Genomic DNA, 71,805 nt, shown 5'->3' with positions numbered 1-71,805 from the left:
TGTGTCCTAATTGATGAAATGAATGAAAGACCATGAAGGATGTTTCTTTTTCTTTTATTTTTCAGTAAATGGCATATATGGTTAATTTGCTTTGGAGAGTTTCAAAAGAGATATAACTAGAAGTCATGTAAATGACTTGACTCTAACTTTATCAATTATGAGATGTCACAGGCTGTAATTTTACTTTATGGCAAGTATAGGCAAATGAGGATATGTATACGTTAAAAATAATCACCTTAAAAAGCAAAGTGCTGAAATTGTGTGAAACATCCTGGTTTTGGAGTTGCAGAAAACATTAAAGATATCCTCAGTAATAGCAAGCTTTCATCTTTGAAAAGTAGGTTTGTTATTTGATTTAAGAATGATAGATAAATAAAGGATATCAAGCTGTATAAATGTGAAATTATAAAATCTTTAGATTTATTTTACTTAAAAATTTACTTGATCTCTAAAAAAGTAGTGTAACATGTTAAAAGAGAGGAACCCCATAGATTTATAAAGCAGCAATTTTATTTTTCCTCTTGAGTGCTTCTGTAAACACACTATCTCAGCTTCTTGTTCCTACCGTGGGTAGGTCTCATAACCTGTTTCCAGTCACTCAGATAATAAGTCCTTTGAATACTTTTCATTACATTCATTTTAGTAAAATGTCTATGTAATTAGCTATACATTTCCTTTAAAGCTGTACTCAGACTTGCTAAGGCTGGGAGCCTGCAATGAGAAGGGGATTAGTAGCAGAGACTACTAATTGGATTGTGTATTGGAGATGCTTGTTCCCCTGAAATATGGCTGCCATGCCAGGGTGTACATTTTTTCACTCCTTGGGTCTACGTACAGCCATAGGACTAGGTTCTTAGCAATGGAATATGGGTGCACAACTCCAGGCCTCTTGCATAACAATTTTTTTTTTTTTTAAAAGATTTATTCACGAGAAACACAAAAGAGAGGGGCAGAGACATAGGCAGAAGCAGGCTCCCTGCAGGGAGCCTGATGCGGGGCTTGATCCCAGGACCCTGGGATCATGACCTGAGCCAAAGGCAGACACTCAACCACAGAGCCACCCAGGTGCCCCCATAACATTTTTTTTTTGTAAGTTCCTCCATATTCTTCTCAGCTGCTGGTTGGATGGCTACACCTGGGTTAACTTTGGAAGCCACTTGAAAATAATAAAAGTTCAGTCAGGTGGGCCTTTGAATGACTGAGGACTAGGCTCTCCATTTGCTAACCACCCCCTACCCTAGCTGATTTGACTATATGAGTGAGAAGTCAGCTTGTTTTTGAGCACTGACATTTTATTTCTGCATTTTCTTTCCTGCCATCCATCCTCTCTTCCACCAGGGTCTTTGTAAAGACTCCGCTTTGTATCTGAACTTCTTTGCTGGTCTTTCTCTTTATGTAGGTCAATGGTTCTAAGTTTTGTCCAGCAGCATTACCATCACTTGAGGACTTGTTAGAAATGCAGATTCTCAGACCTCACCCTAGACCTAAATCAAACTTGTTGGGTAGGGCCCAACAAGCGGTGGTTTAAAAAAGCCCTTAGGTTCTGATTCACACTCAAGATTAAGAATCACTGATAAAGGAGGCACCTGGGTGGCTCAGTTGGTTAAGCTTCTGCCTTCGGCTCAGGTTATAATATCAGGGTTTTGGGATCCAGCCTCACATCAGGCTCCCTGCTCAGTGGGGAGCAGAGCTTGCTCCTGCCCCCCCCCCCCACCCCGTTCTCTCAAATAAGTCTTAAAAAAAAAAAAAAAGTCACTGACAAAGGTAGTACATTTTCCAGATGTCTACTTTTGATTCTTCCCTCAGTTCTTGGTTCCCGGTATACCACTCTTCAGGGGTTTGGTATATTTCTAGTCCTAGAGCTGGCAAAAGTCTAGTTTAATATGGCTATATGCCTATTCTTTATGTGAAACATTTATGCATCCTTTTCCTTAAACATCTTGGGAGTGTAGACTGTTGCCAAGTAGATAGCTCTCTATTAGGCCACTAGTTGGCCAAAATTTTTTTCTATATGTGTTTGGTATAGTCTTTGGGCTCTGGGAGCACAGTCCAGATTAAACCTCAAGATTTAATCGAAGATGGAGAGGAGCCCCCCATCTGCTTGGGGGGGGGTTGTTGGATATTGCATAACATGAGCAACTCTCCAAAAAATTTCTTTCCTTTGACCTCAACTGTTTTATAACTTTGAGGCTAAGGGGTACTAGCCCCTTATTTTTGGCTGCTTTTCAGTTTTTGCATGGAAAAAACTAAATGAGTCATCTAATGTTACTAGAATCACATCATTTATATGGGAGTGTGTGTGTGTGTGTGTGTGTGTGTGTGTGTGTGTGTGTTTAGGAAGGATTAGGAGTTAAAATTCCATGAGGAATTTTAAATTCTGACTTTGGGAGGATCTGAGGATCTGTTCTTGAAGGTCCAGGTAGCACCTCACCAAAACTAATAAAGAGTTCTAATGTGAACTGCAATTAAAATGAGATGAAAGAACACTAGTCTGATAGTTTCAAGTTTGAAAGTCATAGTCTTTCAATCTTGTGAGGGTTAAAATACATCTCTGCATACCTAGTTATAGTGAATATTCCTGATAGACTGATTCCTCAAAATGAAATCTCTGGAATAGCCTGGCACCTCTTGAAATTACCGATTCCCAGACTCCAGAGATTTTGATTTCATTGTCCTGGAGTGGGGCTTTGGCACTGGTATTAAGAAATCTCTTGATGACTGTGCGGTGAGTTAAAGGGGTATTGTATTAGTACACTCTGCTTAACTTAGTTGAAGCAAAATGACAAATTTTTGAAAAGATACTATGCAGTTACATGATTAAAGGATAAATTGAACTGTGAAGAGGACTAGAGTCTCCAGGGCAACTGCTACTCAAACTCCATTCAGATCCCTTCATTGTTTCTCTTGTCTGGTTTCTTTATGTTAGCTGCTGCTGCTTTTTTTCTTTTCTTTCTTTCTCTCTTTCTTTCTTTCTTTCTTTCTTTCTTCTTCTTTCTTTCTTTCTTTCTTTCTTTCTTTCTTTCTTTCTTTCTTTCTTTCTTTTTTTTTACAAACCAGCCTTTTTTGTGAATGTATAGAGAACATGGCTGCTAGCAGTTCCCAAGTTTAAATCTTTGTGCACTGCTGTCAGGGAAAAAAGGAAGACTGGGGGGAAAAGGAGGCATTAACTAGTCCAGAGGGGGAAAATAATAAGAGTGGCATTCCTCATTTCAGCTGGGCCAATCAGCTGGCGCCCGAATCCTGTTAAGAATTTGGCAGTCCCCAAAATGTCCACGCATGGGAGAAGGTAGTCTCCGTCTCAGGAAAAGAAGTGCTGAGTTTTGTCATACTGTAGATGTCCACTACAAATTGTGCACATGTAAATTTTTGATAAAAATAAACAGGTTGTATTAATCTCTATTCCTAAATTCTCCACCATACTATTCATTTATTAATTGTATTCATTTAGTGAAAAGTGGGGTCCTCTGCCTGACACTGGTCTAGTTACCATGGAAATGGAGAATGGGGAGGAAAATGGAAGAAAGATAAAACAAATGAATTAATTTTTGAAGGTCTGTTTGTGTTTTAACTATTCAGCCATTACAACACTCAGAAGAATCTTGCTTCTCATTTTATTCCTATTGCCTGCTCAAAATTCCTTGTTCACACTATCTTTTCAAGTTATGTTTACATGTTCACATTTGTGAAGGGCTTTGGAAGGGAGTTAAAACTGTGCTGAGCTGTATTTCAGAGAAAAGTCCTGTGCTAACTTCTAAGGTCACTGGAAACAGAAAGTACAAGTGTCCCATAAAGAAAAAGCATGATTTGGGTGAGAAATCATGTTTGGCTGCAACATAGGGAAGAGGTTGGAAGAGGTTGGAGCTAGAGAAGCAGATGGAGGGCAGATTAGAGGCTTTAGAAGGTTAAGGGAAGGAGTTTGTTTTATCCTAAATAAGATGGGAAATCTATAGCTAATCTATTGCTTAGCACTGTTCTAATCATTTTACATAGATAAATTTATTTTATCCTCACAGCATCCCAGTAAAATTAGTATTATGGGACATCTGGGTGGCTCAGCCAGAACCCCAGGATCATGAGATGCTCAACCACTGATCCTGGGGTTCTGGGATTGAGTCCTGCATCAGGCTCCCCATGGGGAGCCTGCTTCTCCCCTTGCCTGTCTCTGCCTCTCTCTCTCTCATGAATGAATAATTTAAAAAAAAAACATTATGATTTTTTAACATCCGTATTACAGATGAGGAAGCAGAGGTTCTAAAAGGTTATATAACCCACCCAAGGTCACCAAGCTAATGAGAGTCAGAACCAGGATTGAAACCTAGTTTCAAGGCCTGAGCACTCAACCTCCATACTTGAGCACCTTTCTACTGCATCATATAATTTAAAAGTCATAGTGGAGCTTAGAGTGGAATCCCATATTTCAATCCTAAAGTCCATACTCAAGACACTACACAATACTGGATTAAGGGAGGAACAGATTTGTAGATGGAAATTATGAACTTCCTTTGAATATGTTAAGGCATTTATGTCTTAGACTTCTGCAGGCATCTTCAGGAGATACTGTGTTTATAGCGCTAATCTTCCTTAAAAAACTGCTGTTGGTAGGTGTTCTACTATATGAAACTAAGGCTCAGTTTTGTGGCTTGCCCAGATGGTGTATCCAAATTAGAATCGAGGTCAGGAGTTGACCACTTTTTCTGTAAAGAACAAGTTAGTAAATATTTTAGACATTGAGGACCATCAGGTCCCTGTCACAACTACTGAAATATACTATGGTGCAAAAGCAGCCATAGACTATCTAAGCAAATGAGTGTGTCTATGTTCCAATACAACTTTCTATAGACACCGAAACTTGAATTAAATAGTTTTCATGTTATGAAATATTCTTTTGATTTTCCCTATTTAAACAAATAATCCTTAGCTTGTGGCATATACAAAAATAGGACAGCTAACTGGATTTGGTCTGGAGGCTATGACCTAGGTGGTTGGATTCAAAACCCTGGAGCGTGCTCACAAAACTAGTAATAACCACAGAAATAAAAATTATAGGATTGTTCTAAGGCCTAAATGAGATTATGGCTACAAAGTACTTAGCACAATTTCTGGTAGTTAGTAACCTATCAAAGGTCAATTAGTATCTTACCTGATAAGTCCTTTGTCTTCATTTGGCATTTAGATTCCAGAGATTTAAGAACTGTTTTCAAATTGCAATGTGATTAGTCTAACAGTAAGTGGCACTCTTATCTCAAGTTTAGAAGCTGCAGTCAGGGAGTAGGCAGGAGAAACTCAGGTGCTGCTTATGATACTGAGCTTGTTTTTATTCAACAAGCGAGACTTGTTGCCTATGTCTCTAGCCTACAAAATCTTTTCTCCTGGAGAGAACAGGGGGTGAATTTTTCAAAATACTTAGTATTATGTTGTGAATACAGTCTTCTGATCAGAGCTTTTGTTTTCCGGGCAAGACCTGGGGAAGGCCTTGGTGCTGTTTGTTTGTACTGAGTGAATGATGACAGATGCTTCTCATGTTTGCTTAACACACATGACCAAGGTCTGTGAATCTGCTGGTTCCCTGCCCCCCACTCTAGATTTGAAGTAAGGGAAGATGTTCAAAGGATAGGAGTCAGGTGGGGAGGCATGGCTGGGCTGACCAGGAATGCGTTATATCAGAACTACAAGGAATGATGTCTTTCGGGTCTTTATTGATTTTTTCATTCATTCATTCAACAAACACAAAGATCTGCTATGAATACCATCCAACTGTTAGGAGCCATTCAGAATGAAAATACTGACATGGAAAGATATTCTAGATACGATAAAAGCAAGTTACTATATGTAGTCTGAGTTCATATTTGTGTCTAAGTATATTCAAATTGGAAAAATAAAAATGATTTTGTGGGTAAAGAAATTGAGACTTAAGAATGTAACTTGCTCTACACCAAGGACACTTCAGCTAACAAATGGCAGAATTAAACCTCAGGTGTAAAAGAAAAGAGAAAGAGAAAGGCATGGTGGAATTGGAGCCCCAGTATTTACTGGCTGTATAGCCTTAACTGTGGTAATTCTTGTACCCTCTCATATAGGGTAGGTACTATTAATGTTGAGAATGAAAGAGGAGACTCGCTCTAATTCTTTCTGAAGCAGTATATTCGGTTAGGTCTCAGGCTTGCTAATCACATGTGCAGAAGTATCTGATCTGGAAGGGCTGAGGGGGGACCTAGGAGGCTTATGTGGTGCATGTGCCTAGGCACTAAGCCATTGCTATTTACGGGAGAGAGTAATGAAGAAGAAGAAAAAAAAGGAAGGCACAAATAATAGAAATGAAAAAGGGACATTCCTATTCATTTTATGGACAGTATGAAATAATCTGAAAATATTGTGGATAACTTTATATGAATAAATGTAAAAATTTAGACAAAAATAGACAAATTCTTATAAAGTTACCAGTATTGGTTTAAGAATAGAAAACTTGAATAGAAAAAAAAAAAACTTGAATAGCTTTCTAATGATTTTTTTAAAAACATACCAGTAGTCAAATTCTTCTCACAAAGAAAACTTCAAGTTCAAATAGCTTTGCTAGCAAGTTCTACCAAACATTGTCAGAAAAAAACAAAAAACAAGCTTATTTTATGTAGGCTCTTTTAGAGAATAGATAAAGAGGGAACATTCTCTTTGTGAGACTAGCATAGATAAAATACTAGCACATTCAACCCAGGAATATGTAAAAATAAAAGATAATGTTTTATGGTCAATCTTATTTTAGGAATGCAGAATAGAAAATTAGTGTAGTCTGTCATAATAGATTAAAAGAGAAAAATCACTTGATCATCTCAACAGATGTATGAAAGGCATTTATAAAATTTAGTATCCATTCATGAAAAAAAAGAAAAAAATATCTTAGATATTTAGGAATGAAAGAGAACTTTCCATTCTCTAAACAGTAGCTCCATAAAAGCTACAGAATAATAGATACCCAAGGTGGAAGCTGAAACCTCTTCTTAAAGAGCTGGAATGAAATAGGATGCCTGCTATCAAAACTTCTATGAAATAGGAACTAGATCTCCTTCCTCTCCAGCATGGTAAGGAAAATAAAATATAGGATTGAAAAGGAAGAAACTAAACTGTCATTATTTGGAAGAAATATGACTACATAGAAAACAATATAATCCACAGATAATTTATTAATAAGAGTTTAATGGTTGGAGGGGGAAAAGCACCATTCAAAAATAGAAGTGCATTTCAGAATACCAGAAACGATATAAAAACTTAAAAATAAGATACATGTAAAATAGCATCAATAATATAAAGTACTCAGGAAAAACTTAAGGTATAAGTTGAAGATCTCTCTAGGGAAAATTTAAACATTTTATTATGGGATATTAAAGAAAATCTAGATAGAAAACATATTTATGGATTGAAACGCTCAATATTGTCAAAAGGTCAAGTTTACTCCACAACGTGGGAGAAAACACTGTATTCACAGAAGATTAAATCAGCAGAGGACTAGTATCCAAAATATGTAAATATTCATAATTTATATGGATAATTATCAATTTATGATAAAAAACTGAGAATCCCAACAGAAACATGGACAAAATAAGCCTTTCTCCCCTTAGCAGTCCTCAAATCCAAAGGGCTCTTGAACAAAAGAAAAAGTAAAGAGGAAGATGCAAATTAAAAACACAGGACTTTCATCTGACAGTGAGATGCCATCATATCCTTTGCCAGTTTGAAAAAAAATCTGGCAATACTAAGTGTTGATGAGGTAATGGAAGAGGAAAAATTTTTATACACTGCTGGTAGATGTCTTGGGAAACAGGCATTATCGAATAAATTTCAAAATGTATATCCCCTTTGACCCAATAATCCTACTCTCAGAAGTATACTCCAGAGAAGGTTCTATGTGTGAGCACTAGGATTCGTGTATGAGAATGTCCAGGGTAGCATTGTTTATGATAACTGATTCAGAAGGTGAAGTGTTTATATAAAACAGAATGAACAAATAATTTGAGGCATATCCACTCCTGGAAAAATATTCAGTAACAACAACAACCAACCAACAGGAATACACAACAGCATGAATGAATGTCCCAAATACTCTGCTGAGTGAAAGAAACAAAACACAAAAGCTTACAGGTGATATATCATTCATACGATATTCAAAAATAAGCGAAACTATTCATATAATTTTGGAATGCATACACAGGTAGTAAAAACCATAAAAAGGGCAAATGATTACTGCAAAACTTAGAATAGTGATTATTCGGAGGACAGGGGGAAGGTTTTGTGATCAGGAAGGGACACATGGGCTTGGAGTGGGTGTCAGCAGGACTTCAGGAGATTGGCAGTTTTACTTTTTGTTCTGGGTCCTGGTTACCTGACTGCTTTATAAATATTTGTACACTATGAGTTTATCTGTGCAATGTTTTGTACAGGCAACAGTTATATTTTCCACCAGACAACAGTTTAATCTTAAAGCTATATTGTGACATCATCAAGCACCATCGTCTTGGAAAAAATTAAAAAGTCCGACGGGGGCACCTGGGTGGCTCAGTGGTTGAGTGTCTGCGTTCAGCTCAGGGCGTGATCCCGGGGTCTTGGGATCGAGTCCCACCTCAGGCTCCATGCGAGGATCCTGCTTCTCCCTCTGCCTGTGTCTCTGCCTCTCTCTCTGTGTCTTTCATGAATAAATAAATACAATCCTTTTTTTTTTTTTTAAGTCTAACGGGACTGTGATTAGCAGAGTCACGGAGCATCACAAGCGTTCTCACTGACAGAATGTAAACAGGAATAAGCAAACACCTTGGAAAACTGCTCAACCACATTCTTGCAAAGTGGATGCCCATGAAGAGAGAAAAATGAGAATGTCAGTCACGGATGAAGGTGGAAAATAGTAAAAGAAAAGAGGAAAGAGACCTCACCGGATCAATGAGGAGTAGGTGCCTTGAACTGAGGAGTATGATTAGCTTCACTATCTGAACTGGGGGTGGTAAGAGACTCGTGAGCAAAGAGAAGAAGAAAGAAGAGATGCCACATTCGAGAATATGCTGAAATAGGAGTGAGTGACCACTCAGGCAGTTTCCCCCACTAGCGTGGTCTCTGCAAGAAGCAGCGGCCCTGCACTTTCAAGATGAGCCTGCAGGGAGGAGTTCCCGCAGTGACTCATACATAGCTCAACAGAATTTTTTTGATGGTAGACCCCTTTTGATTTTTCAGTTTTGTCACTGGGAGCCTTGCTCTATTACGAGGGGTATTATTTTTACAGCCCTCCCCACTTCCTCTTCTCTGAAGGGGTTTGATTATATGCACAGGGGTAGCATTAACTTCCCTTCGGAGTGGCCTGCTGGGCAAATATCGCTGTATCTCAGAGTGTTGACGTTCTTGTTGGGCCTCTGTTTTCTATGCTGGGCACAGAGGTCTGGAGAGGGGTCAAAACTGCCTCTTGCGCTGGTTTGAGGGTGATCTTAATCTTACTGGCATTCATAGTTACTAAATACAAAAACTGTCTATAAACACAAAAGCTCTTTAGCATCTCCCCAGTGTGTGAAGAGCATTCGAATATATATATTGTTGTTGTTGTTTTGTAAGAAGAACCATGCCTATTTGGAAGGGCAGGTTTTCTTTTCCCATGTCTGCATCCCATCCCCTTCTGGGAAGGCATCTCTAGTGGACATTTGCTTTTGCTGCCCAGAATCCATCTTTCCTCCTGAAATGCACCACGCTTTTCTTTGGAGGAACCACCCTCCTTTCACTTTTAGAACACAAGATTGGGGATATGGCTCAGGCTCAAACCAATTAGTCCTTTTTGATCCTGTGGACACAGTTCAGGAATGAGTCTGTGACCAATATGGGCCTTTGAGGGGATGTGAATCACTGGGCTTGTGTGAGAGCAGCTGAAAGATGTTCTTAGTATGTGGCTGTGTATTCTGCAGGTGCAATAGAGGGACACCATGTAGAATATGAGGAAGGAGCCTGTTGTGCCCAAGAATCCGAGAAACCACCACAGAGCCGACACCGATGCAAGTACATGAGGGTTTATTTACAAGCTCAAGCTCGGGTCCAAGTATACTCCATACAGTAGAGCAGGGACTTGGACCCTGAAGGGGGTTACAGCTGAGTTTTTTATGGGCTGGTCTAGGGGATCTTCAGAAGGGGTGGAGGAATTTTTTCCATTCCAATATGGGGGAAAGGGTGGAGGAGTTTCTTAAGATCTGATATGAGATTCTCTGCCGAGGGCATTCTGAGCTTTATTGTCTTTCTGATACGGGATTCCCTGCCTAGGACAATCTGCAGTTTTTCCTGTAAAGTTCAGCTCTTATTCCCAGGGGCCTAAGATGGCTGTACTTATGCTAATGCTAAACTTGAGGTGGAATGGCCTTAATTTTTCTCGGCCTCCACAGAGCCAAAATTGGAGACAGCAAGGAACCAGGTACCCGGTAACCTCATGGGGGTCATTAAGTCAAGTCGGCCTGCAGCTGAACTTTTCAATACATGTCAGGCAATAAATTCACTTTCTAGTTTAAGCTAGTTTGAGTTGGGTTTTTTCTTAACTGCAACATAAAGACTCTAATGAGAGAGGAAGGATTTATTGGTATAAGAACAACACTAAGGTCATGCTATGAGAGGTGGTCCATAGCAAGAGAGAAATTGATTTGTCTTGTAAATGTATCATCATTCTGAAGACCTAGAAGTTGCCTTCAGGTCTGCCCAGGATCTCTGGTTTGAGATTGCCCTCTCAGGTTGGGGCCTGGTGGGGAGGGCAATGCTGAGAGCAACCTAATGCAAATGAGTGCATGGAGATGACAAAAAAAAAAAAAAAAAAAAAAGAATAAAAATAAAAGACTTTCATCTGAGGTAGAGTCTTTGAACTGATAGTTTAATGAGGAGTATATAGATATGTTTTGTACCTTCTCCTACATCCCCTTGTGTTCATGGTGTTCCTAACTATCCATGAGTGAGACTTTCTGGTGATCTACCCACAAGAGGTACTGACATGAACATGTTCCTATATTTAGAGATGAACCCAGACAAAGATCTGAAAGGAGATCCATTATGTTGACAGTAGGATTTCATGCTACTGAGATCACGGTTTTTATTTATTTATATTCTTTTTTTTCCCAGAAATTTCTACAATGAGTGTGACTTATATAATAAAAAGGTATTTTTTTTTAAGATTTTTATTTATTCATGAGATACAGAGAAAGAGTCTGTGACATAGGCAGAGGGAGAGGCAGTCTTCCTGCCAGGTGCCTGATGTGGGACTCGATCCCAGGGCCCCAGGATCATGACCTGAGCCAAAGTTAGATGCTCAACACGGAACCACCCAGGTGCCCCTAAAAAAAGTTTTCAAGTACTGAAAGCTTTTTTACAAGCACTTTTATTTATTTATTTTCAAAGTTTTTATTTAAATTTCAGTTAGTTAATAGCCAGTGTAAAATTAGTTGCAGGTGATATAGTGATTCAGCACTTCCATACGTCACCTGGTGCTCATCACAACAGGTGCACTCTTGTTCATCCGCATTGCCTATTTCCATCCATCCCGCTGCCCACCTCCCTTCTGGTAACCATTGGTTTGTTCTCTATAGTTAAGATTCCTTTTCTTGAGTTGTCTCTCTCACACTTTCCCCCATGCTTGTTTGTTTCTTAAATTCTATGTAAAAGCACATGGTACTTGTCTTTCCTGACTGACTTATTTCTAACAAGCACCTTTGTTTGTTTTGTTTTGTTTTTATTGAAGTTCGATTTGCCAACATATAGTATAACACCTAGTGCTTATCCCCTCAAGTGCCCTCCTCAGTGCCCATCACCCAGTTACCCCAACCCCCCACCCACCTCCCTTTCTGCAACCATTTGTTAATTTCCCAGAGTTAGGAGTCTCTCATGGTTTGTCTCCCTCTCTAATATTTCCCACTCAGTTCCTTACAAGCACTTTTTTTTAAAGGGAAGTCACATGGCTAGATGCAATCTGGAAGTCAGAAGACCTAGTTCAAAATTGCTTCACTTAACTTCTTATCCTTAATATCCAAATTTAGTGCCTCCCTTTGCAAAACCTTGCGAGTAATACTACATGGAAACTAAAGTTTTATGGTTTGAGTAAGATAGGGCTTTTGATTCAAATCAAGAATATATAGGATTCCTTATGTAGTCATCTCTCCAATACCCATTCTTTTGCAGCACCCCCACTGCACAAGGTAGATTCTAACTAGACTGAGTTTTTCCAGATAATCCCATCTGTATCACCCATGTTCTCCTGTCTCCTGACCTGTATAAAACTAACTTCCATTATGAATTTTGTCTAGTGGCCCTTTAGTTACCTATCACTGTAACTTCTAACTACATGTAATCCTAATACTTTCATTTGGTGCTTGGAGACTATCTTTAAAGAGTCAGATTTTTTTGCCACTTTTCCTGCTACTGAAGGGGAAAAGCAAAAACACTGTATGTGGTATTATATGTAGTACCCCACTACATAATTGTAGCTAACATTCAACAAACATACCTTATGAAAACTCACAATACAACTTTCTTAACACAATTTAGAAATGAATTAATTACCATACATAAGACTTCTTTACCAGAAACACATTCCAGGCTCCTTTAAGAAGCAAACTTCTATTGCATGTAATTAAAGAACCATAGGCCTCTATGGATCTTTTATGATCAACTTTATAAATAAACTGAGATGTGACGGGTCCATTTCAAGGGGATGATAACATTGTTGCTTTCACACAATGTTTTCATTCAGTGGCATCCACAGGGCTGTAATAAAGAATGAGGAAATTTTATGAGATGGAATGCAGAGATCTTTGGAATAGAGAGTGAAGTTTAAAAAGAAAGATGCAAGCTGATCAGTGTTAGTACTCTACACACAACCAGATAATTGTGGTGGAATCTGAAGCACACAGCACCAGCTGTGAAGTACTCTTGCCAAAAAGTCAAACTGAATCTAACTAAACTATTAGAGCTAAGTTTCCTTTATAGGAAACACACAGAAAAGAGGAATAATTTAAATGTTACCACAAGGAAGCAGGCAAACCCAGAATGTGGAACATTCTGCAGAATAACTGGTTTGGACAACCAGTTGGTGGCAGGGGGATGGAAGGAAGATTAAGATACTTAAGAGACATATCAACCAAATGGAACACAGGGACCTTGTTTGGATCTGGATATAAACAAATGTATTGTAAAAGGGTATCTTTGAGATAATCAGGGAAAATTTGATTATGGAGTGAACAATTAAGTGCTAAGACATCATTATTAATTTGGGCATGTGTAATAATAGTATTGTGGTTAAGCAGCAGAATATCCACTTTCAAAAAGCAAAATGCGGGATCCCTGGGTGGCGCAGCGGTTTGGCGCCTGCCTTTGGCCCAGGGCGCGATCCTGGAGACCCGGGATCGAGTCCCACATCGGGCTCCCGGTGCATGGAGCCTGCTTCTCCCTCTGCCTGTGTCTCTGCCTCTCTCTCTCTCTCTCTCTCTCTGTGACTATCATAAACAAATAAATTAAAAAAAAAAAGCAAAATGCACACTGAAGTCTGTAAGGGTGAAATAACATGTCTGGGATTTGTCTTAATATAGAAGTTGATAATTTTGAATCTGTGTGTTGGGAAGTCATATTTTTCTCTCTGCTTTTGTGTATGTCAAAATTTTTTTTATAAAACAATACATAGAAAATACAAGGTGCAACACAGGTATACAATTTGTCTAAGAAAGGAGGGAATACAAATATATATTTTATTTTCTTGTGTTTTCATTGGGGGTATACACATGACACTTAGGAAACAGAAACCTACAGGGTGGGTGGGGGAAGTTGGTAGACTTGGAGGAGTGCGAACAAGACTTCTTCATAAAGTTTTGATATTGCTTTAAATTTTAGCCATTTGGATGAATTATCTAAACAGGTTTTTTTTTGGAGAAACAAGAAATAGAAGTTAAATAAACATGAAAATGCTCAGAAACAGCCTCTTATATATAGGGGGAAAAAAGAAGGGAGTTAGAGTAGATTTCTAGGCTCGTTTATGACTAGACTTCAATGAATTAATAAATTGTTAATATTTTATTTTATTTTTTTAAATTTTTTTTATTTATTTATGATAGTCACACAGAGAGAGAGAGAGAGAGAGAGAGAGAGAGAGAGGCAGAGACACAGGCAGAGGGAGAAGCAGGCTCCATGCACCAGGAGCCCGACGTGGGATTCGATCCCGGGTCTCCAGGATCGCGCCCTGGGCCAAAGGCAGGCGCCAAACCGCTGCGCCACCCAGGGATCCCAGTTGTTAATATTTTATAAAGCCAGTTCCAGCAGTAACTCTAGAGATGGACGGAAAACAGAGTACTAACAATAAAAAACAAAACAGTAAAAAAAGAAAAAAAAACAGAACACAAAATCTGAGGGCTAAAACTTTTAAGAGTATTGCTGGGGGTGAGGAGGGTTGGGGGGAGGTGGTCAGGCGGTAAACATGACCTCTGACCCCATCTTTAATCCATTCTGCCTTATTCTTGAATATTGACATTTGCTGGTTGTTATTAGTTATGTAGGCAGATATATAAAGGGCAAATATGAAGTTCATAAAACAGTTTATACTGGAAAAAAATCTGAAGCTCAAGGGACTCAGTTCTCATTTGAAATGACCAATCAGGTGCCTTTGGGCAGATCAACTTCATGAGGTCTCAGTTTCCCTATCTATAAGATGAAGAAATTGACTGTGATCTCTTGAGTAACTGCTACATTTGTGATGCTATTGAAGTGCACACACTAAACGAGCTGGACATTTATATTAAATGCATTTAGCGCTAGAAAGATGTGTGACAAGGAAGTTCAGCAGCATGGAGGAAGGCCGCCATGTTTTCAAAGACTATTCAGTCTATGAGCTCATTCTTGTAAAGAACCATTGGCTTTTAAGGCTCTCAGACAAATGTCACTGTCTCAGGGCTGAGACTGTTGGGGTCTGAGATGTTACCTCTGTGATGGAGAGTGGAGCTGGAACTCAATAATTTCTGACAATTCATGCCGGAAGTTGTCTTTGGGGTGGAGAGGAGGGGACATTTTGTGTACATTAGATGAAACAGAATATTGGGGTCCCCTCTCTTCCCCTGGACAGTGGGCAAAAAGAAACATTGCAGAAAGGAATATATCTTTCCTAAGTGGAAGGGTTTGAGTCAGAGTACTAGAGCAGGGAGCTGTGCATATGTCACCTAACACAATTTCCTCATTTGATGTGTTTTATAAATGAAGGAACTGAGATCCAGCAAGGTTACACGACACAGCCAACTTGTGTTAGAACAAGGCTAAGAATTAAACTCAGGGGTGGAGTGGAAAGGACTCATAAATGTGAGGTTAAAGAACACGCCATTCATTGTCATGATCTCCAGCTCCCAGTCCAGTTCCTGACACCTAGTAGGTGCTTCATTCACATTGGTCACGTGATCAACCAACTGGCTGATCTGACTGAATGAACACATGGATGATATGTTTCTACCTTGTGTTCCCTTGTAACTAGCTGGACCCATATGCCATCCATTTCACACAGAGGATTATTTCATTGGAGATATGAGGGGTCTCTCTATTTGCTAACAGAATTTTCTTGACTGAGAGACACTTTTCTTTCTCTGAGTGTTGCTTCCTCTTCGTTGATACCAACGGATAAATATCAGAGACTGACAGGATGTCTGTGGTGTAGCATGACAGAGAACTGGGGTTTCCTTTGATCTAACTGTGGACTTGGCAGCAATAGAGAGGAAAGATTTGTAGTCAGATGCGCTGATGTGCTGGGCCATCAGTTGAGGGCAGTGGAGAAGATACAACTGCAAGAGCTCCCCAGTTCCACTGGAGAATTAAAACTAAACAGAGCTGTTATTTGACTTGTCTTCAGAATCCATGGTTTCACATCTTTCCTTTGACTGTGTCCTGCTGTTGCTGCTACTCCTCACAAGTAAGTCTGGGCATGGACTTTCACACTTGAATACTACAGGATAAAGATACAAGGATGGTCATTGTATTGTTTGTAATAGCAAGTTTGGAAGCAACCTAAATGTCCACCAGTGGGGGAGAAGGTAAATAAGTTGTGATAAATCCATGATGCAAACAGGGAAACTGACTACACATAGCCATGTGAAACGTCTCTAAGTCAAAAGTCAATTGAAAAAAAGAAGGTGTAGAAGGACGCATGTATTACATTTTTATGTGTGTATGTGTGTTGCAGGCAGTGGGAATACCTGAATGCTCCCTAATGTATAGACTCTGGGAAGGGGATCTGGAAAATGGGAAGGAGTAGGGAGAGGGAGTATATTCTCGTGTACCTTTTATACTATTTAAATGTTTTACTATATATATATATATATGTATTTGGTAATATATATATATATATATATATTTGGTAATATATATATAAACGTAAAGGCAATTAATTTTAAATCTCAAAATAGCTTGTGAGTGGTTTTAAATACACAAGCTTCTTACTCAGCCAATTGCTTTTATTTATTATGTGCCAAGTGCTTAAAAAAAAGAGAGATTTAGGTCAGGTTAACTGTGTTTCATTGGTGAGCAGACAACTAGCCCAGGCCAGTGAGCTGTTTTACTGGCTGACAATGACCCATTTTCTGATTATCTGTTTCCATCAGCTTTGCCCTTTGGTGTTCACAGGGCTGGACCACAATTCTCTCTTCGGGCATTGGTTCTCAAAGTGAGTTTCTGAGACCGGCCATGCCAACAGCTCCTGGGAACTTGCTAGAAATTCAAATTCTTATACCCTACCCCAGACCTATTGAATTAGGAATTCTAGCCGTTGAGCCCAGCCATCTGTGTTTAAATACATCTTCCCAGTGATTCTGATGCTACTCAAGTCTGAGAATCATTGTCTTAGTGAATCATCTTCCAACCAGGACAGCAGCACTGGTTTCCCTTTTATTCTATAAGGCATTACTTGCAGTTTTCTTGAAATCCCCAACCTCATTCATCGCTTGGGTCTTGCTCTCTTTCTGTCTTTATTCAGGGTCTTCAGAAGGGGCATATGTAGCTGAAGTGGGTCAGAATGCTGATCTGCCCTGCACCTACTCTCCAACCACTTCTGAGAATCTTGTGCCTATATGCTGGGGCAAGGGATCCTGTCCTGTGTTTGAATGTCATAATACGGTGCTCAGCACAGATGGAAGGAACTTGAAATATCAGACATCCAACAGATACCGGCTAATGAGGAATTTCCACAAAGGAGATGTGTCCTTGACTATAGAGAATGTGACTCTAGCCGACAGTGGGACCTATTGCTGCCGGATCCAATTCCCAGGCCTAATGAATGATAAAAAGTCAAACCTGGAGTTGGTCATCAAACCGGGTGAGTGGACCTTTGCATTCCTTCTTGGATAAAATCACCTGCAGGTAATATTAAATATACTAATCGGTAGTACTTCTGATCTCCCCAGTTACAGCCCTGAGGGTGGGTCTCTGAGACCTAAAGTTTAACAGGCTCCACCAGCAATGCCCAGCCACTTTTAATTCCCTTCACCTATTTTAAAACCATCGTCAGGATCTATAGAGTGGGAGGAAAAGTCAAGATTGGTGGTTTGAGAACCTGACTACTCATTAGAATCACCTGGAAAACTTTTTAAAACCCATAGTTCCTTGGTCCGTACCCATGAACCAGATACATTGGCATCCTAGCAGGTAGAGCCTGAGCACTGGGATTTTATATAGTCTACCTTAAATGATTCTTCCCCCCTTCCCCGTATGGCCAAGATTGAGAACCACTTGATTGTGTCCCTGTGGGGTAGGGAGGAGTAGGGTGTCTATGCTCACATGTTTTGGGATTTATAGAGCATATAGTGTGTGGCTAATGGAGTTGAGTTCAAATCCAACTTTGCCTCTTACCTATCTGTGTAATCTTGGGCAAGTTATTTAAACTCTGTAAACTCCTCTTCTATGACATATGGTAATACCTATCACAGAAGCCAGAAGCCACTGGAAGGATTTTATGAGGTGTTTATGAAAAGCATTTAGGGTGGCCATTTGAGTGGCTGTTAGTTCTATTATGAACAATGAGACTGTGGCAATGATGACTGTAACACACCTATAACCAACATTTTAAGAGTGTAATACACTCTCAAGGAAGGAGTCTGGGTAGGTTTGGCAGTTGGGCAGGTGCTTCCCTTCATTTGTTGCACTTCAGATTTTTTTCTGCTTTGATTCCCTGCAACAAGTTCTCTGCTCTTAGAGGAGACTCATCCTTATGTTGGTTTCTGATATTAGCCAAGGTCATCGCTACTTGGACTCTATGGAGAGACTTCACTGCACCCTTTCCACTGATGCTCACCACCAAGGGACATGGCTCAGGTAATTACACAGGAGGTGTAGCAGCAAGACTTCAGGTGTTTTTTGAGTTTGGGGGATTTTGAATATGGGAAAGAGATGAGAAAAATGTTTGAGTGGAGGCATGAATGTCCCTGTGCACATGAGATAGTGTGTGTGTGGGGGGGGTAATGGGCCCAAACCTGTGCTGGGAAAAGGAACCCTGAGCTAAGATTCAGAATTAGTCACAAGTAGCCCTGTGACCTGGGCTGAAACCTTTCATTTCCCTGGATCTCTGCTTCTTGCCTGTTCAAGGAGAGGGTTCACAGACTTTGGATTTTGTAACCTGGTAAAATTCCCACCCCATCCAAAAAAAAGAGTTCTGGTGATCTACATATTTTGCCAAATAAGAAAAAAAATTCTAATGCCATTATTGTGTTAAAAAAAGAAATGTTTTTAAATTAAATAAATTTAGTCTTAATGAAAAACTCATTACATTGCCATTATTTTCCAATTGACTCCCAGACTGGGGATGTCTTTGTCACGAACTGGCTCCAGTCCCTATTTGGGGTTGGATTAGATGATTTCAAGGATCTCTTTTAACTGGAATGAAGCCCAGCATCTTTAATTCTAGCCTCAGAAGAAGCAGCTACATTCTTTGAGTAATTCAGCAGGACTTTTCCATGTTGCTCTGGAAGAGAAGATAGGGTCAAAATAGCAGACCACAGGTCACACTGAGCAGGGAGATTAATCTTAGATGTCTCCTGTCAGATTCCTGGTCCCTCTTATACTCTGAGGGGTGTAGTCTTCCATTCAGGAAGATGAGGGTAATAACAGGTACATCCCATATCTTAATCTCCTAAGTCCCACTTTATGAGATTTAAATAAGAAACGGTGTCTCCAGTGCTTAGCCCAGTATTTGATTATAGTATGTACTCATAACATGTTGGTTATCATCTTTAACATTACCAGTAAGACCTGGAGGCAGAATGAGATTGTGGTTAAGTATGTCAGCAACAGGGTTCCATTATCTTCATACTAGCTTTATAGGTCAAAGCAAAATTGCTCAAACTCTTTGAGGCTCAATTCCCTTACTTCTACACTGGGGGAAATCCCAGTACCTATTGCATGCCATTATTATAAAAATTGAGTGTGGTAATGTATGTAAAGTGCTCATAGTACCTAGCCCACAGAAAGCACTCCAATATTAGTTATTATTAAAAGTATTAACTTCAGCTCTCTAATGGTTTCATCTTTGGTGATCCTTTAGTGATTGGTAGCCAGCCAACATCTCTTATGCGATTAATGAAGAAATTAAATGTGGTGGAACCAGATGACAATCCACATTGTGGCTTAATCAAGTCATACCACATGTTTATTATATGAGCACATTCCCATCCTGTGCTCCAATGTTCTTTACAGTGTCACAGCCAAATGGGCATTCACTGAATGCTCACACACCTTCCTCATGAGGCATTTCCTCAGAGTTGTCCATATCAAAAACAGCTGCTTTTCCCTTTAGTTTTTACCTGTTGGTTCCTTCCCTCTTGAGCAACAAAGATGGGGTCAGCTCTTGCATTTGGCATAGTACCTACAGTCTCTGAGCTTTTCAAAGGACTCTGAGAAAATATTTAAGCAAAAAGGCAACAGTTCCAAAATGGGAAAATGAAATGAAAAATTAAAATTATTATTTAATGGCCTGTCTATAATATGTAACATTATTTCAATTACTTCCCTGTCAGTCAACTTATATGTAGTTATACAAACCTTTCCTTTAATGTGGAATGTGGGTACATTTAGTATGTTTGCTATAAAGTGGAGTGGAGCCTTAACAAGTAAAAGTTCCAAGTGTCTTGGAAGCTCCTAAACATATCTTGAACACAAAACAGTGCAATGTCTCTTCCACCCGAAGGCAGCAGGACTAGGTCATGGTGAGTCCTTAGCTCTGGAGGTAGATTGGGTTTGAATCTCAGGTTTGCCAATTACTCGTTGTGAGATCTTAGGCAAAGCACCTCTCTGAGACTCAGGTTCTTCATCTGAAAAATAGAAAAATAATAGTACCTACGTATTGTGGTGAAGATTAAAAGATATTATGCAAATAAAGTGCTAAGCACCATGTCTGGCAGGTAATATGTACTAGATGTTAAACTATAGATTTATATATTTTTAAAACCATCACATCCCACCCCACTGCCACCTCCACTTCAACCGAGCCTTGGTTTCTTTAGGAAAACCAATGCAGATTTTTCTTACTGTCCCACTCACCTGGTTGATAGCTATCTATGTGAAGTTAAGCTGTGATAATCAATAAAATAGAGCACTGTTGGGTTATTTTCACTGTTAATTGAATTTTTTTCTTTTTAAAGGAGAAGTCAGTCTTACCATTTAGACCAAGAAAAATAATTTTAGGGAAGCAGAAACTGGGTATATATTAGAAAATCTTATGTGTGGTTAAGATTCAGTGTTTACTTAACAGTTCCACCAATGTGGTTTTTCTACTTCAAATTCCTTTTAGGCATTAAAAAGAGCAAAGGTAAGTGGAAGATAATCTCTCTTTTTTTAAAAAAAATATTTTTAGGCTGATAATATTAAAATTTTAATATTGAAATCATGGTTTGTTAAATTAGGGGTTCTTTATGAAAGGATTTAGATTTTTAGGCTTCCAGAAAGTGGCCATGACATTTAAGAAGTTTCAAAGCCTCTTATTCAGCCAGAGAAATGAGTAGACATCTTTAATTTTCCCAAAGCTGACAATCTATTGATTTTTAGAATGTAGAGTCTGTGAGGTCAGGGTCTGTGCCCATACCGTTTGTGGATCTGCACCGCGTGCCTGGCATGGAGTAGGATTGTTGTACATGTTCATCAAGTGGCTAGACAGATGAACAAATAAATGGATGAAAAGGAAAGAAGGGGAGCTGGCAAGTAGGTAATATGACCGCTTGATAGTGACAGTATTGAGGCATAGGTTGTTGAAGGCAGCGCAGATAGGAGTTTATATTTGAAGCTATGCACACCTAAACCAGAAGGCCATTTCAGTTATTCTCTAAGCCGTGTGACCTTGGTAAGTCCCTTCACTTTTGAATTATCAGCTTCTTCATCTGTGTGACAAGGCTAACAATACTCACTTTAGAATAATTGTTTTGAACACTAAATGAGATATTTTGCGCAAAGAATTTAGCACAATGTCTGCTCATGGTAAATTATAGCCATGGTTGTATTACTTTCATTTTTAGGCAACTAAATACCCTGTCTCCCTCTTAATGAGTAAATGGTAAACTTTTTCAAGAAAATTAAGTTTTGTTATCTTTCAAAGTCTAATTGCAATATAATGCCTGCTTGAGTATAATTAACGTTGTTGGAATTTTGCAGCCCCACTGGGGCCCTGTGGACACAATGAACCATATATTCAACATAGGTCTTTCTTACAGAGGTCTCCTCATCATGGAACTTAAGTAGTCCGGTTCATTATCTGGTTAAAAAAAATATGGTCACCCTAAAATTGATTTGCAAGTGTTAAGAAAATTTTGTTAGTCTCACAATTAATCCTTGTGAAGAGTATTGAAATATTGAAATAATTACAAATAGAACTCTAGGTATCTTTTCGACTTTTTTGAAAAGTCAGATAACAGAAAACATTCTTGATTGTTCTATTGGTTATTTTTTCTCTTTATGGCAGAGACACAGACACTGGTGGCCCTCCATGATAAACAAACTGTAAGTGACTTTGTGTGTGTGCGTGTGTGCATGTTTGTGTGTGCGCGTGCGTGCACTCATGCACTAACCTCATGCTCAATTTAGAGAAAAGAAAGTTCAGCTTTAGTCTTCCTTCTTGTTTGCTCTCTGCTAGGGGGAAAAATGCCTTAATCTCCCTTAGCCTCAGAGCCCTGGCTGTAATATGTTGATGATGACAGTTCTAACTGCAAAGGTCTATTGTAATGCATATAAAGTGACTGGCACAAAGTAAGTGCTGGAGAACCAAAACCAAGAAGCACTACCCTCTTGTCTCTTTTCTCATATTTCACAACTGTATGCCACTGTGGAGGTTTCAGAGACCCTCTAGCTCCTTAGAGTATATTTATTCTCATTTCCACGGCAACTTTAATAAGAAAGATTGTTTAAATTTATTTATGTATGACAAGACTCCAGTCAGGAATATTTTAACCCAAGAAAATTAACCCAAATTAAAATAACCCAAATATTTTAACCCAAGAAAACCCAAATTGGGACATATAAACCCAATTTATATGTCCAATTATACATAAATCAATATTTTAATTAATCACAAATTTAGTATCTCCCACCTTGTCAGAGTAAAAGGGAATCCCCTAGATAGCAAGCTTTAGTAGCAACTTAAAATTCTTTGGAGATGTATCCAGGAGTCTGCACTCATTTGACTAAGTCCCCTACTTGTGTATTCACAACTGAGGCTTAGCACTTTCTTCCTCCCCCTCTTCATGAACAAAGACTGACTCTTAAGTGCCTCTGTATGTTTGTAGTATTTAATGCACAGTATCTTGCATATAGAACTCCTGCTGTAAATGTTTATTGAATAAATGGAAGATTTGATTACTTTGACTTGTTTTAGAAGTGTTGACTATTATTGCTTTTAAAGGGGGAACGTAGACTAAGATTTTGGAAGCAGAAGCATTTTCTCTGTTAAAAAATTCAACTGATTAGAGCAATAGCCATAATACTTATCACTGCTTAAGCATTTATTATATACAAGCCCCTGTGCCAAGCATTTTATATCTCTTGTCACTTAATTTTCCCAAGAACTCTACACAATGGTGGCAGAGCTGGGATTTGAACCCAGGATTGTCTGGCTGCAAAGGCTGGCCCTTAAATCACTGTCTTTCTGTGAAGGTGGGGGTTTCTCTACCAGACACAAGTTTAGACCACTCTGAAACTCCCCGGAACACCAGGGGACCTTGAATGAAGGGAGTTCCGTTCTAAAGCCCATTTTTATTTGGAGAGGAGATTTTATTTGCTAAGACTCCTGTGCCCCCACAGCATAGAAGTGGCATATTTTATTCCCTACTAACTCTGAAGAGTATGCTCATCCCTTTCTTTGGGTGGTTTGAGGCTTGCCTGGAAGGAGACAGATCATGAGTAGTCTCAAGGTCCCTGCATTCCTGTGGTGCTGTTAAGGGGATGGTCTGATGCACAAGTCATGAGACTTGGTGACCACACAACTGATCGCTGGCCACTTGCTGCAATTCTGTTTGTGTTTCCATAGCAAATACCCACATTGGCTAATGAGTTAGAAGATGCTGGTGCGACCACCAGACTAGGCGTCTACATTGGAGCAGGGATCTCCGCTGGGCTGGCTCTCATTTTTATTATTGGTGCTTTAATTCTCACATGTAAGTTGGTTGGTGTTGCTTCTCTCTCCCTCTGATAAGGAAGTGTAAATATAGGAGCCAACACAAACCTAGATATAAGTTTATATTTGTACCTGAAGGTGATTACACTGAATACTCTGTGGTCCTCCCAAACCTACCAAAAATAATGGCTAATTTTTACTCAGCAAATACCATGTAAAACACAGGCATTGTGCTAAATGTTTTATGTACATTTTATCATCACTATCTTATGCAGTAGGTAGTATTTATCACCATTTTATAATGTAGGAAAAGTGAAACTAAGAGAGTAGGCCTCTTCCCCATAAAAGGCAAAGCTGGAATTCAAACCCAGGCAGGCTGATTCTAGCACCTAGACTCTTACCTTTTGCTAAGAACACAAACTTCTTTAATTCATGCATTAGGTTTATTGGGAAGTACAGCCACAATATTTCTTTCTGTGCATTGTCCTAACTCATCTCCTCAGGCACAAGTCTTTAGAGAGGGTGGCAAGTCCTTTAACCAATGGGTCATGGGCCAGGATTGAAACATTTTTTTTGTTCCTTCATGGCACTCAACAGACACATTGTTTTCTAAGTTATTTTTATTTTAAAAATCTTCATAAGGTATGATTTATATACTATAGCTGCGTATTTAAAGTATGTTCAACTTGATGAATTTCCATAGATCACATTCAGGAAACTATCACTACAATCAAGACCCAAACATTGCCATCACCCCAGAAGTCTCACTGTTTTAATTGTGATATACTCTCTTCCCTTTGAGGGCAGAGGCCAAGGCCTTATACTGCAGCTTAGTACATTCTAGCAGCCTTTCCTACTAATACTTAAACATGGACTGTCTATCAGATGACCAACTGTCCCAGATTTGCTCAGGACTGACAGGGTTCCTAGGATGTGGGATACCAGTGCTAAAACTGGGACAGTGAAGGGAAAACCAGGATGAATTGGTCACCCTAGTTGTGTGGCTTAAAGCTGATGAGTGTCTTAAGTGCATTAAATCCTCATAACTATTATACTGAGAGAAATATTGATATTATTCTAAGTTACCAAGTGGAGAATGAGCATGCTGCCCAACGTCATACAGTTAGTTCATTAGATATGGGTTTGAAGACAAGACTCTCCTCTTCTTCACCATTATACTGTTCTGCCATTATTGTAAATGGATTGTTCAAAGAAAGAAGCTACCCCATCCACACTTACTGGGTTTACTGACAGGCAGGGGAATTCGTGAACTGATCACATGAATGTAAAGTCTACAGGTTGATGAAGAGCAATAACACTCACTACATTTTTGAGTTCTGTCATGGCCTGGATATTAGGGGCCATTCTAGTTTGTGTAAAGAGGTTTGAAGTGAGGTTTCATAAGGAATGAGAGAAGTCTAGCACTTTGTACCTACAGCTATATTACTCCAAAAACATGGCTACTTAGAAGAACAGATGGGAAAGTCCTGTTTGATTTGCAATCTTTTCTCTAGTAGTTGCTGGAGAAAAATCTTTTTTTTTTTTTTTCTGGAGAAAAGTCTTTTTTTTTTTTTTTTTTTTTTTTCTGGAGAAAAATCTTAAAAGCAAGGTGACAGGATTTGAAGTTATGACATCAAAACCATTAACTGGCAGCAATATGACCAGCAATCCTATATCTTTCTAGTGCACTCAGCATCCATACCTCAGAACTACCCAAACCTCCCTCATTTCTCACTCATCTGATGGAGTATAAAAGACCTGTTCCATCTCCTTTGCCTTAGTCAAGACTTTATTCTTCCTTTTACCCCTTTCCCTAGAATCATCTACCTCTCTCTTTCTATTTATTATTCTTTCATTAGCATAAAAATATGTTTTAACTCACACATTCCTTGTTAACTACTCTCATTTCTCTGTTTTCTTTCACAGGCAAATTTCTCAGATGAGTTTTCCTACTTTGTATCTCCTGAACTCTTTAACCCGTCCTCTATCTTCTACATCTGAAGCACCAAGGAAATAGTTTTAGTCAAAATCACCAACGACCTCATTTTCTAAATCCAGTAGACACTTCTGTCTTCATTGTAATCAATCTTTCAGCAATATTTAACCAGATTGACTCTCACTCATTCTATAAGGTGTTCCTTCTCTGGGCTTCTAGAACATCATTCTCCTACTTCAATGGCCATTCCTTTTCATCATTTTTGTTATTTCCTTTTCAGCTTGAATTTTAGATGTTGATATTCCTCAGGGCTGGCCCTTTCCCTTTCTCTATACTTTCTAAGTGATGATCTATATTTTCATAGACTTAAATGTCATCCTTAATTTTCCGCTCCAACTCGGAGTGTTTGTACAGTTGCTTCCTCTACTTCACTGTCTCCCACATTTAACATGTTCAAAATGGAGGTCTAGAGTTTATATTTGACCTTCCCAGAACACAACTTCTGCCTCTGGTCTTCCCCATCATAGCTTTTCACTATCATCCATCTAGTTGCTTAAGCCAGAAAGCCAGAGGCCATCCTTGAATCCTGTTTCCTCCTAATACAAAATCCAATTTCAGATCCTGCAGACTTTCTCCAAAATATATGTAAAATCCATTCATTATTCTGCATCTCTCTTGGTTACCACCTTACTCTGATCTGAGGCATCATGATCTCTACTTACCTTTTCATTTTTTTATACTTTGTTTTAATCTCTTTTTTTATATCTCCTTTTTATCTGTTCCCTCGAGTGGTCTAGTTGCTATGTGGGGAAAAATTCAATCAGTTCTCATATTTCTGCTCTCCAATTATTTCTGATAGGTCTTAGAGTAAAATCCAAAATCTTGATTATGACTTAAAAGGTACTTTGGAGCTAGCCCCAGCCTACATCTCAGACCTTGTCTTGGGCCACTCTCTTATTTCAGTCATACTTTCAGTTGCAGGAACTCACCACCATCTTTACCAGGGGTTCTCTCTGCCTGAATTCTCCCCCTGGCTCTTCACTTGGTGACACATTCTCTTTTTACAGAACTGAGCTTAAAGTTCACCTCTTCTGAGAGTTTTTTCCTGACTACCCTCTCAATCATCTGTTCTAATGCACTGTTGGTTTCACAATAAGAAACTATTATTTTAAATACCTCCCTCAGGGGCAGCTGGGTGGCTCAGTCATTAAGCAAATGCCTTCGGCTCAGGTCATGACCACAGAGTCCTGGGATCCAGCCCCTCACTGGCTCCCTCCTCAGAGGGGAATCTGCTTCTCCCTTTCTCTCTGCACCCCCTCACCCCTGCTTGTCCCCTCTCTGTCTTGCTTACACACACTCTCTCTTAAATAAATAAATAAATAAATAAATAAATAAATAAATAAATAAATAAAATTAAAAAAAAAAATGCCTCCCTCACTAGAACATAAGTTTTAAGAAGTCCGGCTCACAATTTACTTTTGTATCCCTAGTGCCCAGCATGCTACCAGACACATAGTAGATGCTTCATATATTTGCTGAATGTAAGGAATGCATTTTTATTACTTACTAGCATAGTTCATGTAATGAATCAAATATACACTAATAGTTTGATTTAATACAATCCAAAGGGAAACCAGATTTCCCTAAACAATCCTTGCCTCCAGTGAGTTCATTTTATTTCTTATTTCATTTGTTTTATGAGACCATTTTTTTTATGAGAGCATTTTTAATTGACTTTTCTTCTACGTTTTACCTAGGGTATTCATATAGCAAAGAGAAGTTACAGAATTCAAGGTAAGAATAATGGATGGGGTAGGAGAAGGTATGAATCTTAGAGGCCCCTACTATAATATGGCTTTGCTTTTAGAAGTCCTGCCCTAGCATTTAAACTTATACTTCTTCTTACCTTAGGCTTACTTAGATTAATGCAATGCCAATTAAACACACTCCTCTGTTTTACTTTCTGATTTCTCTAGCTTTATTTCTTAAAGTACAGAACTCATCTTGCTATTAATAGGAAATGCTTATTTGTATATCAATGCTTTTTTTTTTTTACAATGAACTGACCCTTCCAGAAATTGAGCTACATTCTGGCTCTAGGCTGGGCATTGGGTTACAAAAAGTGAGCAAGAAATCCAGATCTACTCTCAAGGGCTTTTATAGCTCAGCCCAGGCATTCTTAACTTGGGTGCCTATAAGAATCACCTAGGGCACTTGAACATATTATTGCCAATGCCAGAGCACATAAATCAGAATCTTTGAGGACGTGAACCAAGCAAAGGTGTTTGTCTAAAGTTTTCTAGGTGATTCTATGTGGCAACAGGGTTGAGATCTACTGGTCTATTATATTGCAGTCTTGTTGCCACTTTAGCATGTCTATCCCCTGATAAGGCATGTGATGCTTAGTAGTTAAATATCTGATGATTGAGTGATTGAGTGCATAAATGCCCCTTATAGCAGCCCTATGAAACAGAATGTTTATTATTCCCATTTTATAGATGAGAACACTGAGACACAAAGTTTACTAACATCCTCCAAGGGATTTTTGTGTATTTCTAACTGCAGCATTTCTTGCTTCCTAGAACAGTGTATAACACACTAAATATTTCTTGATTAAGTGAATGAAAAAAGAAACAATGAACCATCCAATTTACCCAAAGTCATGGCTAGTAAAAGACAGAGACAGAATTCAAACTCAAGTCTGATCAGATCCATAACATACTCATGTTTTTTTTTTCTTTTTGAAATTGCTCAAGCCCACAGAAGAACTGAAGTAACAGTACAAGAAATAATAGAACCCTTCAACAAAACTCATGATTTAACATTTTGACATACTTGTTTGGTCTGTTTCTCTGTTTATATACAGAGGTTTTTCATGGCCTATTTGTAAGGACATTTCAGGCATCTGGACACTTCAATTTGTCCCTTCTTATAATACAATGTCATTTTTATACTTAAGAAAATTAAGATGGGGTCCCTGGGTGGCTCAGTAGATTAAGAGTCTGCCTTGGGCTCAAGTCATTATCCTGGGGTCCCGGGATAGAGGCCAGCATGGGCTCCCTGCTCAGCAGGGAGTCTACTTCTCCCTCTGCTTACTGCTCCTCCTGCTTGTGTTCTCTCTCTCTGTCAAACAAATAAAAATCTTAAAAAAAAAAAAAAGGAAAATTAAGATGAATTCAAATCTCCTCAATTGTTCCACAAATTATTTATTTGCTGTTTTATGGTCTTTTCCTCCTAGTCAGGACCTGATCAAGGATCATGTACTACATTTGTTTGTGGTCTCTTCAGCCAAGCCTGTTCTTTTAACTCTATTCTGTGCTGCCCAGGAGATGCTTTACTCAACTGCAACATTTATTTCCACAGCCTCATCACTTTGGCCAACCCCTCTCCCTTGGGGTTAGCAAATACGGGAGCAGAAGGAATGCGCTCACAGGAAAACATCTACGTCATTGAGGAGAACATATATGAAATGGAAGATCCCTATGAATACTACTGCTATGTCAACAGTGAGCAGCAATCCTGACAACTCGGAGGTCTAACCCTCTAAATGCCACCAGATCCTACTACATCATTTTTGAGTGTGGTGCATCATCTTTGAAAACTATGAAATGTGTCAGCTGATTGGTTTTAGAGGCTCTGTCCACAGCCACTGAACAGAGTTTTTATATTTTCTGAAGATAATTAGCTCCTGTAGGGAGCAAAAAATGTTGTGCCCTGCACTGTACTTAGGCATAACAGCACCTCTGTCTTTCAGCCACTGGGGCCACCCAACTCAGACTGCTAATTGGGGCATTAGAGCTCAAATGGGTTCTTACATAGAGTAGGAATTCTTAATATATGGTCCCTGAAATTCTAGGAAAATCAGTCACACAATGTATCCACAAAGCTCCTGAAAATATAGAGAAAATTATGTGTTGAGATATGTGCATGTCTTTTTGGGACAGAAAGTCAAAAGGGACCACTGGTTTTCAGAGATCTGTGACCTATAAAAACAAGCTCCTGGAGGAGGAGTAGTTGATCTTGAATGTTCTCTCTGAGTCTCAAGACTTCTACTTCTCTGAAATTTGATTCTTTAACAGTAAATGCCACTGCAGAGCTCTGCCTTGCCAGTTAGGTAAACTGCCCAGCAAGTTCTGTGATGTGGCAGGAGCTCCTAGAGAAAAAGGAAGTGTGCTCTTGATGTGTTGCCAAGTTTTGCCCGGGGCACACTCTCAACAGGAAATATCTCCAAGCAACTTCTTCATTCATGGAGAGAACTGGAGCTCTGTTTTTCACAGAAGAAGAAGTGGTGACTGGGACACAAATTCTGGTGGAAAGAAGGCAAAGGGCTCCAGCAATCTCTGTTATCAGCATCCAGTCCTTTTACAGAAAGCCTGAAGCTTCAATTTCAAGGTGGTGGTGACTTGATTTGTCTTGCTTATTTGTTGCTTGCCCAGTGCCTGACACAGCTCTCAAACACCATAGAAATTTACTAAATATCTTGGAGTGAAAAAACATAAGGAGAAAGGTAGGCTTCTGGAAAGCCTTTTCTGTTGCAGAGCTTAGATAGAGCTCTTCTTAGAGAATACATAGATAATTTCTAAGCTCCCATATCTGCTCTTACCTAGTTCAAAGTGATGTTTATTTCTTGCATCATCCCCTAGATCAGGTCTTTGGAAGTCTGTTACAGCCTCTTGTCTGTGTCCCCCTTCCTTTTTTCTTGTTTTCTCTTCTCTCTCTCTTTCTCTTTTTGGAGAGGTGCAGAAAGAAAGGGAGAGAGAGAATCCTAAGCAGTCTCCATGCCCAGCATGTAGGCTGATTTAGGGCTTGATCTCACAACCCTGATCTCAATTACTCAATTACAATTTTTGCAATAAAAAACTGATTTAAGTGAGTTGGACACTTAACCGAGTTAGCCACCCAGGCGCCCCTGTGTCCCCCTTCCTGTTGAGCCTCCTCAGCATATAAAAAAATCAATAATAAAAATCTGTTTGAGAACTGCCCCTCTCCAGGTAATAATCAACTGCTACCATGCTGTATGCAGAAAATGTTGGTCACCACGGATGTAGGCAGCTTGTTTGTTTCTAGGAGTCTTTCTGGCAGTCTTGTGTGAGTTATAATGTTCTGGCTGCATTTAGATAGTTGGGAAGTACTGGTGTTGTACAGGAAGCTATATAAGGGAGATTATTTTGCAAAATTATAGGTAGCAGCTCTCATACAAGATGAAAAATTAATTGTGTTTTAAAGTTATGAAATTCTAGAGGGAAGGGACTTCAGAACATCTTGAGCCCAGCTCAATGGTTTCCCCCACAGAGATTCTTATTCTACAAAAATATTTAAACAAGGGTAATGTATACAGGATGATCATTGCAACCACGTTTGTGAAAGACTTATTTCATCAACGGGAGCATAGTTGATTATTGTGATGTCAACATGCTGGTGTAGTTAAAAGGAATTAAGTGGTTTCATCATTGAGCTGTTTTGCTAATTCAATGAATATTTGAATGTCTACTATGTGCCAGGTGCTCTGGTGCTGAGACCATAGAGAGAGACCAAATACACATATCCTTGAACCCCACAGAACTTGTAGTTGATCTGACGGTAAGGAGGATCCATTCCATTCATCCAGTCAGTGAGCATTTATTGGCACCTTTGTTCTATACAGTGTTCTAGTCCCTAGAAATACAGCAGTGACAGAAGTAGACAAAATCCCTACTCTCGTAGAGCTTATGTAATTTGTCAAAGGAGAATATTATATTGTTAACAAAAGAAATATAAAAATTTGGAACAGTGTATGTAGTTGATGCAATTTTTTCATTTTCCTTAAAAATGTCTGGAAGAGTATTACAAAATTAATACGCCTACCCCATAGGGGCCAATGGTCATGGGACAGAATTCTGCTTTGTCCTTTTATGTGCTTTTATGATTGTTTGAGTAATTTCTTTTGTAATAAAAAACTGATTTAAGCATTATAGGAATATTTTCCTGCCTGCCTTCCTCATCATAGAAAGAAATAAAGACTAGAATAAGTTAGTTTCAAGGTCAAGGCTGCCAGTAAGCCAGGACTGGAATCCTGGTTTTCAGAGTAGGATCTACTCTAGGTCAATTATCTGGAAGGGAGAAGTTGGCAGAAAGGGGAACATTAACCCTGCAAGGCTACTACAAAGAGCCCAGGAGATACATGGTAACTTAATTAAAAACAGTGTAATAAGACTGAATGTGTGGCTTGCTCTTAGGATTTTTCCTCCGAAACTCTTCCATGGGAGACCCACAGGACAAGAGGGGGCTCCCTGGCCTTTTTGAACTGCAAAGGTAAGGTCTTATCATGTTATATCTGCATATCACTTCTAGATTTGGAATTTCCTAGACAGAAGTTCCAAGCAGTCCAATCCCCCATTAGTTGATTTTTGGGTACCCCCTCATGCCTATTCTTATTTAAACTTAATTCTCATTTTGGGGCACTGGGTGGCTCTGTCCTGGAATCAAATCCCTCATCGGGCTCCCCGCAGGGAGCCTGCTTCTCCCTCTGCCTGTGTCTCTGCCTCTCTCTGGGTCTCTCATCAATAAATAAATAAAAAAAAAAACATTAAAAAAGTTCTCATTTAAATATAAATTCAAAAAATTAAACTGAACACAATTTTGTCTCCAGTTTCTATTCAGAAAGTCTGGATCTTTTCGGAGATAAGTATAGATAGATGCCCTAGAGCAGCAATTTTTAAGTTTTTTTTCCACCATCTTTTTCTGGGACTCCGTTGGGAAGTGGAGAAAAAAAAGGGGCACCTGGATCATTTGGTTGAAAGGTTCTCAAGCCTGAGGAGAGCTCAGATTTTAGTCCATTTTCAGTGGAAAAATCTGTGCCGAGAAGCAGTATGAGTCAGAAATGTTTCAGGCTTGTAGATCCTCTGTGTCTTTTTTTTTTCAGTAATGGTGACTATAATTAGGTCATTCCAAGTCACTCATTTACTCATAGCAGTGATAATCTTTTGTGAATTCTTGTTCAAATTCCTTCTGCTTATGGTGTGAGTCCTTTTCCAGAGAAACCAGTGAATTGACTTGTTTTTTTTTTTTTTTTTGATTATTTAAGCTATTCATGTGTGGTGATAGTGGGACATCTGTTTAAATGTGTACATTATTTTAATGTAATTGTTCTGTGGGTGGGTCACTTTTGGAAAATATTTCAATATAGTTTATACTCTACACTTATAACCTGCTTTGTGATAGGTTGATACATTGTCCTTTGTAATTTCTACATTTTGTGTTGATACTTTTTCACTCATTTTGAATGTATTTCATGTAAAATAGAAATATTTTATACTCTAATGCAGCGTTTACTTTCTTTTGGTCAGTTCTGAAATATCCATAATCTATACATCTGTATCTAATCTATTTTAAATTTCACTTGCTGTTTCACTTACCATTACTGATCAATTGTATGCTGAATTTCCTTCTTGTTCAGAAAACACATCAGGGGGAAGGTTGTTTCCCACAGTTTTGTTATATTGTAACAAATAGACTATATACTTTAGTATATATAGCTATATTGTAATATAGATTTTTAAAATTCATTTCTTTATCCTAAAGTTCACCACTAGGTCTTAGCAAAAATCTCTTGACCTTAGAATTGGCTGAATCTGAAGGTTTAAAGTAGGGATCCAAGGGGAAGGAGCTTAAAAGCTGCCAGCTGCCTAGGTCTCTGGAAGGTTCTTGGGGGGTGGCAAGAGTGGTGCCTTCCATCATTCTCCCCTGTAACCATTGGACTTCAGCAAGAAATCCTATTATGTAAACAGCAGCCAAATAGCTTCTAATCACTGTGGGAGAAAAGAGTCATCCAAACAAATGGAATCTCAGGTAAAAACTAAGAAATACGACACTTATCCTAGCTGCCTTATTTCAAGTAAATGTATTTACAAGGGGCATTCTGGGGCAGCGGATTTGGAGTCTTACAGTATTAAGTAAGAATCTCTATGAAGTGGAAGACTCACATCTTGTTAGACTGCTTTGATTCCCTTGTTGCTTTTTAACTCTTTTATTTTGAAATACTTCAGGAATTACAGATAAATTGCAATTATAGTACAGAGAGTTCCTATATTCATTCACCAGTTTCCCCTAATGTTAATAGCTTATGTAACCAATGGTACGTTTGTCCAAACCAAGACATTAACATTGGTACAACACTATTAACTACAATACTATTAACTACTAATTCCAGATTTTGGAATTCTGTTCTTTATTTTTAAAATTTTAAATTAAATGGTTTTTGATAAATAGAGTTTAGGTTAAAGGTCACTGTCCCCATTTCCTGTCCTCCTTATAAAAATTTCTCCCCAATCTTATTCCCCAGGAATAATCAGTGTTATTACTTCATTCTTTTCAGCTAGCACCAGCTAGTAGAAATACAACAAGAGCCACATAGGTAATTTAAAAATTTCTACTAGCCACATTCAAAAAGATAAGAAACAGGGATTCCTGGGTGGCGCAGTGGTTTAGCGCCTGCCTTTGGCCCAGGGCGCGATCCTGGAGACCTGGGATCGAATCCCACATCGGGCTCCTGGTGCATGGAGCGTGCTTCTCCCTCTGCCTGTCTCTCTCTCTCTCTTTCTCTCTCTCTCTCTCTGTGTGGCTATCATAAAAAAAAAATGAAAAGAAAAGTTGCAAAAAGATAAGAAACAGGTGAAGTGTGTTTTTAATAGATTTTTAAACTCACCCATCTAAAGTATTTTAATGTAGAATAAATATAAACATCATTAATGGATTCCTTTTTTCCATTTTATGCTTCAAAATCCAGTCAGTATTTTTTATTTAGAACATATAACTTTTCTGACTAGTTGCTTTTTAAGTGCTCCATAGCCACATGTGGCTACTGGCTACAGTATTAGTACAGTTCTTGACCATTCCCTATTCTCTTTTATATACACACAAAGACACAAATTGTAACTTACTTTTTCCACTGTTTATAGAAGGCCATCAGTCCATGTCTGATTATATGGGATAAAAGCATTCATTCAGAGAACTGTGTAGTATTAAGTAGAACAAATGTGCATAATCCATTAGATCATTTCCTCAGGCAGAGATAATTATTTTTTTCATTTAAAATAAGAAATATCCTTTACACAAAAATCTGTGTTTGTGTACTTCCAAGGCACAGAGTTCTAGATATGGGATTGTATTAAAAGTTATGATTGTGTTTCAAGTATTATAACTATAGAACACTATTTTTAAAGATATGCCAGTCATTTTATTGCTAAATGTATATTATCTTTCTCAAGACAATCATTTTTTTAAAATTTTTATTTATTTATGATAGTCACAGAGAGAGGGAGAGAGAGAGGCAGAGACACAGGCAGAGGGAGAAGCAGGCTCCATGCACCGGGAGCCCGATATGGGATTCGATCCCGGGTCTCCAGGATCGTGCCCTGAGCCAAAGGCAGGCGCCAAACCGCTGCGCCACCCAGGGATCCCAAGACAATCATTTTATAAAACTATTTACTCCAACAATGTTCCTTTATCTCAAAATAATTTTTGTTTTTTTGGAATTTGACATAAGAACTAATGTAAGCTAAAAATGCATAGACCTTGCTCCTTTATAATCACAGTTATTATTCATTCATTCATTTCCTTCTTTTCTTTCTCTTCCTCTCCCTCCCTTCTTCCTCCTTTTCTTCCTCCTTTTCTTCATTCCATCCATGCATCCACTCATCCATCCCATGAATAGCTACCTATTGGTATCCCCCATTCCACTTTTGCTCGCCTAAGAATTCATTCTCCTTACACAACACCTGAAGTATTTTCTTTTCCTTTGTTAAAGTCATCAACCAGGTTCATTTGCTCTATTATTTGAAACTTTTCAACAGTTTCCCCTGGGACTGGATTTTTTCTGATCTCACCAACCTCTTATTCACTCTACTACAGCCACACTGGTCTCCTTTCTGCTTCCAGAATAAACTAAGTTCTTTCTGGTTCCAGTGCCTGTTCAGTGGAATTGTTCCCTCTATTTGGAATACTCCTCTCAGAGCATTTGGAGAGCTCCCTTCCTCAACTTTATTGGTTAAATGTCATCTGAGGGCTTCTCTGACCACCCAATCTAAAGTACCAACCTGCCTAGCATTTGTCTAGCTTACTTCCTACATAGTTTATTTGAGTTGGAGATTCCCTTGTTTACATTTTTTTGTTTGTGTGTGCGTGATATGTCTTCCCCAATGCTCAACTGTAAAGTGTTCTATTCTTCATCTCCTATCTCAGATGCCAAGTACAATACTTGGCTCTTTGCAGGTGCCAAGTAAGCATTTGTAGACTGACTGGCTGAATCCATGCCTGCTCAAGCCATGATACAGGTGCCACAGAAACAAAGGTTTGTAAGTTTTCCCTTCAAGGAAGCCAGGGTTCATCAGAGCAGCCCCATAGCCAAGCAACTACTTACAATGAAAGACAATAAGCATACAGCAGATCTGTCTACTAGATTCTGAATGATAGAGAAAAGCATTTTTTGGAATGTCTTCATTTTCTTCCTGTTTCCTGGGAATACCATTCCTTGTTTTTACCACTTCCTTAATTGAATTCTATAAAATTCCAAGTGGCTCTCATAAAATAAAGATGGCCTGATAGCAGGTACTCAATAAATACTAATTGGGTGAATGCATGAAGTGATACAGGTGTCATAGATTCTAGCAGCAGACTGCCTGAGTGAACATATAGTGACTTTATTTTGTATTTTGTAGAAAAACATGTGCTCTACAGTATAAGCACTTGTATATTGATTAAAGCATTATTTCATAATCTGCCCTCTTCCTAGGTGCTTGGTGATGTCTGAATGTGGCTTTAGGCAACTTAAGCTGCTTTTTTTCCCCATCTGGGATAAAGAGAAGGATGATTGTAATTAGGTTGTGAAAAATATGTTGCATGAACGTAGAAGACTTCCAGTTTTGTAAGAACACACAGTTTAGAAACCTCCTTGCTTTTGGGATTTTTTTCTTTAGTTAAAACATTTTACATACATTATATAAGCAGTACACTGGTACATTCTTGTCTTAAATTACTGAAATGAGGGTGCCTGGGTGGCTCAGTCGGTTAAGTGTCTGCCTTTGGCTCAGGTCATGATCCCAGGGGTCCTGAGATTGAGCCCCTTATCCCTGCTCAGCGGGGCATCTGCTTATCCCTCTCCCTCTGCCCCACTCCCCCTCCTGATACTTGTTATCTCTCTCTCTCAGATTAAAAAAAATACTGAAATGATATATACATAGCCTTAAACTGAAAGTCCCCTTTGGCTCTGCTTGCCTTCCTAGCAGAAAGGACACTCTGAACATGTTGCATGGGTATCCCCATCTCCTTTGCCACAACTTTGCCATGTAGATACACAGACATACATGTATGTTGCCATTTGGTCACAGTGTTTTTACAAAAATGGGTTTCTATGAAGTAGATTATTGTGTGAGGTTTTTTTTTCCCCACTTAATACTTCTTGGAAACAGTTCCACATGAGTGTTCCAATAAAATGTTGACACTTTATCAAAGTATATCATTAATGAACAGAGAGTGTTCCAACATTATTGGAAATTTGCAATGCCTACGACCAACAAAGTGCCTTGCCAAGGTTTTTGACAGAACTTAGTGTATATTTTGTCTAGTTGATACTAGCACAGGTAGTTTATTTAACTTGATGCTGGAGTCCTGCAATAGTCTTGGTTTAGGAGAGTAGAGTCCTTTTGGAAACTACCCTAAACGTGTCTGACAAAAGCCCAATGCCATTACCTGCCTCTGATCCCCCATCTCCCCTAAAATGGATGTGAATGAAACATCTCAAGATCATATGATTATGTATCAAGACAGGTGAAAACTGAAAGTTTTGATCCAAAAACAAATCTGTGATGTCATTGTTTTTTTTAATCTCTTTTTTTAAATTTTATTTATTTATGATAGGCACACAGTGAGAGAGAGAGGCAGAGACACAGGCAGAGGGAGAAGCAGGCTCCATGCACCGGGTGCCCGACGTGGGATTCGATCCCGGGTCTCCAGGATCACGCCCTGGGCCAAAGGCAGGCGCTAAACCGCTGCGCCACCCAGGGATCCCATGATGTCATTGCTTTTAAGTAGATGACATTGTTTTAGTTTCAGGCAAAACAAAACAAAATACCCGCCCCCCCCATAATTTCATAAGGTCTTGGGGAAACATTCTGCTTTACACAAATAGTGCCCCCTAGCTGTTTAAGCGGGAGTTTGGTTCACATCTAGCTTTCTGACATCCTTGTCATACATGACTTCAAACCTCTGAGTCTCAATTGGCATGTTATTAATATCTGAAAAATGAATACATAAATTATATTGGAGCATAGTATAGCTCTACTTCTCTCTTGTTAAAGGTGACAGCTTGGGGCACCTGGGTGGCGCAATGGTTGAGTGTCTGCCTTCAGCTCAGGTCATATCCCAGGGTCCTGGGATCGAGTCCTGCATCAGGCTCCTCCTCCAGGGAGCCTGCTTCTCCCTCTGCCTATGTCTCTGCCTCTCTATCTGTGTCTCTCATGAATAAATGAATAAAATAAAAAAAAATAAAGCTGGCAGCTTGTTTTCCTAAACTTCCCAGGGCAGAGACTGGAGATTCACTTTATGTACTTAGAATGTTCCATTGCTTAGCATGGGTGCTCAATAAATACTTGGTGAAATAACATTTGTTGAGTGACAAGAATAATAGAGTAGGTAAACCTCTCACTACTGCATCTGCCCCAAGTTACCTCTATGGGTCCCACACCCTTCCACTTTTTGTTCTTCATTTTATTCATCTGTAAACTGAGGGGTTTGGCCCCCGACTAGGGTCCCTTCATATGTAAGCCGTCTTAAGGTCTATATGGCTTTCCAGGCTTGGAGCCTGACCTAACACCAAGATCTGTGCTGCATCTTTTAAACATGTCCTAGCAGAGAACAAATACTGTTCCAGCACACTAACATCTCTTATAATCTTTGCAAGTTAGTAAATAGATCAATTCCAGCAAAAAAGATTGGGAGACTGGAGAAGTTTGACTTTGTGAGGGTGTGGCAAAGAGATAAAGACTGGAATGCTGGGAGAAAGTTGTCTTTCTCCATAAGAACCTTTGAGGGAGGATCCGTGACAGACCACCAGAAAACTACCTCCTAACTTACCTGTAAGTAAGTCCTCTGGAAGCAAGAAGCTTTGCTGCTTGAGCTTTCTCAGGATTACATGGGATATTTGGACAGTGATGATTGAGCCAATAGGAACTAGGGGAAATTTGCATAAAATTGGATAAATCTTTGTGTGTCTTGGGAGGTAGATTCTCATTCAAATAGAATCATGAACTTCTACATCTGAGTTGTTTATGCATTTCGTGGACAACATCAGTGAGAGGGATAGTGTAACTTTGGAGGAAGCCATATTTATTTAGGCTTCCTTGAAGGCTGTGTGATCTTAGAGTCAACACATGCCTTTGCTGAGCCTCTCCTCATCTGTGAAATGGGCATTATATAATATTATGGACATGGGAATATGTGTGTCTAGAGTATAGCTACATTAGCAGTTTGGCTTATTGACTTTTGTGATTTGTAAAGTAAAAATATTTGTAAACTGTAAAAGATAACTAGTTGTATAAGATGTAATGATCAAAGAAGTACCTAGTATTAGCTTCTGACTTTTGCAGGTTTCGTAGTCATCTCTTGTGTGTTAGAAACTATTGGGCTTATGAAAATTAGCAGATACAAATGGCTCAGAGTAGTTAGAGTTTTGCGAGGCTTGGGGTGGAAGGGTGTGGTCAGCTTGGGAGGGTGGGCAGCGGTCAGAGTTTGGACTTTGGCACTGGGACGCCATTGGATGCTTTTAAAATGGGAGAGACACTTGATTAGATTATTTAGAGAGAGATACTGGAGAAGATTTAAAAAAAAAAAAAGGCATACACCGATGATATGGAGTCTCCTACTCCTCCCCCATAGCCTGTGTCTGCAAGTAGCTGGAGAACACTACCAGACTCTTGGGCTGGTCTCATTTTCATGACTCCTACCTCCAATGGCATCTCAGTGCTGCCAGATGGTCCTACCATAGTCCCTAGTCCATTCGCTCTTATGCATATGCTGCCCTGATCATGTCTAATTGAAATCCCCTGCTTGGGCACTGGATTTCATCTCTCCATTACTCTATAAATTTTTCCTTTCTTAAATCAATTTTTCTTCCTCTTCTGGATCATCTCGAGATCATACACACATGCTGCTATTTTTATCTTTTTATCTTTTTTTTTAGATTATTTATTTATTCATGAGAGACACTGAGAAAAGGCAGAGACATATGCAGAGGGAGAAGCAGACTCCCCGCAGGGAGCCGGATGTGGGTCTTGACCCCAGGACCCCAGGAGCATGACCTGAGCCACCCAGGCACCCCTATTTTTATCATTTAAAAAATCTTTCTCCTGACTCTGTTACCCATCTCCCTCTTCTCTTTCTTTTTCCCTATAAAACTCCTTGAAAGAGTTCCCTGTTTCCCAAGGCTCTCTAAATTTTCCCTTCCTTTGCAAATGTTGTTTTTCTTTTTCTTTTTTCTGAGACATAACATACCTAAGGAGAGTAAACCATCACTCGGCTGCTCTTCACCACAACTGCTTTTGTCAAGGTCATCAGCGATTCCCAGGTCGCACCATTCTGTAGATGAATCTGTGACTTGTGATCATTGCCTCTTCGTTGGATGTATGTGTTTCACTTGACAAGATCCCCTCTACTTGCTGCGTCTCCTCTTCCCTTCTTGCTTGGCTTCTACTTGTGTGCTGGAGCCTCTTCTTCAGCCTTCCGGGGATTGTCCCAGGCCTCAGTCCTGAGCTGCAAGCATTCCCCTGAGCGTCTCACCCAGGTTCCTGACTTTAAAGTACCATTTCTATACCAATGATTCCCCAATATGTATCTTTGTGCTGGATCTGTCTCCTGAACTCCAACAGCTGCTACCTGAAACTCAATACTTTTAAAAATCTAGACTATTTCCTCCCAAACCTGTGGGGAGCACAGCTTTCCCAGTTTCGGTGGCACTTCCAGTTCTTCCAGTTGTTCAGGCCAAAATCCCTTGGAGTCATGTTGAAGCTCCTACACCTCATATCCTGTAGGAAATCCTGTTTTCTCTACTTTGAAAACATTCAGAGCCTGAACTATCTGCTATCATTCCTTCCTCTCTTCCGACATACTACAAAAGTCTCCTGACAGGTCTTCATGCTTCTCACCTTAGCAGCTACAGAGTCCTTCCCAAAGGTAAGCCTGATGCTGTCACTGCTATGCACCTGCGGTGGCGCTCCTTCTCAGGTACAGTAAGCAGCTGGACATTCATGTTTGGTGCCTGAGCATTGTCACCCCTTGAGCCTTACCCCTCGATGTGGGATGTATTCTTCAAGGAGTCACAACGATGGCACTAAAGAGTAGTGATTCATGGAGGTTGTAGAGTTCAAATTAAAAACAAAACAGAACAACACTAGGCTATTTGGGAGCCTTTTGGGACACAATAGAGGTTGTTGTAGGAGATGGAGTTGCCAAAACTTTCAGTCCTACAAAATTGTATGGTCAACTAACATCTTGGAGCCTTAATTCTGTGTCCCTATTATGGCTCTTGCTCATTATTTCTTCTACTTAAAACACTATCTCCCCCTTACCCAATTTTCTGGCGATGAACCTCACATATCACTTTTTAAAGGGATTTTTCTGCCACTCCCTCCTGTCTCACCTCTACCTCCCCCAGTCAAGGAATGATCTCCCCAGCATGATTTCATGCTTCCATTAGCTTATTTAATCAATACTAATTAGGTCCCTTACAATAGTTTAGGAATACAGTAAGAATACTGTCTTAGAGGAGCTTACCGTCTAGAATTGAGTACTTTCCAAGACTGTATCTGTGCATGACTATTTAAATTTAAATTAATTAAAATTAACATTGTTTTTAACTTCTCAGTTGTACTGGTTACATTTCATCAAATGTGGTTAGCAGCTACTATGTTGCATGACACCCACATGTTGGAATAACTCCATCTTTGTGGAAAGTTCTATTGAACAGTACAAGAGAGAGGGAGGATGGAGAACACACACACACTATCAAGGGAAACAAGGTAATAAATGCTGCCTAGAGAATTGAAATAGTGTAGTAAGGTTACTGGTTGGCTACTTTAGAGTTACCAGAGGGATGTCTGAGAAGGTGACATTTTAGCAGAGGTTGACAAGAAAAGGAGAAATCTCAAAATGATGGTGTAAAGGATTGGAGATCTAGGCAGAGGGCACCATGAGGGGAAGAGGCCTAACATGGGGACACATTTGAAAGAACCCCGAGTGTCTGGAGCCCTGTGGCAGGGGAGACAGATGGAGAAGAAATCGGAGAGGTAGGCAGGGGCCAGACCACTCTGCGGGACTTTGTAAATATGGGCAGGAAGTTAGTACTTTTGCTTTTTTGTTTTGTTTTGTTTTGTTTTCTGAGACAGCCATGGGAGTGTTGTAAGGGGAAGAGTGACACAGTCTGATTATATATTTACCATTTACATCATTCTGCCCAATTTTATTGCTTACTTACCTGTCTTTCCACTTGATTGCATAATCCTGGATTTTTTTCATTCTTAGTTTATTGAATCATGTCCCATTAGCCTCCATATATTGATAATAACTTTGGTAGGATTGAATAAATTAGAAAAATCCTTATCACTGATCTGCTGGGCTTTGGCTGAGTTTCAGAATATAAAAAAACTGGTTATAACATATTTTGCCTCCAAAATAAATATCAGATATGACCTCCTTCTTTGTGAGCATTTCAAAATTTGTATCCCCACCTTTGGTGTGGTCAAGGTAGGGTCAATATTTTTCCCTCCAAGTATATAAAGTGGAGAATAAGAGCAAAGTGGGTGTCCAGAAATGAATGCTTCCCTTGTGAGAACTCATCTTGCTACCTAATTGAATTCAAGGGTGTAGCATTGAAAAGCTAGGAAAGCTATTACAAGTATTATAGTACAACTGTTATATGGAGGAGGTGACTTTCAGCAAATAGGCCAAGGGATAGTTTGTGTGAAGTCCCAGTAACAGGAAGGAATTGGTATTCATGGAGGTGGAGCAGAGTTGAAAGCCAGAGCCTCCTCTACCCAGGGCCCTTCAGACACTGAAGCGCCCTCTCACCCACCCACCCTAGAGAAGGCTGGTGCAGGGGCAGGCTTGAGAGAGCACACTCTAAGGGCACTGACTGGTACAGGCCCTGTACAGCCATCTAATTGTATCTCCTAACAAAGCTGAAAAGGTGAGTTCTCACATAGACCCTCTAGATTTCTAAATCTTGACCATTAATTAAGACATTAGTTTTTATTTTTATTTTTTAAAAGACTTTCTTTATTCATGAGAGACACAGAGAGAGAGGCAGAGACATAGGCAGAAGGAGAAGCAGGCTCCCTGTGAGGAGCATGATGTGGGACTAGATCCCAGTATCACAACCTGAGCCGAAGGCAGACACTCAACTGCTGAACCACCCAGGTGCCCAAGACATGAATTTTTAAACACCATGGTACAAAGTACTTCTGTGGGTCAAATATAGTCTTCAGGCCACTAGTTTGTAGCATCAGGCTGTAGGCCTTTTTCCAAGTGCAGACCCTGTTGGAGTCCAGGGTTCACATTCCCAGGCAGCAAAGGACCCATCACCACAGAATATCCAGCGCATCATCCATGTCTCCATGAAGCTGATGATAGGCTGCAAGCAGCCTAGAAATGGAGCATCCATGCCTCCCTGGGAGGAAGTTACTGAATCTTTAGACCCAAAGAGCAGTTAATGAACTACGAGGCAGGCTTACACATACTTGTATGGCTTAATAATTAAGAGCAAAAGTCAGAAGACCTCAGTTTCCTCTTCCATGAATGAGGTAGGTAGCAGCACCTGCCTGAGGGTGTCTGTGAGGATTAAGTGCATGTGGGTACTTGGCATAGAGCCCGCTACACAGTAAGTTCTCCAAAAACCTTGGTTAGCGTTAATGCATATTTAGGTTTCATTTTCAAAGGGTCTCCCACATCCCTTTTGTTCATTATAACAATCCTTTGAGGGAGACAGAGCAAGTCTTTTTTTTTTTTTTAATTTAAATTCAATTAGCCAACATAGAGTACATCATCAGAGCAAGTATTTTTCATGCTGTTTTACAAATGAGGAAATTAAGGCTTGGAGGAGCTCAGTAACCCACAGGGATACCCAGCTTCACAGGTGGCAGAGTGGGGATCTGAACCCATGCCTGCTCCGGAATCTGCTTCCTGAAACATTCTGCTGACATCACTCAGTGATGTGTGATCTGAGTCATTGCTTCCTGTAACATGAATGGTCAGGCAGTGATTCACATTCTTGATTAATTCTTGCACACTTGACAGTATGACTGAAGTTGGGGATGGTTCAGTGTAGTGAAAGCACAAGGAGTACCCTGCACTCACCACAGGGCCCATTGCCTCTCATCTCAGAGGCCAAGGGTAAGTGAGGACTAGTCTTTGCTCTGATGTCCCTGTCATTGAACCTGCCTCTGGTTTCTTTTCTGTTTGCTTCCTCATCCCATGTCAGCATCAGTACTCAGTTTGGGCTCGGTGGGGAAGGAGCTGGGAAATGAGGGGCTGTTCTGAAGATGGCTTTCCCTGTCTGTTGGAAGGTGCAGAACCCTCAGCCACCCCTGGGGATACCTGAGACCTAACGCAGTCATGCTTGATCTCTCATCGCTAATAGGGCAGGCGCATGTGATTCACCCAGTCACCACGAAAGGAGAAGTTGCAATCTGAGAGTTAAGACTTGTTCTAAGACCTTCTGGTGAGGGGCACACCTACCAGTCTGCTTTCTCTTTCCTTCAGACCATCACCATCATGCAACTTTGGGTAGCTATCTCCAGCCTCATACTACTTCTGACGGGTAAGTGAATAGGTGGGCTGGGGTCTGGAAGCCCTGAGGATAAGAGAGTGTAGGAGGTGTGTGTGTGTGTGTGTGTGTAGTGTAGGAAGATGGATGTGCTTGGGCTTTGGTGGAAGGTTGTGGGTCAGCTGGTGAGCAAAGAACTGGACTAAATTTTGCTCAAAAGAAATTACTTAAAATGCTACGAATTGCAAAATCCATGGGTAACTGAACCAGACACAATGCAGAATAGTGGGTCATATCCTGACATTTGTGTACAAACAAACAAACAAACAGGGGTGGTGTAAGTATGGACTACTGAAGTGGAAGTGAGACAGGATAATAGTGTTACCATGGATGGAGGGGATGGAGAGAAGAGACTGGGCTAAGATGGAAAGGAGACCAGCCCTTCATCAAACTATCTTGTGTCATTTGGTTTTTTAAAAATGATGTGCAACTATTGCTTTTAAAAATATTTTGTTTCAAAACATTCCATGAGATAGAGGGGAAAGTTAGGAATAGACATAATCTTAAATTTTAAAAACAATAATCTCCAGAAGTCAGATTGTGAGGGAAAGCTCATTTCTTATTATTGCTTGTATAACTTGATTTTTATAATTAGCATATATTATATTTGTCATCCATAGGTGACATTAGGCAAAACTAAATATGTAAGGATTCAGGGAAAAAGTCTGTTTCTTACTTTATGTAATTATGAGCATTTTTATTTCCAGAGCATTTCCCAATATCACAGCCCAATTCTAAATATGGTAAATTTCAGATTTCTTTTAAGGGCTACCTTGACTGCATTTGGCACTACAGGGTTTTTCTTCTACCACTCCAGTAGAGACTTCTTGTTTTTTAAGTGGGATGATTTAGTACATGACTATTTTCCAGTTCTTTCTTTTCATGGGGGATGTGGGCCTTGCTCAGTTGTGGGGCTGTTATCAGTTTATGGGATGAGGTCCCTATTGGATTTTTTTAGATTGATCCTAAGGCCCCTGGTAAACCTCAGCTCCTCCTAGAAGTATTAGACACTCATTTCTTTTCTTTTTTTAAAAAAAAAGATTTTATTTATTTTAGAGAGAGAGAGAGTATGTGAGCAGGGGGAGGGGCAGAGGGAGAGAGACAGTTTCCAGCCAGCTCTGCACTGAGTGCAGAACCCAAAGCAAGGCTTGATCTCATGACCCTGAGATCACGACCTGAGCAGAAACCAAGAGTTGGATGCTTAACCAACTGAGCCATCCAGGTGCCCTTAGAAACCGATTTTCTAAAAGTTGATTTCTGAAGAGTTTACTAGACTTCTGCCTTTAAGACAATAATAGTTTTTTATTTTTATCTTTTATTTATTATTTATTTTTTTAATAATTGTTTTTTAAATTAAGTTTTAAATTTTAATTCTAGTATAGTTCATATACAGTGTTATATTAGTTTCAGGTATACAATATAGTGATTCAAACTTGTGTACATTACACAGTACTCATCATGGTAAGTGCACTTTTAATCCCTATCACCTATTTCATCTATCCCTCCACTCACCTCCCCTCTAGTAACCATCAGCTTACTTTCTATAGGTAAGAGTCTGTTTCATGGTTGGTCTCTATCTTGCTCTCATATTCTATTTTCTCTTTGTTCACAGATGCTGTAGTTTCTTATGTTCAAGTGAATGGAGTGGTGGGTCATCCTGCCACACTACCCTGCACCTATTCAACAGCTAATGGAGTCACAACCATGTGCTGGGGCAGAGGGGCATGTCCTATGTCCCATTGCTTAGAAGAAATAGTCTGGACTAATGGATCCCATGTCACCTTTCAGAAGCACCTGCGTTATAAGCTAAAAGGAAAACTTTCAGAAGGGGATGTGTCTTTGACTATAGAGAATGCGGCCCAGACTGACAGTGGCCAGTATTGTTGCCGTGTTGAGCACAGGGGGTGGTTCAATGACATGAAACTCACCCTATCATTGGAGATAAAGCCAGGTGAGTTTGTCTTCCTTCTTCCTTTGATCACTTCATGTGGGTTAACTGAGATATTTACTGTTTGGTAGTAGCTTTCCTTAAATAGGGAAAGGGGAGGTTCTTACAATCTTGTTTTTCAGTAACTGTTGGAAAATAGAATGACTTTTATTTGCATAAAGTGAAGTGTTAAGACCAATCTTGATCAAGATGGTAGGCTTGAGAATCTTTCCAGTCTGCAAACTATCTCCTAAAGCAGGTCTTAAAAAATGCTAGTTGGTTCATAACAGCATTCAGAGTTCCATTGTGAAATATAGTGAACATTTTTATCAAGCTGAGTTTATTTCACTTAAAGAACTGTCCTTTTATGTCTGATTTTTTATGTCTTTAACATTCTAAAACTATTTTGGAGATTTTTAAATGTCTTCAACATTTAAAAACTATTTTGGAGAATTTCAAAGTAGGTAATACAATATAAGGTCTTGTGAAGTAGGTATAGCACCCAGCTCTAAGAACTGTCAAGTCAATCTAGTTGTATATACGTTGTAAAGGGAGCTATAGTTCCACCCTTCCCTCTGCCCTGCCTGGGATATTTTTGACGCATATTTCATACCATATCACAAAATTGCTTGTTTAAAAATTAAAGTGACCTTATTGCAATATGAAAACATTTACATTCCAATAACCATTCAGTTACTTTTAAGAATTTGATGAAATCCAAAAATCAGTCTCAATGTGAACATCCTCATTTTCTTTATCACTGGATGAACAGAGTGGATTCTTAAGGATTTCCTGGTTTCTGGTGTTCCTTCCTAACGAATTTCCTTCCAGTAAGCTCTGGTAGTGACAACAGAACCCAATACTTGTGGCCTTAATAAACTATGTGTCTGTCTTTCTTTCTTCTTTTAAATTAAGAGGAACTTAGTTTTGCAATCTTCCAACTTATGGACTTGACTTGTTTTGTGAAGACAAGTGAGATGGTCTGTTCTGATGGAGAAAATAGCTGACCCTGGGGGAAACCCATCTGTGGGAAGCAATTTAGGGAAGCCAGAAGAGGCCAGTGATAATTGAGTGCTCTAGACAGATGCAAGGAAGTAGCATGTGGAGGAGAGAGCGTGATTACATTTTTGGATTAATGAAATTTATTATTGGTTTGGTTGAATGTTAAGAATTAGCATAATGAGAAATTAGTAGGACACCTGTAAAGTGCTATGAAAATCTTTAAAGGGGGAGCACTTACAGATGCTCTGTCAAGTGGGAAGAGGGTCTGTAACTGAGCCAGGGAGACTCTGCCTCCAATAACCAATTCTTTGCTTAAGTTTGCTTGCGGTTTTCACAGACTGAGCTTACTCTTGAAGCTTCTGTTCAGGCTTTTTTCCACCAGCATCTACAGTTACAGTTTCCTGTAGTTTCCTGTAGTTACAGTTTCCCCTGCCTGGGGAAAATATTTACCACTAAAGAAACCAAGTTCGTTAGACAATTTGTGTGTGTGTGTGTGTGTGTGTGTGTGTTTAAAGATTTTATTTATTTATTCATGAGAAAGAGAGAGGCAGAAACATAGGCAGAGGGAGAAGCAGGTCCTATGCTGGGAGCCCGACATGGGACTCGATTCTGGGACTCGCTCAAGGATCACGCCCTGGGCCGAAGGCAGGCGCTAAACCCCTGAGCCACCCAGGGATCCCCTCATTAGACAAGTTGATTAGGTTATCTCCTCTTTACCGCTTTATTGTTTCCCTTATTCTCCTTTTTTCTTTTCTTTTTTCTTTTTTTTTTTTTTTAAGATTTTATTTATTTATTCATGAGAAGCAGAGGGAGAAGCAGGCTCCATGCAGAGAGCCCGATGTGGGACTCTATCCTGGGGAATCCGGGGTCATGCCCTGAGCCAAAAGCAGACACTCAACCACTGAGCCACCCAGGCTTCCCCCCGTACACTCCTTTGATCAAAATGTTTGCATGTGTGCTTTTCCCCCTCTAGATTAGATTTGAAACTGGAAGGAGGGGATTGGATTGTACTCTTTTTGGGAGTCTCTAACTACACCGTAGATCAGGGTCAGCAAACTATAGCCCTAGGTCTAAATCAGATTACAAAACTAGCCTGCTGTTTTATAAATTTTTATTTAGGCAGCCACACCCATTTGATATATTTTGTCAATGGCATCTTCCCCAGGGATAGAGTGGAGTGACTGCCCCCAAGACCATAGTGCCCCCTAAAGCCTAAAGCATTTACTATCTGGCCCTTTCCAGAAAATTCTGACCTCTGCTTTAGACTAATGCTTTGCATATAATAGATACAAATATTTGTTGAAAAAAAAGTTTTTCCTCTTTAGATTCTAAATTAAATTAGATCTTTCAGAAAGAAAAGTTTTCAAATCAACTGTCCCCTATTTAGTGATACGGGTTTTCTTTTGTAGTCAGTCAAGTCAAAACTTAAGGAAACTTCTTGCAGAGAAAAAAGGTGCCTAGTGAGATCAAAAGTATACATCCTTGATTCAGCCCTTCATTGGTGTGCTTTTGTGCTAGGCCTTGTGTTCAAGTTCTTGTGTTTTGGTTTTAGCTCCATCTGGGTAGCTCTCACACTTTTGCTAAGTAGTTTGGAATTCTACACCACTGCTGACTCTGGAGAGTCAACATTATTAGCTGTTTTTATCTATTAGGTGATAAGGAATCATAAAAAGTCTAGTTTCCCTTCTTACCAAATGTATAAATCATCTGTGTGATTTATAGAGCATATGCTAATGGGTGCGAGTCAGTCCTTACTTCAGACACAGGTCCCTGTGTCATTACCTTCAAGACTGACTGGACTGAATGCTACTTATTTGGTAAGCGCTTGAGGCCTGGGAACTACTGTGGAAATCTTAGCCACTCACCATGGAGAGGAAAAGGCAGCTCCACGCTTTAGACATTTTCTTTCCCTCACAGATGTTTATGAAGATACAGAAATCTGGTATGCATGACTGGTCTTCTCAAAGTGCTTCAATGCGAACCCCAGGTGACATTTTTCACTTCTGAACCTCCCCAAATATATACCTTTTAATGCAGATGTTTCCTTTTTGTAAGTATGTCTCAAGTCCTCCTCTGTCACAGATTCTAGTTGGCCAATGATAAACACTCTGAGTTCAGGGAAGAGACTGTTTCGGGACTGCAATGGTACACTCGTACAGCACAAGGCTCTTGTTTCTTGCTGCTTGATTAATCCTTGCTTTCATGTTGGTTTCTAACTCCAGCTGAGGTCACCAGTGTTCCAACATCACCTAGGGTCTTTACCTCTACCTCTTCAACGCCAGCACCCACGCAGAACCTCAAGCCAGGTAAACAAATGTTCCTTGAGCCCAGAGGTCTTCTAATGAGAGGATGTAGACCATCTATGACATTGTGTTAAGGCAGAAGCACAATCTAGGTTAAGGATTCTTACTTGGGTTCCAAACATGGGCTTGGAACTGTCCTAAATTATATGTACTTTTTAAAAACATATAAACATTTTTAGAGCAAGGGAACTCATAGATTTTGGTCAGATTCTCCAAGGAATTCATTATTACGAACACCTCCCTCGCAAAGCCAGACCATTAATCTTAGACATCTTATGAAGATGAGTGGATTTGGCCCAGTTGAGCACAGGTTTTTGAGGAAAGAATAGGGAATGTGAGGGAATGAGGGTCAGGTTAATGAGCTTCTGTCTTTATAAGGAGCTCTGAGTAGAGATCATTTAGTTCATGCTGAAGCCAGACCTCCACTTGAAGATGAGATTTCAGTGAACTTAAAATTCACACTATGTGACAGGAACCATGATAAGTGTTTTACAAATATTATGTTGCTTAATCCTTATGACAACCCCTATGTACTAAAGGTATAATTCCATCCCATTTTATAGTTGTGAGAACTAAGGGACAGAATCTGAGTTCATCGTGTCAAGTTATACGGATAGAAACTACTCGAATCAGGATTCATTCTCCATTAATTTGAATTTTGAGCCTGTGCTTTTAACTACTGGATTGTGCCTTCTACCATGAGCACTGAGCTTAGGTTTGGATGAATTTGTCTTTATCTGACATCCTCACTGAAAAATCCTTTATACAATTACCCTGTTTTCTCTGGGCAATCAATCTACTTACACAGTTTTGCTTTCAGCGTTCTTTAATTTATTTATGTAGCATAGAAATAGCAAAAGATGCTATTTATACTGATGAAAAGTCATCAGATTAAAAGACTTCAGGGATTTAGAATTTACACTTTTTTTTGTTGTTGTTGTTCAGGCCACATGGTTCATACTTCCAACTTCTGATAAATAAGAGCTTAGATTTAATACAAATGGAGAATAATTTGATTTAAAGGTAGAGAAATAGCTTGCCATTCTGAGGACAAGTTTAGGTTCAAATCTATCTTTAGGATTAAAGAGATAACTTTCAGTAGAGAGTCTTAAAGCCTTCAAAACTCTTTGACCCCTTGGAGTAGCACTGGATTCTAAGGAGTAACAGAGATGTCACAACCTCTTAGCCAGAAAAATCTGATGAAACATATTGATTTCCCTTGACTCCCATTGAACCCTATGTATATTTAATCAGAAGGGATCTGAAGGATTGGGGCTTTGAGCTGAGTTTGGAAGAGAGGGCTTTAGGTTAAAACTGGGATTTTAAAGCCATAAAAGTTTGTAAAGAAAAATAGCTCTGTTCAAGGCAACTGAACACACTAGGGAATCTGTTGACTTTCTCAATATTGATTTAACTTGTAATACTTAGTTTGTGCCTGCAAATGTGGATGGATTAGTGGACTTGGTTTGGTGAACAACATGTTTAAAGCAAAGATTCAGAAGAAAAGTATTGGTTCATATGTCCATGTAACCTCCTCAGGAATGATATTAATTGAGCCTTATCCTTGTCTTGATGGTTTTCTCATGATTTTGAGTTGAGATGAACAGGAAGGAGGTGCACATTGGAACAGATCCAATGTGGAGACATTTATCCTTACATCTGCTCTCTTCTGTACTCAGGGCCTCTTGTGCATCCTAGTTGCCTAACTATTCATGGAATGGTTGGATGTAAGGTTTTAGAAAACAGAGAGAAAAGAAAGATGCCTGCTAAGACTGAAACTTGGAAAAAAAAAGTTAAGTCCAAGAGGTCTTTTGCACAGATCCAAGTTGAATAAAGATTCTGATCACCTGACTTAATTGTATTGTCCTGTTCTTAGTTCTTAAGCAGAGCTACATCCTGTTATATATTTGAGCATTAGAGAGAAGCAGGGAAATAGTTCAGAACACGAGAAAGGGTGATGTTGAAATGCAAGGACCACTGTGGGGAAGGGAAAATAGAAAGACTAACACAAAGCAAGAAAAGCCCAAGTTTAAGAATTCTTGTTCAGCAGGCATCACTGACATGCTCTAAAATTTGTGGTGCTAAAGGAAAGTATATAAAAATACAATATTTAAAATATTAATACACAAATAGACAAGTGATCAGTGCTGCACTAAAGTGAGATATCTGATAGAAAGTAAAGGAGTGATTTTAGAAAGGAAAGGGAAACCTAGCCCTGTATGGGAAAACTCTTAGTGAAGCTTTTTGGTGCAAAACCTAAGATGAGTCAGATAACACAGGAAATCAATCATATAAAAGAAGTGACCTGAATGCCACTGCAGAAGGAGCCAGGTCAAGATCTACCGAGAACATGGCTTTGAGAGTTGTTAATTATCACCAAGGTTCAGACATTGGACAATGTTGTCACCTTGAAGAGACCTCAAGGAATTAGAAATTGTGAGTTATGTGTTCTGTGCTGATCCATATGTGCATCTCTATGGAAAGATGTGTGCATGGGTCATCAGGAATCTGAATAAGGCCAGGAAATCTAGATTGGGCTCTTGTGAAAGAGGAAGGGCAAATTAGCACAAACTCCCAGACCCTGTTCCTGAGAAAATGAACAAGAACAAAAGCTTAATTGGATGTCCTATGTAAGGTGCACTGTTTTAAGCTTTTGACATTTAGGGGGAATCCTAGGAGTAGAAAAAGTGTGAAATAATCCTAGATTCGGATAAGCTCTCCGGATTGTTTGCTAGATCAGATTTCTTCATGATCTTGGTATGCCTAGATGGCAGTGTAGTACCTCAAGTCCATCTTTGAATACGTTTCTAAGAGGAAGCTGGAAGGAATGGAAGTGGTTGGGTGAGAGGAATGCCTTCAGGGGATGGCTGGGAGAGCACCCTGCAGGAAGCTGATGGGGATTCCTAATTTTTATTTTGTGTTTTATTTTTGTTGAGGGTGGGAATTTTTCTCTTAGAAGACAGCACAGTTCTTGCATTCTTTTCATTCCAGTAGCTACTTCATCTTCTGCAATGCAGACGGCAGAAATCCAGCCTACTGCGCTGCAGAAAACAAGCAGGACACAGCCCACCAATTCACCATTGTACTCTTGCCCGACAGGTAACTTCATTTATGTTCCTGGATGCCTGGGAGTCCTCACATTTTAATAACCCTGATGCATTGTTAAAAGCCCATATTCCAGAGTAAGGCAGATTTGACATGAATGCTGATACTGGTCACTCCAGTCAGCCATGTGACTTGGACAATGTCTTACCCATTTAGAACCTGCTTTAATCATTCATGAAATGGGTGGAACACCTATGATCTTGTAGAATGCTTTGAGGATTAAATAAGGTGAAAAACCTAAGACATAGTACAAAGGTGGTAAGTAATAGATACAATAGCAACTGTGACTCTTAGAATGTCTGGAATCCATATGCCTAACTGGCCCAGGGAGCTTATATGATCTGGGGACACCCACATGCATAGCACTATTCTTAATTAAATGAACTGCTCGTGACTCCAGACTTATTAGTGGACTTGCTCCCTTGGGCCAGAGCCGTAAAACAATTAAATCCAGCCCTCTGGTATCCAGACCAAATTGGTCAACCATATTCAGGCTTCATCAAAGACCCAGACCCTACATACATCTAGGAAGCTCCCCTGCTGCCCTGTGAGGCTTGCACATGGACACTTTGAGATGGGTTGAGTACATCAGCACCAGTACCAACAGGGACGTCCACTGACACTGTCTAGTCCCTTCTCTGATTTTTTCCTATTGTCCCCATTGTGGGCAAGTCTCATATAATCTTTAATTTTTTGAAACCTAAGATTGACCTGTCTTTCCTGTGGTAGGGAAAGGTGATGCTGAATCTTCTCATTTTCCCCAAATAATTCTGTTACCTATAGTGGTTATATGGGGGAATGCCACATGCCAAACCCCTTTGCACTGCAGAGCCAGTTTATGTGTGCTTGGGCCTGTGCTGAATGCAAACAAGGTCCAGCCTTGCAAGCCTCCTCCTTCATGTCTATGACTCATGTTGCTCCGGAGTTGCCAATCTGTAGGGGGCCTCACTGTGTGGCTTATCTTTTGCCAATCATTCCTGGAAGCTGGTTAATCTAAAATAGACCTGAAGTGAGATTCACAGAGAGATCTTTTCAATGGGGATTAGATAATGGTGACATTTGGTTTGGAAAGTAGAATCCTTAGTATGAACTGTTTCTGGGCACAAAAACAAAGTGAAAATAAATAGAAACACAAGGCAACAGCAGTAGGAAGCAGCCGCAATGTATGCTTTTAAGGTTTGAACGGGGAGAACATAGAAATAGGGAATCATGGGACTAAAACCTGGTCAAGGTAGAGCTTTCCAGAGTGGAACAGACATAGGAGCAGCTGTGTCCCCTGTGACTTATGTGATTGCTGCCACCTTGGTAGTATAGTTAGGGTCTCAAGCCAAATCCTCACTGTGCCTGTGTCAGCCTTAGCAAACTGAAGACTCAACAGAAGCAAAGAATGTTGGTTAGGTCTGGAAGGGATTTTGGGGCTCATATGGCCCACCACCCACTTTAGCTAGATGTATATGCCAGGAAACTGTCAGACATTATCTCACTAAGGCAGGTCTCATTTATTACAATTGTTAGATTAGGGAGCCCAATAGTTCTGCTTTAGAGACAGGAGCTCCCAATTCAACTGCCAACTAGTAGCTGCGTGCCCATGGGCAAGATGTTGCCTTCCTCCCCGGATGTTAATGATGATAGAAGGACATGATGTTTGGGAGGTGTGTTGCATAGTGTCTCTCTCCCCACTGCTCCTTCCAGTATAACGTAATAATTAATAACGGCTAATATTTATCTAATATGGTGTTAAGCCTTAAAGTACATCATCTAATTCGACTACTTTATGAGATGGATACTGTTATAGCTTGGGGTTCTAGCTATATTTACAAAATAGTCTTCAAAACTATGTTAAAATTTGAACATTCAAAACCTTGAGGCATAATATCCTTTTATATTAGGATTTTAGGCAGTATAATATATCTTAGTTTCACAGCTGATATAACAGATATTTTATAAAATACTTCTGGATCAAAGTCTGGCATACAATGTAAGAGTATATGCCATTTGTTTTAGATATCTGAGGACATTTTACTCATATTCTGAATAAAACCAATGTAATGTCCATTTGGAATAGAGTGGTCCTGATCTTTGGATGTGCATATGGCCTTTGGGCACTCATTGACAGGTTCTTGGCTGGCTGGCATGAAAATATTGACTACCTACCATTAAGTGGCATTCTTAACCCAGTTTCAAGAATGGGCCTCTGTACTTCCCCTCAAACTGTACATAAAACTTTGTGTATACATACATTTTTTTCCATAAAGAAGACAGTGTCCATTTTTAAAGGGTCCATGGTAAAATGGTCAAGAAACACAACCTTACAGGATAAATTAATACAAGATAGTAACTTGGTATGACTTTTGCAATGTCTGGCAGCATTTGGCCATATTATTATGCGAATTTTTGTTCACCACCAGAAGGCAATGTGAATATATTTAGTGTCTACAGTGAAAATTCAATATTTTTTGTAATTATAATTAATTTTCTTTCTTGTTGAACAGATGGGAATGGCACTGTGACACAGTCTTCAGATGGCCTTTGGCATAACAATCAAACTGTAAGCATATTTCTTCCTTCTTTATTAGCCAGATTCACTTGTGTCTCCCTGGAAGCAAGTTACATTTAGAGATTATATCTGTAAGACTAGCCCACAGGTTGATTCTTTCTAGTTAGAATAAAAAAAGAAGAAAAGTATTTGACTCTTAAATAGGGATCCTTTAATTAATTTGAAAAGTCCATATGGGTAGACCAGTTTGGACCACATTTTCAATCAATGGAGTGGAGGCCACCCCAAACAAAAATACTATGTCAGTGAGCATGTTTAAGCAGATCCTCCCTCATATTCTTTTCTAACCCAATTGCCATCCTTTATAGAAATTTTGAGGTCACTGTTGAGTTTTTCTATATATAAATCACCCCATATGATGACTTATTAAGGTATTAACATCTTAAATAAATTTGTCACTTAGAAAGGTGTTCTTATACTTTTCCACAGTGAGCTTAAGAAAAATCTAAGGGGTCCTAGTCTCATGATGCTCATCAAAGTCTCTTTGCAAATAAATTAGACAAATTTATCAATAGGACCTTTTCTTTTGGTTCCTCTGGGAGAAATAAGTTTCTTTTTAATATGTGCAAATAACTCTTAGAAACAGCAAATAAAAAGAGTTTGAGGGATGAGAATAATCCTTTCAGTCCCACATAGTGAGAAATGACAACGCAGCCATGGTAAGAGAAATTCAAGTTCAGGCATGTTGGGATTATTAAGTGTGAGGTCAAATGGCTTTATGTTGTATATGTTAGTGACAACAAGAACACTATATAGGAGTGATACAAAAATTTTTAACAACTTGTGTTGCATGGGGACAAATAGAATGGGTTGAATTTGTATATACTTGCTAAATGTTGGTACTGCTACTATGTAAATGATTCTTCTATTGCTATATGGCCAGGCCCATGCTGGATTAAAAACAAAAGAAAACAAACATTCTGAGTGGTGAGATTATTCTTGACCTCAGTTACATATAGGACAAGTACATTTAGCAGCAAGTAGAGGGACATAGAAGTAAGTTCACAACAGGCAGTAGTGAAATCATGGGTCTTTTGTGTCTTGACTCTAAGGATGTTAAGAGATATCCCACACACACAAAAAAAAGATATCCCACATATCTTGAAATGCTGCATTTACTTTGACTCAGTAGGTCAGTTTTCTGGGTTCTATTTTAAGGAGACAATTGAATGAATACATTAAGATGTGTGAGAAAAGATGTTCATGGTGCTATTTATAATCATTAAAATGTTAAAAACAAAGGTTCAATAGTAAGGGATTAATTATTTAGTCAATTAAGCGTACCCACATACTGCCATTAAGAATCTAGTCACGGGGATCCCTGGGTGGCGCAGTGGTTTGGCGCCTGCCTTTGGCCCAGAGCACGATCCTGGAGACCCGGGATCAAATCCCACGTCAGGCTCCTGGTGCATGGAGCCTGCTTCTCTCTCTGCCTGTGTCTCTACCCCTCTCTCTCTGTATGACTATCATAAATAAAAAAAAAGAATCTAGTCACTGCAGTGCATTTACTGACATGGGTAGACAGTTACTACTGATCTTTAAATGAAAAAAGGAACTGTTAAAACAGTTTGTGTGTGTATGTAGTAGCATATATTGAATATAGTAATTGTTTCTGTTAAGAAAAACACTAGGAGGATAAAATTCTAGAAGAGTATCTAATGAAAAATGGTAATAGTGTTTGTTCTGGATGTTAAGGTTATGGTTGGTTTTAGTTTTCCTTTTTTCATGCTTAGCTACACATTCTAAAATGAACATGCAGTTTTTATGTAATATTTTTTAAAAATAAAAGCAAAGCCTGCCTCCTGCAACCTCATGTTACAGCTAATGGCTTTACCCCCCACTGGTAAAATAATAACAGCTCTTCCTTCCCAGATGCTGGCTATTTCCCCTTTAAGCTCAAACGCTAAGTACTTTCCCCATCCCCTATCTTCCTCATCGTATTTATCAGGGAGTACCTAAAAGTACCTTTCCCAAGAACCCTGTTTAATCTGTAGTTGACAGACACAAACACAGAGGTTCAGAGAGGCTAAATATCTTGTCCAGAGTCACACAGCAACTAAGTCAAAGAGATGGGATCCTGACTCCAGAGATTAAACTTTTATACAAGAAGAGACTTGATCCTTCTCTCTGATCTTCTTTTCTGTTAAAATACTTACCCTCAGAGATCTCTCTAGGATTAGAACTAAACTATGCAAAAGGCTGAGTGTGATGCCTGGCATATTTTGGCCTTATTCCAGAAGGTGGTGATCCTTTACAAACTGCACTAAGATGTTCAAACAAATTTCTGCATCTTTTCCCAACTGACAGCATTTCACGTTGGTTGTTAACGAGGGCCATGTCTGCGAGCACCTACTTTCAAGTCATTGTATGTAGACATAGAATCTTTGATATAGTTAAAAAATAAGAACTGTCATTAAGGACCAAATTCAATACCTGAGCATATTCAGATGGCATTACTAGGTCAACTCATATATGAACAAAACTTATGTTTTCTTTTTTAATATCAAAGGATATATATGTAGAAATATCTTATTGATTTTTAAAAATATGTATAATTTACACATAATAAAGTATACCATTTGAAGCATATAGTTTGAGTTTTGACAAACGCACACTTTTATGTAAATACCACCCCATGCAAGATATAAAACATTTCTATCATCCCCAAATACATTTCAAATTTTAAATGCTCTTTGAATTTCACCATGTTTACAACCTCAATCACTTGGTCTTACCCTTCTTGATCCAGAAATAGCCAAGGGCCAATAAAGATAAATGAGTCCAATATTTTAGGGAATGTCTTCCTTTTTTTTTTTTTTTTTTTTTTTTTTTAGAGAGGGAGAGAGAGAGAGCATGGGGCAGTGAGTGGGGGGTGGGCGGTGAAGAGGCAGAGGAAGAAAATGTTAAGCAGACTCCATGCCCAGCACAGAGCCAACATGGGGCTCAATATGACCTGAGCTGAAATCAAGAGTTAGATGCTTAACCAACTGAGCCACCCAGATGCCCCTTAGGGAATGTCTTCTACCCATAACTCTAAAAAGATGTTCTTCTGATCCACTGATGTTTCCTTAGCATGTGTCGCTGGCACAAAATCCATGGATGACCACCAGTAAGGGACTCTACATTGGCATCTGCATTACTGCTGTGGTATTGCTTACCATGTTGGTTGTGGTGATCACCAAAAGTAAGTCATTTTGGGATTGTGCATAAGGGATCAATGCAAGGGCTCTAGAGGCAAACTGCCTGAGTTCAAGTAGTTCCACATGCCACGTGATTGGGATTTCACAAAAATTTCTGTTTTCTAAACTATTCTTTTTTTTTAAATTATTGACCTATAAAGTGAAAGATGCAATATAAATTCTACAGAGGCAAATTGAATATTAAGAAATGAGAATGTTTGGGTAGACTTGGAATTTGGAAGCAACAAACCATTGTAGTATATATGATTTGTTTACTTCTTTTCTACTCTGCTCAGGAACCAGATTTTTGTCTCCGTGAGGGATGATATTACTGAGTTTTTTTTTACAAGGCCTATTTAAGAGGAGAGACAAATGAAACATTGGAAGGGAAACTGATTTCAGGGCCAGGGCTAGAAGAAGGGCTTCACGAGGTTTTGTTTGGGTGTATGTGTGTGTGTTATGTGTGCAGTGTGTGTATATGGTGTGTGTGTTTAGCCTAACTCTTACGAAAGAAGTACAATTATTCATTTTTTAAAATGAAATTTAGTTATTAATAACTGCTTTAAAGTAAGCCTAGGCATGTGGTAAATACACTAAACCATTAATGAAAGTGAGATACTTTATACTAAGAAACTTGTTTGGGTCTTGCTGATTAAAAATGAGTTGCCTGAGTAACTCAGAAATCATCCAGTTTGGCTTTTTTTTCCTTTCTTATTTTAAACATTCTTTCTTTTAAATTTATTTTTCAGGCTCTAGCCCTGTACATATTTTGTTCATAGTAAAGTAATAGAAACAATATACTTGTTTGAAAAAAGATCTCATAAACTCTTTGGCTGACATGTTTATTTTTCTCTTTGACTCTTCCCCAATTTAGAATATTTATGCATAAGAAACAAACTGGAGCAACTAAAGTAAGTTTGAAAGGGGTTGTGTCAATACCTTTTGATATTTCTACTCTGCTAAAAATAAAGTTCTCTCTTTCTCCTCTATTTATCCTAAACTCTTCATTTTATACCCTAGATCCTGAAAAATCTAGTTTAATGAGCACCTCTATTGTTACCCACAACTTCTAGTGATATTTTTAACTTTCTATATTTCTCTGGAATTGTGCCATAACTGCTACAGAAGGAGCACTTCAATCTTAACCTCTTAGAGCAAGAGATCACAAATTTTGTGTGATGGAGCATTTGAATGAGTTGTTTGGTTTGTTCTTTAACTTCATTCAGTGCTTTGTTTATTAAATGTCTACTGCATTTCAAAGAGATGAACAAAACATACAGAAAGCACGTAAGTGAATAAACACAGGTCTTTTAATGTTTCTAGACAAATGCCATGGGGGGAAACTGAGCAAGGTAATGGGCTATTTGAGGGAACCCTGAAGAAACAGAAGGCAGCTCTGCAAAGATCTGGAAGGAAACTCCAGACTGAAGATGTGCAAAGGCACTGTGGTAGGGGCAAGTGCCTCCGGCTCTTGACAGTTCCTGTCTTCCCCTGCAGTTCCATTCCCAGCCTGATCTGCTCACTTGCATTGGTTATCTGGCCTAATAGGCGATGGGATTTACAATTTTTGTAAATCCATCCTACTGCCCAATTAAAACTTAAATCCCCTTTATTTGCATCCATGCCCTGTGGTCATCTACTGGAATAGTTGTAATAACAGGAATCCACTACTTACATCCAAATCCAAGTAAGCTTGCTTCTTTTGGAACAGCTTGGGCTTTAAATCAAGGTCTTTGATTCAAAATCCTTCCCTCTTAGGTTGCCACACATTATTCTTAGTTCTCTTTCATTGGATGTTTGCACACAGTTTTTCCTAGACCTGAGTTAATTACATGAGCCAGTCTGCTGAATGCATCTTGAACAATGCCCAACGCATTGTAAGTGCTCCATAAACGTTGACTTTCTATTATTGCAGCTATGTGTGTTGCAGCAATACACCCATGGGATAGGTGCTATTATTTTCAGCATACATACTGGAGAACAGGTTTAGAAGTGTTAAGTGACATCCAAGTCACACCACACAGCAGGTAAATGACTCAGTCTTAGGTCTTTTAGAGTCCTGCATCCATAACTTACAGAAGTTTTTGACTATGTGCTTCCAAGGATGGACGAAAGAAATTACTCCTGACAGGCAGAAAAACACAGAACATAGCACTTCCTTTTAGCTGATCTCTGTTCTTTCACTGCTAAATTTTTCTAAAGGTTGACTTTTTATCATAAAAGATAATATTTATTGTAGAAAATCTTATAAAATATACTTTAAAATCCGGGTATTTCTTCATGACTTTCTTTCTTTCTTTCTTTCTTTCTTTCTTTCTTTCTTTCTTTCTTTCTTTCTTTCTCTTTCTTTTGCAGTTATGTCATGCTGACTTATTTTAAGCTACTGTCCTCACCTAACCTCACATATGTGAGTAATCACTTAAAGATCAGAGCTGAGTAAAGCCTCAGTATGTTCCATATCATTTCTGGTCAGGCTTAGGTAATAAAAACAGGCACTCTCTACAAATTATAAAATAGAAGCTATATCAAAATTGCACACACGACCTTTCTGTACACTTACTGCATGTGTTATGCAAGAAAGCTAGCCCATGGCTTTCAAATTTGGATCATTAAGACACACTAAGATTTCTGACACCATGATCCAGTACATGCTTATGTGAAGCAATACTATTTTAAGGTATCCAATATGTTCTGATATATTTTGTATTCTTTGTTTATCCTAAATGCAGGTTATAGACCACTAAATAGATTTAATAACCCTCTCTGGAAGGATACAATCCACAGTTAGAAAAACAAGAGCCAAACCATTTCTTAGCTACCCTTGAGAATATGCATCTTGATTTACGACTTCAATTTGATGTCTGATACCAGTCTTCTTAGATTTTCAATTTTTATATTCTATAACAAGAGTTTTCTCAAGGAGAATACTTAGGTTTTCTACCTGCTTATTAAACAGACTCTCTTGCAACTTAATAGGGATCTCCTATTCACTTCATAGGGCTCTGGGAGTTGCAAATACCTGGCCTTGCCTCCATGTAAACAAATGTGCTCATCATACTTTAGAAGTGGTCTGCTTTTCCTTACTCGTATTATTCTTTCTGTAGCATGGTTTCGTTGAACGACTCTCAGACTGGAGCTTTGCAAAGTGCAGCTGAAGTGGGTGTCCAAGCAGAAGACAATATCTACATTATCGAGGACAATCTTTACGTCATGGATTAAGACCCAGTGGCTCTCTCTAAGGATTTATGCCCTTGATTGCAGAAGAAAGTGACAAGATATCACCATGTCAGAGTTCTTCTAAGCTCTAGAATAATTTTTCTGTCAATTTCAAATGATATTCCAACATGTCAGTTAAGTTGGGTAGAGTGACTTTAGTTCACGTGTGTACAGTCATTGGTCGTCATATAGTTCTAATTTTTTATGCTAAAGCTATTTCACTATTTCAATCTTCTGGTCATTGCAGAGCTTTCTCCCAAACATGAACACTTTATAATTATATATTCTCTTTGGATCATATGAACTCTATATCCATCAAGAATTCTCATTGGTGAGGCAGGAGAAGAACTACCACCTTGGTCACCAAAGTCGTCAAAAAGATAAGACTTATGAGTTAAAATCAGCAAATATGATTTGGGACTTAAAGGACTTCACTTGGAAGCATTTCATGATTATCTCTTGTTTTTTACCTTGTAACTCCAAATGTTACATTTCTTAGGTTCCTCAAGGCTTTCAATCATGGGGGTACATAGGTTTTTATTTCCACATGGGGAAATAGAAGTGAATGTGATTTCACCATTATACGTAAATCTGATTTCACATGGCTCTGGAAATATATGGTATTAAGGCTTTCCCTGGACCCAGGGTGGGTATTTTAGCTGAAGAAACTAGGGTAGTGAGTGGACCAAGAAGATACCAGGGAAAGAAAATCATTTGCCATATAATTTATTGCATGCTATTTCTGCTACCTCTGTTCCACCATTCCAAGTATTTGTGTAGACAATTGTCACGCTCTCTGAACTAATTTTTAGAATGAGGCAGGGTAGAAATAAATAGAAGAAAAAAAGGGAGAAGGCTAAATGGTGTCCTGCTTTAGAAAAGTTACTTTGCAAATGTCTTAGTGTTGTTTGAGAGTGTTACTATTTTCAATCAAGATTCTAAATTGTCCTCAAATCACTGAGATTTTTAAAATTGTTTTGGAAGGATGAAGGTTTTGTTTTTGTTTGCTTGTTTGTTTTAATAGCAAAAACTATTCTAGTGCTATTCCTTTTTTCACAGTTCAATTAGATGTTTGGTTTTTCCAAGAGAGTTAAGCAAAGGCAAACGGTGAGGATATTTTTAGTAACCAGAGGCATTGCTACATTAACAGTTAAGGAGGCTGGGTATTAATTTCAATCTGAGTAAACCCTGAGATAACTCCTCCTAGGGTTCAGAGTTGCACCACAGTGGTCTAGGAGGGCAAGATGTTTATTTCTGAAGACAACTTCTTTGACATTTTTCTGCGGAGTTTTAGGAAGTTGACAGGACCTCCGAATAAAGGTTATATGGCCAAATAAGATTGTTAAACCTGCTGTACTGGGTTTTCTAAATGGGACCAAGGCCTGATCTAGCCCAAGAAATTTTGTTTAAACTGCAGTGTTTTTCTTTTAAATTCTAGGTGACATGCACAAACATGGAGATTTCAGATTAAACTCTGGATTTATAGCTTTTCTGAAAAGACCTGGCAATATTGAATGGCATTCCTACATAGTCAATGCCCAGTTAAATGGTGCTACATCCCCTCAGTCCTTTGTCCTCACCTTTCCTGCATACACGTTTGTTCCCTGATTGTAGCTGGTACTTTGAATTATGACAGCTACACTCTTCATATGCTTCCTGGAGATTTATGATGGCACATTGAAAGTTCTGGGAATCTGGTTAACTTTGTTCATTCAGCATTTCCGAAACTTGCTTGAAACCCATGAACATAGTGACTACTGGCATACCCAGTAGCATTCTGTGAAACGATATATAAGGATATGTGGAGGTGATACAATACACAGAAGTAGGACTAGGACTTGGGTTCTAGTCTTAACAGAAACACTGGATGACAGGGTAAATCTTTCTTGTTGCCTACATTTTCTAATGTAATCAGGCATAATTATTTCCAAAATTATATTGGTGTCATAGCAGTAATTCCAATGTTATGTTACTTCAAGTCTTTGAAAAGTGGAAAACACTACAGAAAGGCAAAGGATTTTTTTTTGGGGGGGGGGGCGTTTGAGTTTGCAGTAATAGCGGATTTAGCCTTAGTGCTCAGTAAATAATTTCAATGGTATTGCATTCATATGTCTTTTGCTATATGGTACTTTATGGGGGGGTAATGTATCTTTTTTGAAAAAGTGGATATTGGGTAATTTGGCTAATTTTATACTGTAGAAAAATATGTACTATAGGATGAACAGATGAGAAGGGAGGAAGGGGAAGTATTGATACTTAATTCTTTTCTATAAATACATCTATCTTGTGGAATGTATTGAGTTTTGTTTTCAATCCTTTGAGATGATTGAGGTTCCATTTTCTGCAATCTGTCTTGGGACATTAGGACACTGGTGTAAGTAAGATATTTAAACTTGGGAAAATTTGCACGCTTTTAAGAGGTAGCAGAACGTATCTTTCACTAATAGCCAATCACTAATCACTAAGATAATTTTGTGAGTGCATGAGGGATGAGGCACACTTTGCGACTGGTTTCTTTTGTAGGTACACTCATTAATAAAAGAGATTTTTGTTTTCATTTGGAAAATTGACTTGTTTCTTTCTCAGGTTCATCTGTTAGTTGGAGCCTGGCATCTTTAATTTGCTGTGGGCTCTCAAGGCAAGGGTAAGTGGGGCAAGATTTGAAAGTCAAGTGTGCCCAGCACTCCTCTAAGTGCTGGGGGTGGAGCAGAGAATAACCGTGAACTCCAGTTCCTGAGGCACTCCAATTTAGTAGGGAAGAAAGCCCCTGACCATCAATTCTGGTACTAGTTAATATGGAGGAATAAAAAGAAAATAGTAGTAGCTGGGCTTCTCAACCGTGGCATTTGGGGCCAGATAACCCTTTGTTATGGGACCATCCTGTGCACGGTAGGATATTTGGCAGGATCCCTGTCCTCTACCCACCAGAGGAGGCAGTTGGGCCCCTCCAACTGTGACAACTACAAACATCTCCTGAGAGGCAGTATCACCTCTAGTTGAAAGCCACCATGAGAGAGATACCTGGAGGATGTGGGTGGTGTGGGGAGTGGTGTCACTTTAGCTAGGCTGGTCAGGAGCTGCCTTTGGGTAAGAGGTGACATTTAAGTAGAAACCAAATGAAATATGTAGGTAGCAGCCTCTTCAGGGAGACCACCAAATGCAAAGCCCTGAGTCAGGAAGAAGCTGGTGTATTGAGAGAGAGAGTAGGGTGTCTTCTGAGGACTGAAAACCAGTATGGCTACAGAGGTCACCGCCAAGAGGACTGGCAAGAAATGGCGCTGGAGAAGTAGGCATGGTAACCAGCAAGATGCTGGGTGGAAAGGGATCTATGAACACATTTGTTGGAGAAGAGTCCCACTCATGGAGAACAAAGCACTTTGGCACATTCAGGATTAAACCTGCTATCCATCACCAAATTCTATTGTAACGTGTTAATGTGATTTAGTGACACTGTTCTCAGATCAGACCTTAAAAGCCAGTTTGGTTGGGGTAACAGAAGAAAGAGAAGGGGAAGGAGAGGGGAAGAGTGGTGCATCCTGGCAATGAGGGGCTTTCCACTGGGTTGTGTAAGGGCACCTGAGCCTAGCAAGAGGCCTCCTGGAAGAATGTTACAGAGGGAGGCAACAGGTTAGATTAGCTGGGAGGTAATGAAAAAACAGGCCCTATTCCTAGTGATAACACAGGTGGAACTTTGTGTGTGTATGTATGTATGTATGTATGTATTTTTAAAAGATTTATTTATTTATTTGGGAGAGGGTGGGGAGGGGCAGAAGGAGAGGGAGAGAAAGAATCTCAAGCAGACTCTTTGCTGAGCATGGAGCCTGAGTCAGGGCTCGATCCCAGGAACCTGAGATCATGAGCTGAGCCAAAATCAAGAGTCGGAGGCTTAATTGACTGAGGCACCCAAGTGCATCTAGGTATTTATTTTTTGTTTGTTTCAATTACAGAAGACAAGCTACTACAAATCGAAGCCAAAATACTTCGATGTCGTGAAAGAATATGTGGAAATAAGAGCATGTAATTGTCCTTCATTTCTAGTTATTTCAGAAGTGAATCTCAGAAAATGAATGCAGCAACTTTGTATTTAGAATAGATGGGGGAAAAAAAGGAAAAAAAAGAATAGATGGGTATTCTGATGCCAGTTTTGAGGATAAACAGAATTCCTCAGAGACTCCCACCTATAGGAAAACTGTAAGAAATGTAGGGGAGGCATATCTGCACCGCATTTCATAGTTTGTGTAGAAACGTTTCCTCTGGGTTCACGGTACTCTCTAGAAGGAAAGAAATAACAATTTGTCATTTGTTCTTCCTCTGATCAAGGTCTTTTGTCAGTTGATTGTGGGCTGCTTTAGATACACATCCTCCCAAGACTTGGTTTCTTCTTTGGCTCTTGATGACATCAGATTATCTGAGGCAGTATAATAGAAAGGCATTCGTCCACCCACTGCAAAGGCAATGACAGATGACAAAAATAAGTAGCTTTGATGTGGAATGTGAGCACGGTATACAGAGTGCTGTGGGGGAGAGTCTACTAAATAGAACTCCCAGGCATCTACTTATCAGGTTCTCTTGGGAATTCTCGAGTCCTTTCCAAATCTGACTTAGAGTCTTGGGTGGCCATTAGCATCTTTCCCCACTGCCTCCAGGGCTGCCCCCACAGGGCCATCAGGATAATCTAATAAACCAAGAGTTGATTGTGTCACATGGTAGCTGAAAAGCTCCCACTGCTTCCCAGTAGGTAAAACTTCCACTCTGTCATACGCCCTTCACAGCTTCTTCCTCATCTGCTTCGTGCACCTCTCTTTGCTGAGCTCCAGTGGACATGAATGCCTCCAATACCCACTCTCTACTCTGTAGACCAACTCCTCTTCCAGGAATGCTTGTCCCCTACCTCTCAGCTGGGATGTCATTCTTCAAGGCTCAGCTCAAGTGTTAGTCCTTCAGCCTTTCTGGACCTCATCCTCCCAGACAGTATTAAATCCATTTTATGAATACTCTGTTCAGCCCTTTTTTGCTCACTCACTGAATATAATGGAGTGTCTCCCCAATGCCAGCCATGGTGCTAGTGCCTAGCTCAGGTTATTCTGCATGAGGCCAGGACCCTCCCCAGCATGTGAGGCATCTTTGAGTGAATTATGAATAGCCTCCTTCCTCCTTCTGGCTGACACAGCTCTGAGCTGGGGCAGAGACCTGTCAAATGGAGTCTGTACAAACCACAACCATAAATAGAGACCCTATGACTTAATCCTTTGTTTTAGAGGTGTTTGGTTGATAATGCTTTTTATACTGAGCTCTTTGAGGGAAGTATCTTGTTTCTCAGTGCCTAGCATCCACATGTAGGTGCTTAATACATATCTATGAACATCAGTGAATGCATGGTCTGAGAGAACACTTCCTAGAACCTTTCTGTATGTGCTGGGATGGAGGTGGGAAAGAAGTGTGTCTTTAAAACTGATTTATGAGGTAGAAACAACTCTTTTCATATGACTGGGTGGAGTGTAGGAGTCTGTGTGAATCTCAAGGACTCTCTGAGACCAATAATTTGCAACCTTGGCTGTAAATTATAATCACCTGGGAAGCTAGGCCAAACTACTTGTGCACGGACCAACTGAATCAGAATTTCAGAAGGAGCGGGCCCAGATATTGTAGTTTTTCAGTCTCCCCAGGTGATTTCAGTGTACAGCTGAGGTTTCAAACCACTGACCTAGAGAAACGGAGAGGAAAAATGACAGCATGTTTTCTTGTTCTGTGCGACGAGTGCTCTGGAAAACATAAAACAGTACAAACTAAAACAAGAAAATACCAACCATGGGTTGGAGCAGGTGAACAGCCAAGTAGGAAAGGGCATGCCACTGGGTTAACAGCAGACCTGTCCTACATCTGGCTTCCGTGGCAACAGCATTATTTTGGCAGCCCTGGGAACAAGAAGTCTGGACATTGCCATGCTTTGTAAAGCTTCTCAGGAAGTTGGCCCATGGCTGTCTAGCTGACTGTCCTGGGCCTCCTAAGAACTAAATGTTTTCCTCTACAAGTTGTAAAAATAAGCAAATAAGAAAATCCCCTTTGGCCTGTGAGGAAATGCTCTAAGGTAACCTTCTTTGTTTTGTGCTGTGGATTGCTGAGATGGGGTTTGTTCTATCTGGCAGTTCCTGCACCTGCTTGAGCCTTAAAAATACTTGGGTGATGACCAATTCATACATTTCTCAATAGACTCTGGTGGGTTTTTTGTTGTTGTTTTTTAAGAGCAGTTTTAAGTGCCCAGCAAAATTGAGTGGAAAGTACAGAGAATTTTCATATAAGCACCCTCTTACCTAAGCATGCATTCTCCTTCATCATCAACAGCTCTCCTCAGTGTGGTACATTTGGTACAACTGGTGTACCAGCACTGACACATCATTAACAATGGAAGTGCATAGTTTGCATTAGGGCTCATGCTTGCATTGTGCATTCTTCAGGTTTTGTAAGTGTATAAGGACGTGTATCCATTATAGTATCATAGAGAATAGTTGTACTGCTCTAAAAATCCCTTATGCTGCACCTATTCACCCCTCACTCCCCCCAGGCCTGGGACAATCACTAACCTGTCTTTTGTCTCACCTTCTCCAGTATGTTATATGGTTGGAATTGTATAGTACGTGGTCTTTTCAGATTCACTTCTTTCACTAAGCAGTATGCATTTAGGGTCCCTCTATTTCTTTTTGTGGCTTCATTGCTAATTTCTTTTTATTGTGGAATAATAGTTTATTGTTTTGATGTACCACAGTTTGTTTATTCGTTGACCTTTTGAAGGACATCTTGGCTGCTGCTTCCACGTTTGGGCAGCTATAAATAAAGCTGCTATAAACATTCATGTGCAGATTAAAGAACATATTTGATGGATTGCATGGTAAGAGTAGGTTTAGTTTCATAAGAAACCATTAAACTGTCTAAAAAAGTGGCTGTGCCATTTTGCAGTCCCATCAGCAGTGAATGAGAGTTCCATGCCGCTCCACAGCCTTGCCTGAAGAACTTCAGCCATTCTAGAAGGTATGTAGTAATATCATTGTTGTTTTAGTTACCATTCTTTAATAACATGTGGAACATTTTTAAATGTATTTATTTGCCATCTATGTATCTTTTTTGATGAGGTGTCTATTCAGATATTCTGACCATTTTTTTTAATGAAGTTGTTGATTTTCTTACTGAGTTTTAAGAGTTAATTTGCATATTTTGCATTATACATTTGGTCATATCAGATAAGTCTTGTGCAAAAATTTTCTCCCAATATATGGCTTGTTTTCCCATTCTCTTGATAGTATCTTTTGTAGAGCAGAACTTTTTAATTTTAATGTAGTCCAGCTTATCTCTCTCTCTCACTTTTCTTTCTTTTCTTTTTTTGTTAACATGGATCATGTCTTTTGGATCTAAAAAGTCATTGCCATACCTAAGGTCATCCAGATTTCTTCCTATATTGTCTTCTAGGAGTTTTATAGTTTGGAACTTTATATTTCAGGCTATTATCCATTTTGAGTTAATTTTTCTGAAGGATCGGCATCTGAGGTTTTTTTGCTTGCAGATATCCAGTTGTTCCAGCAGCATTTGTTGAAAAAGCAATTCTTTCTCCATGGAATTGCTTTTGCTTCTTTGTCAAAGAGCAGAAGTCTATATCTGTGTGGTTCTCTTTCTTGGATCTCTATTTTGTGTATTTATATTTCTATCCTCTGGTTAATAGAACAGTGTCTTGATTGCTGTAGCTTTATAATAAAGCTTGAAATTGATAGTGTCAATCTTTGTTCTTCAATATTATGTTGACTATTCTGAGTCTTTGCCTCTTTATATACACTTTAGAATCAGTTTGTCAATATCCACAAAATAACTTTCTGGGATTTTGATGAGATTGCATTGAGCCTATAGATCAAGTTGGGAGGAACTGACCTTTTAACAATACTAAGTCTTCTGATCCATGAACATGAGATATTTATTAATTGATATTTAGAAAGAAATCTTTGATTTCTTTCATCAATTTTGTAGCTTTCCTCATACATATCTTATATAAATTTTGTTAGATTTATACCTAAGTATTTCATTTTCTGGTACTAATATAGGTGATTTTATGTTTCTAATTTCAAGTTCCAATTTTTCTAATATATTGCTAACATACAGGAAAGCAATAGACTTTTAATATTAACCTGTATCCTGCAACCTTACTGTAATGGCTAATTCCAGGAAATTTTTTCTTTTTTTTGTCAATTTTTTGGGGATTTCCTATGCAGACAACTATGTTACATGTGAACAAGAGTTTTATTTCTTCCTTCCCCATGTATATACTTTTCTTTTTCTTATCTTTTGCATTGCCAGTATGATGTTGAAAGGAGAGGGCATACCTTGCTTTGTTCTTGATCTTAGTGAAAAAGATCTAGTTTGGATTTTGAACAAGGACCATGACTATGAGAACTTTTAAAGAGGTCTTGCTATATGTACATTCCATTCTTATCTATATCTCTGATCTTTTGCTTTCTATTAGAACTCTCCCTTCTGCCTTTTGCTTTCTATTAAAATTTTCCCCTTTGCCTATAATAAACAAAAACCCCTAACAACTTTCCCTTGATTCTTTAACAACCTCTGGCTACTCTCCTTTCTCTTTTCTTTATTTCTGAGCCAAAGTTTTCTTTTCCAAATATCCATTTCCCTGCCTCCGATTTACTCCTTAAACTAATGCACTCTGGCTTCCGCTCCACTCCTCCAATGAAGCCATTAAGCAAAAGTTCACTGTAAGTGCAGTGGCTCTTTCTTAATCCGTATCATACTTGAACTTTCTGTAGCATTTGACTCCACTAATTCAACCATACTTCTTAAAACTTTCTCTTCCTTTTGGTCTCAGGGAGTGGTACCATTTATTTGGATTTTTTTTTTCCTATTCTTCTATATTTGCTCTTATTATCTGTGGCAATCTTTTCCTAACTCCCTGAGTGTTAATGTGCCCCAGGATTCAATCTACCACTTGGCTTCTTTTTTTGATATCTACTCCTCATTTACTGGAGAGCTCCAAATTTCTATTACAGTTAGATCTTTCTCTTTAACTTCAGGCCCAGTTGTGATAATTATATTATCAATGTTTTTTGAGGTGTAGTGTTGAGCAGATTACACAAAATTTAGTAGTAGAAAAACCCTTTTCCGCAGATGAAGAAATTGAGTTCAGAGATTGACACTTAGAAAGTTCTAGAAACAGGATGTGACTCCATCCATTTTGATTCTAGAGTTGTACTGTCTAATAAGTTAGCTGCTAGCCATATATTTAAATTATTAAAATTAAATTAAAAATTCAGTTTCTTGGGGTGCCTGGCTGGCTCAGAAGAGTCTGTGACTCTGGATCTTGGGCTTGTGAGTCCATGCCCCATATTGGGCGTAGAGACTACTTAAAAAAAAAAAAAAACTTCTTAATCACACTAGCCACATTTCAATTGCTCAATTGCTACATGTGGCTAGTAGCTTCCCTACTGGAAAGCACAGCATAAAACTTCCATCATCACTGAATGTTCTGTTAAATATTGCTGCTCTAGACTTCCTCTAATCACAACTGGAAAAAGTACTTTCCTTGGTCTTCTTGCTCATTCTGCTATGAAGAGGTAACCCTTATTCAGAGTTACTTGTATATCCTTCCACAATTTTCTCTAAACAAATGCAAATATAAATATCCATATAATACACATTTTGTTCTGTGTTGTGCATTTTTAAGACAGGATCAAATTATACATATTGTTCTGTAACTTGCTTTGTTACTTAAAAATAAATCTTGGACCTACTTCCACATCAGATATTTTAAAACTGCCAAACTATTTTCCAGAGCAGATGTACCATTTACATTCTCACCAGCAATTATGAATTATCCAGTGTCTCTGGATACTTGTCAGCATTTGGTGTTGTCACTATGTTAAATTTTAGCCAATCTGAAAGGTTATGGTGGTACCTCATTGTGGTTTTAATATGTATTTCACGATTGACTAATGAAATTGAACATCTTATCATGTGCTTATTTGCCATCTGTATATTCTCTTAAGTGAAATTTCCATTCATGTCTTTTGTTTATTTTGTGATTGGAATTTTTTGTTTCGTTTACTGTTGAGTTTTGAGAATTTTTCATATATTCTAGATACTAGT

At 39.1% G+C, this 71,805-nt stretch overlaps 3 protein-coding genes across 12 annotated transcripts in view; all 3 read left to right on the top strand.

The window, feature by feature from the left end:
- Positions 1-517, top strand: part of MED7 (mediator complex subunit 7) — a 5,601-nt gene extending 5,084 nt beyond the window's left edge. For all 4 annotated transcript variants that reach the window (XM_055325853.1, XM_055325856.1, XM_055325855.1 and 1 more), the window contains one exon: positions 1-517. This exon is cut by the window's left edge and continues 683 nt beyond it. In XM_055325853.1, coding sequence (XP_055181828.1) covers positions 1-36 — 36 coding nt within the window. In that variant the 3' untranslated portion in view covers positions 37-517.
- A 15,141-nt stretch (positions 518-15,658) lies between these two features.
- HAVCR2 (hepatitis A virus cellular receptor 2) lies at positions 15,659-31,390 on the top strand. Its single transcript, XM_055325810.1, has 7 exons — positions 15,659-15,925; positions 16,985-17,323; positions 18,235-18,318; positions 21,950-21,987; positions 23,510-23,636; positions 27,290-27,326; positions 28,896-31,390. The coding sequence occupies exons 1-7, from the start codon at positions 15,871-15,873 to the stop codon at positions 29,053-29,055; spliced, it is 840 nt and encodes a 279-aa protein (XP_055181785.1). The 5' UTR covers positions 15,659-15,870; the 3' UTR covers positions 29,056-31,390.
- HAVCR1 (hepatitis A virus cellular receptor 1) lies at positions 31,389-64,225 on the top strand. Of its 7 annotated transcripts, none has more exons than XM_055325807.1 (9): positions 31,389-31,823; positions 44,194-44,373; positions 45,992-46,330; positions 49,531-49,614; positions 52,603-52,710; positions 55,209-55,264; positions 58,346-58,457; positions 59,327-59,363; positions 61,557-64,225. In XM_055325807.1, exons 2-9 carry the CDS (start codon positions 44,328-44,330, stop codon positions 61,669-61,671), a joined length of 897 nt encoding a protein of 298 aa, XP_055181782.1. In that variant the 5' UTR covers positions 31,389-31,823; positions 44,194-44,327; the 3' UTR covers positions 61,672-64,225. The 7 variants fall into 7 exon arrangements, with proteins under 7 accessions (XP_055181782.1, XP_055181778.1, XP_055181783.1 ...); XM_055325803.1 differs by lacking the exon at positions 31,389-31,823 and adding an exon at positions 40,176-40,733 and having other exon boundaries at positions 44,316-44,373; positions 52,606-52,710; XM_055325802.1 differs by lacking the exon at positions 31,389-31,823 and adding an exon at positions 40,366-40,733 and having other exon boundaries at positions 44,316-44,373.
- Positions 64,226-71,805: the final 7,580 nt, after the last annotated feature.

This window comes from Nyctereutes procyonoides, unplaced genomic scaffold (assembly GCF_905146905.1).
Source record: "Nyctereutes procyonoides isolate TBG_1078 unplaced genomic scaffold, NYPRO_anot_genome, whole genome shotgun sequence".
Lineage (NCBI taxonomy): Eukaryota > Metazoa > Chordata > Mammalia > Carnivora > Canidae > Nyctereutes > Nyctereutes procyonoides.
This window is presented reverse-complemented; position numbering and strand designations above follow the sequence as displayed.

What these genes read in the sequence shown, in the direction of transcription:
- HAVCR2 (XM_055325810.1), top strand. Translation starts at nt 15,871, where the DNA reads ATGGTTTCACATCTTTCCTTTGACTGTGTCCTGCTGTTGCTGCTACTC. An exon ending in GTTGCTGCTACTCCTCACAA is followed by an intron (nt 15,926 to 16,984) that starts GTAAGTCTGGGC and finishes GTCTTTATTCAG; the next exon opens with GGTCTTCAGAAGGGGCATAT. An exon ending in GAGAAGTTACAGAATTCAAG is followed by an intron (nt 27,327 to 28,895) that starts GTAAGAATAATG and finishes TTATTTCCACAG; the next exon opens with CCTCATCACTTTGGCCAACC.
- HAVCR1 (XM_055325802.1), top strand. Translation starts at nt 40,695, where the DNA reads ATGCTTCTCACCTTAGCAGCTACAGAGTCCTTCCCAAAG. An exon ending in TTTGGCATAACAATCAAACT is followed by an intron (nt 55,265 to 58,345) that starts GTAAGCATATTT and finishes ATGTTTCCTTAG; the next exon opens with CATGTGTCGCTGGCACAAAA. An exon ending in GGTTGTGGTGATCACCAAAA is followed by an intron (nt 58,458 to 59,326) that starts GTAAGTCATTTT and finishes TCCCCAATTTAG; the next exon opens with AATATTTATGCATAAGAAAC.